Source organism: Heterodontus francisci, chromosome 11, assembly GCF_036365525.1.
Source record: "Heterodontus francisci isolate sHetFra1 chromosome 11, sHetFra1.hap1, whole genome shotgun sequence".
Taxonomy (NCBI): Eukaryota; Metazoa; Chordata; class Chondrichthyes; order Heterodontiformes; family Heterodontidae; genus Heterodontus; species Heterodontus francisci.
In genome coordinates, this window is record NC_090381.1 from 110,411,983 (window position 1) to 110,484,071 (window position 72,089).

General features: G+C 41.8%; 3 protein-coding genes across 3 annotated transcripts in view; all 3 read left to right on the forward strand.

Moving 5' to 3' along the window:
* Positions 1-10,646: 10,646 nt before the first annotated feature.
* On the forward strand, positions 10,647-19,447 carry LOC137374972 (extracellular calcium-sensing receptor-like). The gene is made up of 5 exons (XM_068041586.1): positions 10,647-10,901; positions 12,250-13,083; positions 13,315-13,542; positions 18,326-18,449; positions 18,534-19,447. The coding sequence occupies exons 1-5, from the start codon at positions 10,647-10,649 to the stop codon at positions 19,445-19,447; spliced, it is 2,355 nt and encodes a 784-aa protein (XP_067897687.1).
* Positions 19,448-33,464: 14,017 nt separating this feature from the next.
* LOC137374973 (extracellular calcium-sensing receptor-like) lies at positions 33,465-40,501 on the forward strand. Its single transcript, XM_068041587.1, has 5 exons — positions 33,465-33,746; positions 34,950-35,777; positions 37,973-38,194; positions 39,367-39,490; positions 39,588-40,501. Exons 1-5 carry the CDS (start codon positions 33,489-33,491, stop codon positions 40,499-40,501), a joined length of 2,346 nt encoding a protein of 781 aa, XP_067897688.1. The 5' UTR covers positions 33,465-33,488.
* A 22,098-nt stretch (positions 40,502-62,599) lies between these two features.
* Positions 62,600-72,089, forward strand: part of LOC137374974 (extracellular calcium-sensing receptor-like) — a 15,912-nt gene continuing 6,422 nt past the window's right edge. Inside the window, exons 1-2 of the mRNA XM_068041588.1 lie at positions 62,600-62,884; positions 63,264-64,094. Of these exons, the coding sequence (XP_067897689.1) occupies positions 62,627-62,884; positions 63,264-64,094 (1,089 nt within the window). The 5' untranslated portion in view covers positions 62,600-62,626. The remainder of the gene's footprint in view (positions 62,885-63,263; positions 64,095-72,089) is intronic.

The window sequence follows — 72,089 nt, forward strand, 5'->3', positions numbered from 1 at the left end:
AACTGACTCAATCTCTCCTCATATGTCAGTCCCGCCATCCCAGGAATCAGTCTGGTAAACCCTCGCTGCACTCCCTCCATAGCACGAACATCCTTCCTCAGATAAGGAGACCAAAACAGCACACCATATTCCACCTCACCAATGCCCTGTATAATTGCAACAAGACTTCCCTGCTCCTGTACTCGAATCCTCTCGCTATGAAGGCCAACATACCATTTGCCTTTTTTACCGCCTGTTGCACCTGCATGCTTACCTTCAGCAACTGGTGTACGAGAACACCCAGGTCTCGCTACGTATTTCCCTCTCTCAGTTATAGCCAATCAGATAATAATCTGCCTTCCTGTTTTTGCTACCAAAGTGGATAATCTCACATTTATCCACATTATACTGCATCTGCCATGCATTCGCCCACTCACTCAACTTGTCCAAATCACCCTGAAGCTTCTCTGTATCCTCCTCACAACCCACCCTCCCACCCAGTTTTGTGTCATCTGCAAATTTGCAGATATTAAATTTAGTTCCCTCGTCTAAATCATTAATGTATATTGTGAATAGCTGGGGTCCGAGCACTGATCCTGCAGTACCCCACGAGTCAATGCCTGACATTCAGAAAAAGACCCATTTATCCCTACTCTTTGTTTACTGTCCGCCAAACAACTTTCCATCATCGCAATACACTACCCCCAATCCCATGTGCTTTAATTGTACATGCTAGTCTCTTATGTGGGACTTTGTCGAAAGCCTTCTGAAAGTCCAAATAAACCACATCCACTGGCTCCCCTCATCAACTCTACTAGTTACATCCTCGAAGAATTCTAGTCGATTTGTCAAGTATGGTTTCCCTGTCGTAAATCCATGCTGTCTCTGTCCGATTCTATTACTGTTCTCCAAGTGCTCTGCTATAAAATCTTTGATAATGGACTCTAGAATTTTCCCCACTACCGACATCAGTCTGACTGGTCTATAATTCCCTGCTTTCTCTCCACCTCCCTTTGTAAATAGTGGGGTTACATTAGTTACCCTCCAACCTGTAGGAACTGTTCCAGAGTCCATAGAATCTTGGAACATGACCACCAATGCATCTACCCGTTCTCGGGCCACTTCCTTCAATACTCTGGGATGCAGACCATCAGGCCCTGGGGATTTATCGGCCTTCAATCCCATCAATCTCCCCAATACCATTTCTCTACTAATACTGATTTCTTTCAGTTCCTCTCTGTCTCACTAAGCCCTGTGTTCCCCAACATTTCTGGTATGATATTTGTGTCCTCCTTTGTGAAGACAGAACAAAATGATGCATTTATTTGGTCAGCCATTTCTTTATTCCCCATAATAAATTCCCCTGTTTCTGACTGTAATGGACCTACATTTGTCTTCACTAATCTTTTTCTCTTCACATACCTATAGAAACTTTTACAGTCAGTTTTTATGTTCCCTGCAAGCTTGCTCTCGTACTCTATTTTCCCCTTCTTAATCAATCCCTTGGTTATCCTTTGCTGAATTCTAAACTGCTCCCAATTCTCAGTCTGTTGTAGTTCCAGGCAAATCTATGTGCCTCTTCCTTGGATCTAATGCTATCTCTAATTTCCCTTGTAAGCCATGGTTTGGCTACCTTCCCCATTTTACTTTTGCGCCAGACAGGGATAAACAATTGTTGCAGTTCATCCATGCGCTCTTTAAATGTTTGCCATTGCCTATCCACCGTCATCCTTTTAAGTAACATTTCCCAATCTGTCAGGGCCAACTCACGCCTTATACTGTCGTAGTTTCCTTTACGAAGGTGCAGGACCCTTGTCTCAGAATCAACTACGTCACTCTCCATCTTGATGAAGAATTCTATCATATTATGGTCGCTCATCCCCAAGGGGTCTTGCACCACTAGATTGTCAATAATTCCTCTATCATTACACAATTCCCAGTCTAGGATTGCCTGTTCTCTGGTTGGTTCCTCAACGTGTTGGTCCAGAAAACCATACACTCCCAGAATTCCTCCTCTAGCGTCTTGTGACTAATTTGATTTGCCCAATCTATATGCAGATTAAACTCACCCATAATCATAGATTTTCCTTTATCGCATGCATCTCAAATTTCTTGTTTAATGCCATTCCCAGCATCACCATAACCGTTTGGGGGTCTATATACAACCTCCACTCACGTTTTTTACACCTTAGTGTTTCTCAGCTCTACCCATACAGATTCCACATTGTCAGAGCTACTATCTTTCCTCACTATTGCGTTAATTTCCTCTTTAACCAGCAATGCAACTCCACTGCCTTTTGCTTTTTGTCTGTCCTTCCTAAATACTGAATATCCCTGGATGTTCATTTCCCATCCCTGGTTACCCTACAGCCATGTCTCTGTAATCCTGACTATATCATACCCGTTTACATCTATTTGCGCAATTAATTCATCCACTGCATTGTGAATACTCTGTGCATTAAGGCCCAAAGCCTTAAGGCTTGTCTTTTTAATATTACCTGTCCTCTTCCCAATATTTTTCACTGTATCCCTGTTTGATCCTGGCCCTTGATTTCATTGCCTATCACTTTTCTTATTCCCCTTAATGTCTTTTGTTCTTGTCTTCGATCGCCCCCCACCCCCCGCCCCCACCTCCTCTGACTCCTTGCAAAGGTTCCCATTCCCCTGACATTTTAGTTTAAACCCTCCCCAACCACTCCAGCAAATACCCCTGCTTGGACAGCAGTCCTGGTGCTGCCCAGGTGTAACCCGTCTAGTTTGTACTGGTCCCAACTCTCCCAGAACCGGTCCCCATGCCCCAGGAATTAAAAACCCTCCTCCTCACACCATCTCTTCAGCCACGTATCCATCTGATATATCCTGCTATTTCTGGTCTGACTAGCACCTGACACTGCTAGTAATCCTGAGATCACGATGTTTGAGGTCTTACTTTTCAACTTACTTCCCAGCTCTATGACTCTCTCGCTTGACTCCCTAGATTCTGCTTTTAGGACCTCATCCTTTTTTGTAACCTATGTCATTTGTACCAATGTGTACCACAACCACTGGCTGTTCACCTCCCACCCCCCACCCCCCCCCCACCAACCCACCCCCCACCTTCAGAATGTCCTGTAACCACTCTGAGACATCCTTGCCAGAAGTGCCAAGTTGATGATCCATCTCGGCCTCCTCCTGAAGTCCTCAGCATCAGAGATGCCAGTCTTGAGCCAATTCGATTCACTCCACGTGATATTCAGAAATGACTGAAGGCATTGGATACTGCAGAGGCTATGGGCCCTGACAATATTCTGTCAATAATACTGAAGACCTGTGCTCAAGAACTTGCCACGGCTCTAGCCAAACTTTTCCAGTAAAGCTTCAACACTGGCATCTACCGGGCGATGTAAAAAAATTGCCCAGATGTGTCCTGTGCACAAAAATCAGGACAAGTCCAACCTGACCAGTTACCGCCTCATCAGTCTACTGTCAATCATCAGTAAATTGATGGAAGCTGTTATCGACAGTGCTATCAATCGGCACTTGCTTAGCATTTACCTGCTCAGTGACGTTCAGTTTGGATTCCAGCAGGGCCACGCAGCCACTGACCTCATTACAGTCTTAGTTCAAACATGGACAAAATCGCTGAACTCCAGAGGTGAGGTGAGAGTCACTGCCCTTGACAGTAAGGCAGCATTTAACTGAGTATGGACTCAAGCAGCTCCAGCAAAACTGAAGTCAATGGGATTCAGGGGTAAAACTCTCCTCTGGTCAGAATCATAACTAACACAAAGGAAGATGGTTGTCGTTGTTGGAGGTCAATCATCTGAGCTTCAGAACATCACTGCAGGAGTTCCTCAGGGTAGTGTTCTAGGCCTAGCCATCTTCAGCTGCTTCATCAATAACCTTCCTTCAATCATAAATTCAGAAATGTGGATGTTGGCTGATGATTGCACAATGTACAGCACCATTCGTGACTCCTCAGATACTGAAGCAGTCAGTGTAGCAATGCAGCAAGACCAGGACAATATCCAGCTTGGGCTGATAAGTGGCAAGTAGCTTTCGTGCCACACATGTGCCAGGCAATGAACATCTCCAACAAGAGAGAATCCAACCATCTCCCCTTGACATTTAATGGCATTACCATTGTTGCATCCCCCACCATCAACATACTAGGGGTTGCCATTGACCAGAAACTGAACTGGAGTAGCCATATAAATAGTGTGGCTACAACAGCAGGTCAGAGGCTAGGCATCCTGCGGCGAGTAACTCACCTCCTGACTCCCCAACGATTTTTCACCATCTACAAGTCACAAGTCAGGAGTGTGATGGAATACACTCCACTTGCCTGGATGACTGCAGTTCCAAGAACACTCAGGAAGCTTGACACCATCCAGGACAAAGCAGCCTGCTTGATTGGCATCCCATCTACAAACATTCACTCCCTCCACCACCGACGCACAGTGGCAGCAGTGTCTACATAATGCACTGCAGCAACTCACCAAGGCTCCTTAGACAGCACCTTCCAAACCTGCTACCAACTAGAAGGACAAGGGCAGCAAATGCATGGGAACACCACCACCTGCAAGTTCCCCTGCAAGTCACACACCATCCTGACTTGGAACTATATCACCGTTCCTTCACTGTCACTGGGTCAAAATCCTGGAACTCCCTTCCTAACCGTGCTGCATACCTACCCCACAGGGAATGCAACGGTTGAAGAAGGCAGCTCAGCACCACCTTCTCAGCGGCAGTTTGGGTGGTGCAATAAATGCAGGATTAGCCAGCAACTTTCACATCCCTTGAATCAATAATTTAAAAAAACAGCGGAGCAGGCAAAAGGGTACTTTTAGACTCATGTTTCATTGTTTTTTCATGATTGGCTGAATCAATTATTCTATTGGTTTATTATAAATCGATGCCCATACCCACAGTCAATAGTATTACCAATGATTAATGGACTTTCCAATAGCTTATGTCCATTACATATCAAGGGATTATAAATAACCGACTCCAATAAGAAGGGTCAGAAAGAGTCATAGAATCATAATGCACAGATGAGGCCATTTGGACAATCAATTCAATTCCGGCTTGTTGTACAGCAATCCCATTCTCCTCCTCTATCCCCGTAGCCTTGAAAGCTTTTTGCACTCAAATACCTATCTAAATTAATTTTTAATACATTCATTGCCTCCCCTTTAACAAGTTCCGCGTCATTACCACTCACTGCGTAAAAACATTCCTCCTCACATCCCCCTATGTCTCTTGCCAAAACCACAAATCTAGTCCTTGTACTATCAGCTAATAGCAATAACTTTCCATTGTCTACCTTATTGAAACACATCACAATCTTCTAAACCTCTATCAAATCTCCGCTCAACCTCCTTTGTTCCACAGAGAGCAACCCAGCTTCTCCAGTCTCGCCTCGCAGCTAACATCCCTCATCCCTGGAATCATTCTGGTAAATCTCCTCTGCACCCTTTCAAGGACTAAAGTGTGATGACCAGAACTGGTCACAGTACTCCAGTTGTGGCATTGCAGTAACTATGATACCTGATTATTCGTAAGTTGCACCACTGAGGTAATAATTTGCTGATATAGCAACCATCATCGCATTTAATAAAGTTCACACAGTGGCTTTTTTACGTTGGTATTTGCATTTTGTAATCTTTGTGTCATTACTATGTACAGGCATACTTCTTATATTAGCTGATTTATTAACGGTTCTCTCTCTTCAACTATTGTCCCTCTTCCTTAAATTTCCTGTCATCAACTTTATTGTCAAAAAGCCAACCTATACCCCCAAAATCCTTGGATACTACCACTCCATCTCCAACCTCACTTTCCTCTCCAATGTCTTGAACATTCTGTCACCTCTCCAATCCGTGTCCAACTTTCTGAGAACTCCATGTTTGAATCCCTCAAATCCAATATCCTTTCCTGCCACAGTACCGAAACAGCTCTTACCCAATTTGCAAATGGAATCCTATGTGACAAGGTAAAATGCCTCAGCCTTCTCGACACGTTTGCAGCCTGTGACAGTTGACCACATCATTCTTCCCCAACGCTTCTCCGCTGTCATCCAGATGGGTGGGACTGCAATCTTCTGGTTCCATTCTTATCTACCTAATCATAGCCAGAGTATCACTTGAAATGGTATTTCTTCCTGCTCTTGCAATGTTACCTCTGGTGTCCCCAAGGGATCTATCCTTGGCTATTTCTATCTACATGCTGCTGCTCAGTAACATCATCAGAAAATGCAGTGTTCATTTGTCCATGTACAAAGAACAACAAAGAACAAAGAACAGTACAGTACAGGAATATGCAATTCGGCCCTCCAAGCCTGCGCTGATCTTGATGCCTGCCTAAACTAACAACTTCTGCTCTTCCAGGGCCCATATCCCTCTATTCCCATCCGATTCATATATTTGTCAAGATGTCTCTTAAACGTCGCTATGGTATCTGCTTCCACCACCTCCCCTGGCAGCAAGTTCCAGGCACTCACCACCCTCTGTGTACAAAACTTGCCTTGCACATCCCCTCTAAACTTTGCCCCTTGCACCTTAAACCTATGTCCCCTAGTAACTGACTCTTCCACCCTGGGAAAAAGCTTCTGACTATCCACTCTGTCCATGCCGCTCATAACGTTGTAAACCTCTATCATGTCGCCCCTCCACCTCCGTCGTTCCAGTGAAAACAATCTGAGTTTCTCCAACCTCTCTTCATAGCTAATGCCCTCCAGACCTGGCAACATCCTGGTAAACCTCCTCTGCACTCTCTCCAAAGCCTCCACGTCCTTCTGGTAGTGTGGCGACCAGAATTGCACGCAATATTCTAAGTGTGGCCTAACTAAGCCTACAGCTGCAACATGACTTGCCAATTTTTATACTCTATGCCCCGACCGATGAAGGCAAGCATGCCGTATGCCTTCTTGACTACCTTATCCACCTGCGTTGCCACTTTCAGTGACCTGTGGACCTGTACGCCCAGATCTCTCTGCCTGTCAATACTCCTAAGGGTTCTGCCATTTACTGTATACCTCCCACCTGCATTAGACCTTCCAAAATGCATTACCTCACATTTGTCTGGATTAAACTCCATCTACCATTTCTCCGCCCAAGTCTCCAACCGATCTATATCCTGCTGTATCCTCTGACAATCCTCATCATTATCCGCAATTCCACCAACCTTTGTGTCATCAGCAAACTTACTAATCAGACCATCTATATTTTCCTCCAAATCATTTATTTCTATTATCAACAGCAAGGGCACCCAGGTCTATCTCACCACGATCTCTCTTGAGTCCTTCACTGATGTGAAATTATCAGACTTCTTGTCAGACATCCGGTACTGGATGAGCCGAAATTTCCTCCAATTAAATACTGGGAAGACTGTAACCATTGTCTTTAGTCTTCGTGACACCAGCACTCCCCTACTGACTCCATCCCTGGCTACTGTTTGAGGCGGATCTTGCTCTTCACAAATATGGTGTCATTTTTGACCCCAAGGTGAGATTCTGCTACATATCCTCACCATCACGACTATTGGTTATTTTCAGCTTCATAGCATCACCCAACTTCAACCCAGTGTCAGCTCATCTATTTCCAAAACCTTCATCCATGCCCTTGGTACATCTAAACTTGGCTATTCCAATCTCAAAGCTGTTCTGTTCCGCAGTTTCATTTTATCCTTTGTCTTATCCGACACATTAACAATAATCTTTTTGTCTTCCTTTCAGGTGTTAAGGAACACAATTTCTAGCCGCTGATGGGGACTAATGCCCCTCCAGATCCTCCTTTCCCTTCACTTCCCTCTGACCCCATTCCTTCTGATTGACCCCTTGCCATGCATTCACTGTACCCTCTGACGTTCTCCTCTCTGACGTTGAATGATATGTACTCTCCATTCTCCCATTTTCTCCATCTCTGACGCATCTGCTCTGATGATGCAACCTTCCACAACAGCGCTTCTGATATGTCTTCCTTTTTCCTTAACCGAGGATTCCTCCTCACTGTGGTTGACAGGGCCCTCAACTGTGTCCGGCCCATTTCCGAGGCCCCAAACATTCCTTTCAGGTGAAGCATTGATTTACTCGTACTTCTTTCAATTTAGTATACTGTATTCGCAGCTCACAATGCAGTCTCCGCTACATTGGGGAGACTAAACTTACATAGGGTGACGGCTTCGCAGAACACCTCCGCTCAGTACAAAAACCTGACCCCGAGCTTCCTGTCACTTGCCATTTCAATGCACCCCCACCTCCACTCTCATGCCCATATCTCTGTCCCAGAGTTGTTGCAGTGTTCCATTGAACAATCAACACAAGCTCCAGGAACAGCACCTCCTTTACCGATTAGGCATGCTACAGCTTATGACTGAATGTTGTGTTCAATAATTTCAAAGCATGACTGGCACCCACCTTTTTAAATTTTACTTTGTATTTATTATTTTTATTTCATTTTGGTATGTTTCATCATTACACTTTTTTTTAACCATATGCCACCATGGGTGGTTGATGGTCAGCACAGAATCTGTGGGCCGAAGGGCCTGTTTCAGTGCTGTATCTCTAAACTAAACATATGCCTGCCCACTGTTTTTTCCATGCTTTTGCTTTTGGCTAGACTTTTCATTATTCTGTCTGCATTAACGCTTTGTCTTTCACCACACCATTACCACAATCTTTGTCTTTGCCTTTGCCTTTGTCCCATGACCTCCTTGTCAGTTAATCTCTGTGATGCTCTGTCCTATTTGTTCCCTTCCGATTTGTTCTCTTCTGCCTCATCCCCACTTTATTTGCTTAAAACCTATTACATTTCTAACCTTTGCCAGTTCTGATGAAAGGTCACTGACCTGAAACGTTAACTTTGGTTCTCTCTCCACAGATGTTGCCAGACCGGCTGAGTATTTCCACCACTTTTTGGTTTTATTCCAACACACTCCTGTCTGGCCTCCCACATTCCCTGTTCTGTAAACTTGAGTTCATCCAAAACTCTTTTCCCTCGTTGAACCAAGTATCGCTCATACATCAAACCCCACCACTGCTCACTGATCGACATGGGCTGCTGGTCAAGCAACGCCTGGATTTTACTGGATTTGAAAGTTCTCATTCTTGTTTTATGCTCACTGTCTTTGCAATCTTCTCCAGCCCTACATTCCTCCAATTTATCTGTGGTCATCTAATTCTGGCTTCTTGAGCATCACCAATTTTAATTGCTCCACCATTGGTTGCATTGCCTTCAGCTGCTTAGACCCTAAACTCTGGAATTCCCTTCCAAAACCTTCCGCCACTCTACCCATCTTTGCTCCTTTGAGATGCTCCTTATAAACCTCTTTAACGAAACTGTTTGCCCTCGGCAGTAATATCGTCTTATGTAGCTCGGTGTCAATTTTTACTTTATAACGCTCCTATGAAGCACCTTGGGACTTTCAAGGTGCAATAGTTACAAGATTTTGCTCTTGTTGGTATATAAATATTTTTCGATGGACCTTTGATTGACCATTTCGAAGTTTTGTCTGAACTTTTATTTGACGATAATTTTCAGATTTACCAGAAATTCTGTGAATGGTAAGCATTTTTTTTGCCTGCTGCAATTGCACGAAATATAAATGTTTTACTGAATCTTGGCTGGCCCTGTCCTGATAAACGATTCCACTGCTCTTTAAAAGGAAAAACGCCCTACAGGAGCCTCTTTCAGTCATCCCCACAGAAAACATAATCTGGCAGGGTTCAAAATGAGTGAAAAAGCCATTGTAAATTCTGCCAGTCTATTTTAAGATTCTATAAATAAGGCGTCAGTGCTATGTAACGCAATGATTAATTTTTACATCAGTAAACAGTCATTTGGGATCAGGAATGGCTCTTTGCCAGGAGAGTGTTACAACAATAATTGTGAGGGCTGTGGAAATTATTTAGTTTCCACAGGCAGATAGTATTTTCCTTTGGGGAGTTTAAATATATACGCTGATCATTCGTGACGATTTAAAATAAATTGAAATTGAAATCATTCCTTGAGCTCTGTTATCAATGGTATATATATATATATCATACCCGGTTGACAGAATATTCAAACGGATGACATTGGAACAGTTAAACATCAATGTCACAATGGAGGTTTTGTTTTGGGGGTTGATGTTTCTGTTTCCTGTTTTGTCCACTTACGAACCAATATGTCGGCTTCAAGGAAAGTTCAGTCTGAGCGATGCAACAGAGGAGGGCGAAGTCATCTTAGGCGGAATGTTTAACGTACACTCAGACAGGCTTGAACGCGCACATCCCTTTACAAAGGAGCCAGAGGAAACAAAATGCAAAAGGTTAGTTCAGGTATTATAAGTAAATGTCACTTCAAACATTTATCATTGAGTTCAATGGTTAAATTTGTTAACTAAAATTGTGCAGAAACGTTGCAAATGTAAGTCATTATTAGGATATTGATCAAGGTTAGAACCAATCGATGTAATTCAAGCAAGGACGCTTATTTACTTTTTGTAGAATACTAGACCTCTCATACTTACACTGTAAAATTATCTATTATCGAGAAATATATGCTTAGCTTATGTATATTGACGCCTTCTTAAAGAAACAATAACGGCGTACTGGAACTAAATAATGTGAGGAATGTTATCTGTTCATCAATCTGAATTCATTTGCGTATCCCAGATTTGATTTCAGAGCTTTTCGCCTTGTGCAAACCATGATTTTTGCCATCGAAGAAATAAACCGAAATCCTGCCCTGCTTCCCAATATTTCGCTAGGTTACAGAATTTATGATGATTGTTCTTCGCCCACCATTGCGACAAAAGCAGCCTTGACTCTTATCAATGGCAAAAAACAATCTCTAGATGAAAAATGTGGAAGAAGTCGCATTATTTCAGCTCTGATTGGGGGCGGCTCATCTTCAGAGTCCATAGCAGTAACAAGATTGATTAGTCCTTTCAGAATCCCGTTGGTAAGGATGATGTTGTTTCGAAAAATATCATGTTTTAAGTATATTTTCTAAGTATAACAAGGTATGGATACGTGTTATATAAATTCTAATGTAAAATCTATATACAACACCTACATAAAATTACATAGAATGTGCAACAAATAAACAGGCGATTTGATCGAACTGGTCTACGTCATTATTTATTGCCGCACGAGCCTCTCCCATGATACTTCATCTAACTACATCCACATATCCTTCTATTCCATTCTCCCTCATGTACTTATCTAGCTTCCCCTTAAATGCACTTGATATGACATGATACACTTTGTCTACATGACGAAGTTTTTATGTTCAAATGTGCTTAACTTTAATTCATTGATCACCAATTTATGCACAAATGCAATCGAGAGGACACTGAATGTTGTTATGTCACCGCTAGAACCAGAGTTGGAACTCAACTGAGACTAAGGAGCCTTCGATCTGCCTACAGCGGTCATCCCAACTCAACTAAATTAGGACTGCAATCCCAGTTCCTCCGACAAACATCCACAACATCCGTTAAATTAGACATCAGCTGATCTAAAGTTGACAGTGTCACCCAGCCACAATCCGACAATGACTGCTAATAGAAACTCCTAAGTTCGATTGATGCCGATGAATCTACCTTTCTAAAGTTGCGTGCTATGCTTTTTACAAATTACATGTTTGACTATTCTTAGAAAAGAAAATGGTGGAATGATAACATATTGCATGAAATCACTTGCAACAAGGATCAATTAAATAACGATAATATACTGTGCTAACTCATTGCGTGATAAGGTAGCATGTGCCGTAAAATCAGCTCCTGAATGAACGCATAAGGAGTAGCACTCCCGTTCTGCTAATCGATACCGTAATACTTCCTTTAAAATCGCAGAGAGAAAGGGAGAGCCTGCAGGCTATGATTACAATGACAAATGGTATTTCAGACCACGATTACTAATATTTAACTAGGTTGCCGATTGAAGGGCATAAGTGATATGGTAGTATATGTTTTTGTTACTATATTTGTGATGGTCTATTGGACATTGATACTATTTTCCTTGTCCTGTACTTTCTATATTCCATTCCCCTTCGTAGATCGTTTCCAAAGGGAACGAGGAAAGGTCTGAATGGAATCCATTCTAACCCCCTCTAATTAAGACATAATGGCATCAAAACAACAGTATTATGCGCCATACGTCCAGAAAAGCGAAATATATAAGATGGAGCATTTTGTATGGAATGTCCACAGGTGGCCATATAAAGAATCTGGTTTTCTCACTATACAGTCTGTTGAAAGTATCGCTATAGTCTTTATAATGCAATATCTCTTTAACTTGCATGGCAGGTCAGTTACTTTTCCACGTGTGCGTGTCTCAGTAATAAAGAAGAATATCCAACGTTTTATAGAACGATACCAAGTGACTATCATCAATCCAAATTTTTAGCTCAAATTGTTAAGAAGTTCGGATGGACTTGGATTGGTACAATTAGAATCAACAACGATTACGGAAATTTTGGTATGCAAGCATTCAGAGAAACTGTCGAAAAGATGGGAGTATGCATTGCCTTCTCCGAATCTTTTTACAGGACTGACCCCAGGGAGAAAATAATTAAAATTGTAGAGGTCATTAAGAAATCAAGCACAAAAGTTATAGTCGCCTTTTCTGCCACGCGAGAAATGCGTATTTTGATGAAGGAACTTTTGCTTCAAAACGTCACTGACATTCAATGGATAGGAAGTGAAGCCTGGGTTACGTCAGACTTTCTTGCTCCGGAAGAGAACAATAAAGTTCTAGTCGGAACAATAGGATCGGCAATCCGTCGGTTAGATATACCAGGACTGCGGGACTTTCTACTTAAAGTTAACCCTTTCCTGCTCCCTGATAACGTTTTAGTGGAAGAGTTTTGGGAAACAGCATTCCGATGTACTTTGAAGTCTGGAAACGCAACAAGTCAAGCAAACAGTTTGGCGGAAATGGGGCGTTGTACAGGAAAAGAATACTTAGAAGAACTGAAGAATGCATATTTTGATCTACAGATAGACGGGTCTACCTACAATGTGTATAAAGCAGTGTATACTTTAGCCCACGCATTTCACAATATGTTTTCATGTGAAAATGGCAAAGGACCATTTGTAAATAACACTTGCGCGCACGTATCCAGTTTCGAACCGTGGCAGGTAAGAACTGATATACGATTGTCAATTCTATTCAGAAATGATGCATTTACTTGACCGTAAAATGCATTTTTAGCGATTAATTAAATAATTCTGAAGTTTTATGCATATTTTATTACGCAAGTTGCGATATCACTTAAGATATCAAACCAATGCTCTCGGAGCTATATGTCGATGTTGGTATCTCTATTTGCATGTGCGCGACCTAATTGCGTCTTTTCTCTTCTGCAATAGGTGTCACATTACATGCAATCAGTAAATTTCAGAACAAAGAGCGGTGACAACGTTTATTTTGATGAGAATGGGGATCCAGTCGGTATATACGATTTAGTAAACTGGCAAATTAATTCTAAAGGGGTTGCACAAATTCAGACTATTGGCTATTACGACGGATCTGCATCTCCTGGACAAGAAGTTGTGTTAAATCGGAGAACTATAGTATGGCGCGGAGGCCAAAGAAAGGTATCCTTATGAGGACACTAAGAAACCTTTCTGCAAGCAAAGTTGGACGTATATATCATAGTAGTTATATATTTCTTGTTAGGGATGGGCAATAAGTGCTGCCTAGCCAGCGATGCCCCCATGCCAGGAACAAATTTTTAAAAAATTCCCGCAAAATGATTGGTACAAAACCTTTGCTGCATTACTGTTTTACTGCATTCTCGTTTTCTAAACCAAGTTTTTAACCCACAGCGTGCGGCAATTAACGTTTTACACCAAGCGTAACTTGTACCGCCGAATAAAGAAGCGTTTTGCAGGCGAAGCTTATTTTACCCAAATAGTGACAGGATAAAAACGCAGACAGGAGGCGAACTGACTCACAATTACAACATTCTTTCGCACATTGAACTTTAAGACTGAGATTAATTGCATTTAATAGTACTGTCGTTTATTTCTGAAAAGGTCCAGACCTACTTTTGGAATTTTGCAGAAAGCTACCACACAAGAAACCTTCGTCTGGTCGATTTGCCTCATGAGATCCTATTTCCCTGATCTTTTCTTGTCCTGTTCTAATCTACCTTTCCAAACAGTTCTACAGTAGCTGTTTAAAATTGTTATACATCGATTTGAATCGTCACTTGAAGCAAAGTATCCATATTAGTATAACTAGTTAAGTGGGGAAAATTCTTCTAGTTTCTCCCTCCCTATTTTCGGTAATGATCTTGACCGTTTCTCCTCTTTGTTTCCGATTCGCTTACCAATGGGAAACACAACTACTTTTCCTCTAAAGACCTTACATAATAAAAAGGACTTGCATTTGTATAGCAACTTTTAGGACCACAGGACCTCCCAAATCGATTTACAGTCAATGAAGCACTTTTGAAGTGTAGTCACTGTTGTAATTTAGGAAATGCAGTAGCAAATTTGCGTACAGCAAGTTCCCACAAACCGCATAATGATAACGAATAGATGATCTGTTTTTATGATGTTGATTGAGAGATAAATATTGGTTAGAACACCGGGGGATGACATTCCTGCTCTGATTTAAAAGAATGCAGTGGGATTTTTTACATTGATTTGAGGGGGCAGAAAGGGCCTCAATTCAATATCACCTCCGAAAGACAGCACCTCCAACAGTACTCCAACAGCATTGGAGTGCCAGCCGAGGAGTTTTGTGCTCAAGTCCCAGAGTGGAACCTGAACCCAAAACGTGCCAATTCAGACGCCAGAGTGCCTCCAATTGGCCCAGAACTGACAATTTCCATTATCACCACTCTTTAATCACTATTTCACCGAAATGTTGCCTTACTGTTTGTCCGTAATTCACTGTTAAATCATAGCATGTCAGCAATAGTCTAAGGATTTATTGCCCTTAACCTCGATTACATTTTCATCTCTAGTGGGGAACGCATTGTGTGAGGAAAAAAGTGCCATGTATAAGATGATCATGAATGTGCTCATGACGATTTTGCCTGATCGTTAATTGCACTGAAATTGCAAATTCTCACGGAACATATTTTTCTTTCAAAGACAGGATCCAGCCTTCTTCGAACACCTCCAAAATACCAAAAAGAATCTAAAGTTTGGAGAGCCCATAACAGGTTGCATATGATGGCTACTTAGCATTGTTTTCATAAATGTATAAAATAGGTTAATTTACTGCAAAAATGAATAATCGGATTTAGATCTTCACTCATTATTAATGGTCTCTAATGATGCCAGGTGAATGCACTATCATTCCCCCATCATGCATTGCATTTGATCCACTACAACGCTTGTGCCACACAGTACGGAATAAAGATAAAATGAATTAAGACAATTTACGAGCTAGCACTGCAAAAACATATACATTGGTGCATATGTCGACTCTAATGTGAGAACATTTGCTCGTATAATTTTTATGCATTCATCCAACTTTGGCGTCTCTGGCATGGCCAGCATACATTGCCTATCTCTAATTGCCCTTGAGAATGTCGTGAGTCACCACCTTTGACCAATGCTATCCATCGTACTATCCCCGTTTTGTTAGGGAAGGATTTGCAGGACTTTGACCCTGCAATGATGAAGGAGGGCAATATATCTCCAAGTTTGTGATGTGGGTGACGTGAAGAGGAATTTGGAGGTGATGGTGTTTGCATGTACCTGCTGCATATGAGCATACAAACATACGAATTAAGAACAGGAGTAGGCCATTCGGCCCCTGAAGCCTGCTCTGCCATTCAACAAGATCCTGTTTGATCTGATTGCAACCTTAGCTCTGCATTCCTGCCTACCCCGAAAAACCTCTCACCCCCTTGCTTATCAAGAATCTATCTACCTCTGCCTTAAAAATGCTCAATGTCACTGCTTTCACCGCCTTTTGAGGAAGAGAGTTCCAAAGACGCATGACCCACTGAGAGAAACAATTTCTCCTCATATCTGTCTTATATGGGCGACCACTTATTTCTAAACAGTGATCTCTTGTTCTAGATTCTCCCACAAGAGGAAACATCCTTTCCACATCCACCCTGTCAAGACTCCTCAGAATCTTATATGTTTCAATCAAGTTGCTCCTTACTCTTTTAAACTCTAGTGGAAACAAGTCTAGCCTGTCCAACCTTTCCTCATTAGACAACCTGCACATTCCAGGTATTAGTCTAGTAAACCTTCTCTGAACTGCTTCCAATGCATTTACATCCTTCCTTAAATAAGATGACCAACACTGTACACAGTACTCCAGATGTGGTCTTACCAATGCCCCGTATAACTGAAACATAAGCTCCCTACATTTGTGTTCAATACCCCTCACAATAAACGATAGCATATTTTTACAGAAGCCCAATGACCTCCTCACTGGTGGTCATTGTGAGCAGATGAATTCGGCTGTAGCGCCTGTTTGAATTGTGCTAAGTGCCCTACTATAACCTCTTTAATAATAGCTTCTAACATTTTCCTTATGACAGATGTTACACTAAATGGACTGTAATTTCCTGATTTCTGGCTCCCTCCCTTTTTGAATAAAAGAGTTACATTCGCTATTTTCCAATCTAATGGAACCTTCCCCAAATCGAAGAAATTTTGGAAAATTAAAACCAACGCACCAATTAGCCACTTCTTTTAAGACCCTAGGATGAAGTCCATTAGGACAGGGGACTTGTCAGCCCGCATCTCCAACAATTTGCTGTGTACTACTTCCCTGGTGATTTTATTTTCTTGAGTTCCTCTCTCCCTTCCATTTGCTGATTTACAGCTAATTCTGGAATGTTACTGGTATCCTTTATGCTGAAGATCGATGCAAAATACCTGTTCAATACATCTGTTCTCTGCTTATTTTCCCTTATTACTTCCCCAGACTCACTTTCTATAGGACCGACGCTCAGTTTGTTAACTCTTCTTTAAAAATAAATCTATAGAAACTCTTACTATCTGTTTTTTTTTATATTTCTAGACAGCTTTCTCTCGTACTCTAATGCTTCTCTCTTTATTAATCTTTTAGTCGTTATTTGTTGCTTTTTATATTCTGTCCAATCTTTTGACCTGCCTGCCCTGCCACCCAACTTTGCACAATTATATATTTTTTTTAAAGTTTTATAATATCTTTAACTTTTTTTAGTTAACCACGGATGTTGGGTCCACCTCTTGGAATTTTTCTTACCGTTGGAATATATCTATTCTGTGTATTCTGAAATATCCACTAAAATGTCTGCCACTGTATCTCTGTTGACATATCCCTTAATCCACTTTTCCAGTTCACTTTTGCTAGTTCTTCTTCCATGCCCTCATAATTGTCATTATTTAAGTTTAAAATACAAGTCTTAGACCCACACTTCTCTCTCTCTCTCTCTCTCTCTCTCTGTCTCTCAAACTGAATGTAAAATTCCATCATAATACCATCACTGCTGCCGAGGGGCGTTTTCACTATGAGGTCATGAATTAATATTATCTCGTTGCACAATAACAGGTCTAGTATAGCTTGCTGTCTCGTTGGCTCCAGAACGTGTTGGCCTGGGAAACTATCCCAGAAGCATTCTATGAACTCCTCATCTGGGCTACCTTTGCGCATTTGATTTTTCAAGTCTTTATGCAGATTAAAGTCCCTTTATTGCCCGTGATCGTCTATGTGGTAGAAATCATGGTTTAGGAGATGTTGTTGAAGAAGCCTTGATGAGTTGCTGCAGTGTATCTTGCAGATGGTGCACATTGCCGCCATAGTGCGCCAGTGTTCGAGGGAGTGAATGTTTAAGGTCGTGAATGGGGTGCCAATCAAGCAGGTTGCTTTGTCCTGGATTATGTCCAGCTTTTTGAGTGCTGTTGGAGCTGCTCTTATCCAGGCAAGTGGAACGTATTCTATCACACTCCTGACCTGGCCCTTCTAGATGGTGGAAAAGATTTGGGGAGTCAGGAAGTAAGCCACCCACCACAGAATACCCAGCTTTTAACCTGCTCTTGTAGTCACAGTATTTATGTGGCCAACAACTTAGGTTTCTGGTCAATGGTGACCCCCAGGTTGTGGATTCGACGATGGTAATGGCATTGATTGTCAGAGAGAGCTGGTTTGAGTCTGATTGGCGATAGTCATTGTCTTGCAATTGGGTGATTTGAATGTTACTTTTCACTTCTTAGCTCAAGCCTGTATGTTGTCCACCACTTGCTGCATGTGGACATGGACTGCTTCATTATCTGAGGGGTCGTGAATGGAACTGAAGACTGTGGTTTGTAACAATTTAGTTTGTAACAATTTTCTTATGTATAATTAAATGAAATATCCGAATAATTTTCTTTATATATATCGACATAATATATTTTTTATTTTTGTAATCGGCAGGTTCCTCTTGCAGTTTGCGCTGAAAGTTGTCCACTTGGTACAAGAAAGTTTGTTAGGAAAGGACAACCCATTTGTTGCTTTGATTGTACGACATGTTCTGACGGGGAAGTTAGTAATACCACAGGTGCGCTTAATCTAAAAAGATACTTCGTTGCATACATTGCAATTATTCGATCTTCAATTTAACATTTGAATTGATTTCTCTTAGATTCGATTGACTGTGTCAAATGCCCCTTGGAATACTGGCCCAATCCCTCGAGAGATAAATGCTTACCAAAAGGAATTGAATTTCTGTCATATACCGAAATCTTGGGAATTGTATTAGTGACACTTGCGCTGGTTGGAGTCTGTATTGCTTTAGCAATAGCAATCGTTTTCTTCAAGAATAAAGACACTCCTATTGTGAAGGCAAACAATTCTGAGCTCAGCTTCCTTCTGCTTTTTGCAATAGCGCTTTGCTTTTTGTGTTCCCTTACATTTATTGGACAACCATCACTTTGGTCATGCATGTTGCGCCATACAGCATTTGGCATTTCGTTTGTTCTATGCATTTCCTGCATTTTGGTTAAAACAATTATTGTGCTGATGGTGTTTAAGACAAGAGTTCCAAATAATAAGATGACAAAGTATTTTGGTGCCACACAGCAGCGTTTAAGCGTTTTTGTTCTCACGTTCATTCAAGCATTAATAAGTGCTTTGTGGTTGATTATCACACCCCCATTTCCCAAGAAAAACACCAAATATTATAAAGACACGATCATTTTAGAATGCGATGTGGGGTCTGTAACAGCCTTTTATTTAGTTTCTACTTACATTGGCACTCTTTCTTGCGTCTGTTTTGTGCTTGCGTTTTTAGCAAGAAAATTGCCTGATAATTTCAATGAAGCTAAATTTATAACTTTTAGCATGTTTACATTTTGTGCGGTTTGGATAGCTTTTATCCCGGCTTATGTAAGCTCTCCTGGAAAATATACGGCCGCCTCAGAAGTTTTTGCTATTTTGACTTCTAATTTTGGACTTCTCCTTTGTAATTTTGTTCCAAAATGTTATGTTGTATTACTGAAACCAGAAAATAATACAAAGAGGTTTTTGCTGGGAAAAGTGCCTTCAAAAAGACTGTAGCCATGTTCACTGTTAACTGTGTTGTGTGATTTTCATTTTGTATTTCTGAAAGCTGAAAAGAATCATTCTAATTAAATTTTAAATGGTTAAATGTTTGCAGATAGTAATCGTTATGCTGATAGCTATTGTTTAAGAAATGGGGACAGGTTGTTTAATCACTGGCATTATTTTTTACTATTAACCTATTAGACAAACGTTTGCTTATTAAATATCATGAACTTTGCATGAACAGTGTAATCTCAACAGCTGTTTACACACGACATAATTGGTTATTATGTAATTAAGCTTAACAGTATTTAGTCATATTCCTTCACGGCACAAATAAATACTAAAAAGGTAAATACAATATAATGACCAATATATAACAGTAGGCGATATGTTAGATGTATGCTTAACCTACGGAATCAAACATGTTTATTTTTATGTAATGTACAGGCATAATACACTTTCTAATGCATTTGTAATTTGGGTCAACTTATTTAAATATTCTAGATGGCAGATCTCGTAAAACTGGCAGTACGCACCCTAGTTCAGGTCGGCATCTTTCAAATCCACTACGTCCAACAGGCATTTAGCTATACTACTAAATGTCTGAAGAATAACTATCACCACCACACTTTGGCATTTTAACTTAATCGCATTCTTCGTCGCATTATCTCTTCTGCTCCCAGAGACCTCAAGAGTACAGCTTTTTGGATTCACCAAACGTTTTGCAGCCTAGATATTGTTTTGATTTATGTGTAAGCTGTTTTTATAGGTGATGCCAAGCACCTGTGTCTTTGAGAGTGTTTTCTCTTTCCTTGTCATATTGCCAAGACTGCACTGCACGCCCGGAGTGGCTACGGAATAAGTTTGGTCATGAGTGCCGTCTTCATGGATACTTCATTGCTTTGGAAGTTGACAAAGTAATACTACATTTTAATTTATCTCGGGAATTAACTGCCAAAAAAATTTATTGAACAGCAATGTAACAGAAAATTCGCAACAAGCTTTTCTATCTATTTCCACTTTCGGACACGTGCTAACCTGAGATATATTTAATGTCATATTTAGTACTCTGTTTTGTTGTTGCAATGAGCCAGACTATTTGGATGGTCTAACCCACTTAGGACGTTCCAGACAGACTCACTGATTTGAAGAAAAATAAGACAGGCTGCCAAAACCTTCTTAGTCGTGAATATCAGCAGGAAGAAATGACAATGCTATTCAAAAATATCCCAATTAATCACATTCAATGATTGCATGCGGAATCAATGTCTTGGATCCTACCAAGAACACTTGTTTACAGACACATGCACAAGTTTTTCAATACTTTTAATGATTTAGGCAGGCTAATTATTTTTGTGTGCCAAAACGGTTTTAACCAATTTCGCACAGTGACAGAATTAAAGAAGGTATATCTTCGACAAAAATTGCTTCAGTTTTGCCACATACACCTCTCACATCTGCACTATTGTTAAGGCTAAATGTTATGCAATTTCCCGACCGCAAACCCAATAACAACTCAGTATATAAAGGCAGGAAGCATAAAACTCCATAACGACTATCAATCATCTCCTGTCTTGGTCTCTCAATACCTCAGTCCTTATTTGTTTATTTTCTATGTGGTTATATTTACACATCCGATCTTTTCTAGTAGTCTGAAGAGACCACGTCTGCTGACGAGGTCAAAGGCTTTGGTGAGATCAATGAAAGCAATGTAGAGGGGCATCTGTTGTTCATGGCATTTCTCCTGTATCTGACGAAGGGAGAACAGCATGTCAATGGTCGATCTCTCTGCACGAAAGCCACACTGTGCCTCAGGGTAGACGCGCTCGGCCAGCTTCTGGAGCCTGTTCTGAGCGACTCGAGCAAAGACTTTCCCCACTATGCTGAGCAGGGAGATTCCTCGGTAGTTGTTGCAGTCACCGCGGTCACCTTTGTTTTTATAGAGGGTGATGATGTTGGCATCGCGCATGTCCTGGGGTACTGCTCCCTTGTCCCAGCACAGGCATAGCAGTTCATGTAGTGCTGAGAGTATAGCAGGCTTGGCACTCTTGATAATTTCAGGGGTAATGCTGTCCTTCCCAGGGGCTTTTCCGCTGGCTAGAGAATCAATGGCATCACTGAGTTCCGATTTGGTTGGCTGTATGTCCAGCTCATCCATGACTGGTAGAGGCTGGGCTGCATTGAGGGCAGTCTCAGTGACAGCATTCTCCCTGGAGTACAGTTCTAGGTAGTGCTCAACCCAGCGGTCCATCTGTTTGCGTTGGTCAGTGATTATGTCCCCCGATTTAGATTTGAGGGGGGCGATCTTCTTGATGGTTGGCCCAAGAGCTCTCTTCATGCCATCAAACATTCCTCTGATGTTTCCGGTGTCTGAGGCCAGCTGAATATGACTGCATAGGTGTTGCCAGTAGTCATTTGCGCAATGCCTAGCTGTTCTTTGTGCAGTACTTCTGGTTGCTTTAAGTGCTGCGGATGTTAAATCGCTGGGGGCTTTCTTGTAGTTCAACAGTGCAATGCGCTTAGTGGCTATGACAGGTTCCAGCTCTTCATTATGAGATTGAAACCAGTCTGCATTTCTCTTCGCACTTTTGCCGTAGGTGGTCAAAGCTGACTCATAGATGGCGTCTCTGATGTGGGCCCACTTGGTCTCAGCATCCCCTGTGGGAGTGTTTTGAAGGGCTGTTACAAGTGAATTTGGAAATTTTTGTAACAGCTGTGGGTGAGAAAGTCTGCTAGTGTTTATGCGCGGGTGGCCCTTCTGCTTGGAATGATGCAACTTCCTTGGTCTGAGTCTAACCTTGCTGCACACCAGGGAGTGGTCGGTGTCGCAGTCCGCACTGTGGAAGCTGCGTGTAAATTGAACACTGTTTAAGGCGGCTCGCCTTGTGACAATGAAGTCTAGCTGGTGCCAACGACGTGATCTTGGGTGCCTCCATGAAACCTGGTGACAGGGTTTAGTGTGAAAGAACGAGTTGATGATGCAGAGGTTATGATAGGTACACAACTCAAGAAGTCTCTGCCCGTTCTCATTCATCCTTCCAACGCCATAGCGCCCAAGGTAGGAGGGCCATGAGTCATCTCATTCCATGACAATATGAAAGGCACAATTCAACATGGTGGCTCCTCATCAGAGCCCTTTCCTATCCTGAGTGGTGTGAAACAGGGCTGTGTTCTCGCACCCACACTTTTTGGGATTTTCTTCTCCCTGCTGCTTTGACATGCATTCAAATCCTCTGAAGAAGGAATTTTCCTCCACACAAGATCAGGGGGCAGTTTGTTCAACCTTGCCCGTCGAAGAGCGAAGTCCAAAGTACGGAAAGTCCTCATCAGAGAACTCCTCTTTGCTGACGATGCTGCTTTAACATCTCACACTGAAGAGTGCGTGCAGAGTCTCATCGACAGGTTTGCGTCTGCCTGCAATGAATTTGGCCTAACCATCAGCCTCAAGAAAACGAACATCATGGGGCAGGACGTCAGAAATGCTCCATCCATCAATCTTGGCGACCGCGCTCTGGAAGTGGTTCAAGAGTTCACCTACCTAGGCTCAACTATCACCAGTAACCTGTCTCTAGATGCAGAAATCAACAAGCGCATGGGTAAGGCTTCCACTGCTATGTCCAGACTGGCCAAGAGAGTGTGGGAAAATGGCGCACTGACACGGAACACAAAAGTCCGAGTGTATCAGGCCTGTGTCCTCAGTACCTTGCTCTACGGCAGCGAGGCCTGGACAACGTATGCCAGCCAAGAGCGATGTCTCAATTCATTCCATCTTCGCTGACTTCGGAGAATACTTGGCATCAGGTGGCAGGACTCTATCTCCAACACAGAAGTCCTTGAAGCGGCCAACACCCCCAGCTTATACACACTACTGAGTCAGCGGCGCTTGAGATGGCTTGGCCATGTGAGCCGCATGGAAGATGGCTGGATCCCCAAAGACACATTGTACAGTGAGCTCGCCACTGGTATCAGACACACCGGCCGTCCATGTCTCTGCTTTAAAGACGTCTGCAAACACAACATGAAATCGTGTGACATTGATCACAAGTCGTGGGAGTCAGTTGCCAGCATTCGCCAGAGCTGGCGGGCAGCCATAAAGACAGGGCTAAATTGTGGCGAGTCGAAGAGACTTAGTAGTTGGCAGGAAAAAAGACAGAGGCGCAAGGGGAGAGCCAACTGTGCAACAGCCCCGACAAACAAATTTCTCTGCAGCACCTGTGGAAGAGCCTGTCACTCCAGAATTGGCCTTTATAGCCACTCCAGGCGCTGCTTCACAAACCACTGACCACCTCCAGGCGCATATCCATTGTCTCTCGAGATAAGGAGGCCCAAAAGAAATATTTACACAGTCTATGCCTTACATTTTTTTTTTTACTTGTGGACTAGTTATTTGAAAGTTGATAAATTTTGGTCCAATTTGTAGTTGGTTAAGGAAAAATGCCTTGCATAAATATATCCAAGTACTGTGTGTACTCTTTTATTATCTTTATATGTCTGATTAGGCTCTCCTCGTTGAAGAAAAATGCTGAACTTTGTGCATAGCACCTAGTTGCCCTCTATTAATTTGAAAACGTATGTGTGGTGCTTTTGCAGTATGCTGAATTATGCTTCTGGCCGGCAAGCTTCCAAGTAGATGGCACGCAAAGACATATAGAAACACATAGACCCAGAATTTACGATGAGAATAATGGCGAGGCTATCAGCTCTCATCATTATTACTTGGAAATTAAGAATCTAAATGGAGTAGAGGAGCAAAGGTAGCTGGGAGTACAAATACACAAATCAATAAAAATAATGGCACAGGCTAATAAGACTACTAAAAACAAACTAGGCACTAAGGTTTATTTCTAGAGGGTTCGAGTTGAAAAGTAGATAAGTTATGCTAAACTTGCATCGAACCTTGGTTAGACTACACTTGGGGGACTGTATATGGCTCTGGTTGCCATATAATCATAGGATTTTTAGGAACTGGAGAGGCAGCAACAAGATTTGTCAGATTTATGCCAGAAGTGCAAGGTTATACCTATAAGGAGAGGATGAAAAGACTCTTGAAAAGAAAAGGCTGATGGGTGACCTAATAGAGGTCTTTAAAATTCTGAAAGGATTAGATTTTAATTGCATCATCAAAGATCGTATTAAAGGTAAAAGTGTTAATTGAAGATTCGCTGTGCTCGACTTCATTTTTATTAACTATGGTTATTTAGTTTTGCAGCATCCTTAGGCTGTACTTGATTAACTATCAATAGACAAAACGAAAATAATAAGGATGTTAGAAATCTGAAATAAAAGCAAAAAATTCTGGAAATACTCAGCAGGTCATGCAGCATCTGTGGAGAAAGAAACACAATTAACTTTTTAAATCACTGCCTTTTCGTCAGAACTAGAAAAAGTTAGAGATGTAATAGGTTTTAAGCAAGTACAGAGGCAGCGAAAGGTGGAAGGGGAAGAACAGAAGGGAAGGTATGTGATGGAGTGGAAAGCAGGAGTGATTGAATGATAAAAGGGATGATGATGCACAACAAAAAAGAGGCTGACAATTGGATATGTAATGAAACGAAATATATGTCTAGAGGAGCTTTAAATGGCAAATCATTGCCAACACTGTCCGATAGCAAAAAAGCCCACAAAACAGCGGAGGCCTACCTTCCCTCCATCCCCCACCGCTCCATCCCCCAACTTGGTGGACAGGGTCCGTGACCATGAGTGTTCCCTTTCTGGCACTTCTGCTCCCACCCATTCCCTCTCACCCAGAACCATAGTAAGGTTCCCCTCGTGCTCACCTTCCAACCCACCAGCCTCCGGATTCAACAGGTCATTCTCCACCATTTCTGACATCTCTCACGTGATGTTATCACTAAGCATATCTTTCCCTCCCCTTTCAGCCTTCTGAAGGACCATTCCCTCTCTGACACACTGGCTTACTTCTCTATCACTCCCACTTTCTGCCCGTGGCATATTTCCATGAAAGCACATGAGATGCAGCAACCATCCTTTAAGGAACATAGGAAATAGGAGCAGGAGCAGGCCATTTGGCCCCTTGAACCTGCTCTGTTATTCAACTAGATCCTGGTAGATCTTCTACCGCAACACCATTTTCTCCAAATCCCTTTATATCTTTAATATATTTGCATTCTCGCTTCACATCGTCCAACGGCTCAAACACTTCTTCCAGGAGGAACAGTGAGTTACTTGCACTTTTTTCAGTTCAGTATACGTATTACCTGCTCGAAATGCGGTCTCTTGTACTTTGGGGTCATCAAATGCAGATGTGGACGTCTCTGGCAAGGGCAGCATTTGTTCCCCATCCCTACTTTCCCTTGCCACCTGAGTGGCTTGCTCGCCCATTTCAGACGGCAGTTAAGAGTCAACTGTCGTGCTGTGGGTCTGGAGTCATACATTGACCGGACTAGGTAAGGACAGAAGATTTGCTTCTCTAAAGGAAATTAGTGAACCAGGTCAGTTTTTTTTATCATAAACGATGGTAGTTTCGTGGCACCATTACTGAAATTAGCTTTCAATTCCAGATTTTTTTAATTAATTGAATTTAAATTCCACCAGCTGCCTGGTGGGATTTGAACCTACGACCCAAGGACATTATCCCAGCCCGCAGGATTACTAGTCCAGTGACACACAACTACGCCACAGTCACTTACTTTCGGTCTGCAAGCATCACCCTGACCTTCCAGTCACCTGTCATTTCAAATCTCCGCCCCACTCGCACTCTGTCATCGCTGTTCTTGGCCGACTACACTGTTCCAATGAAGTTCAAAGTAGGCTCTAGTAACAACAATTCATGTTGCGATTAGGAACTTTAGAGCCTTCCAAACTCAGCACTGAGTTTAACAATTTCAGATTGCAACCACTGCCGCCATTTTTTCCCTTTTAGTGCATGTTTGTGTTTCTTTTGTTTCGCACTTTACTTTCCCACTTACAACACCACCACCCCCCTCGACCCCACCCAGACACATTTTTGTACTTGTTTCAATAATACCACCTTCTTTGCAATGCACCGTCATGCCTTTGGTCATTTAATCACTGCTGCTTTCACCTTATTAAAGACATTATTTTTGCCACATCCTCCCCACCCCACCCAACCTTTCCTATCTCTGTATTTGTTTAAAACCTGTTACATCTTTTACAGTTCTGGTGAAAGGTCATTGACCTGAAACTACATCTATTGATATAATTTGGATTGAAGGATGTGGAATGGCGCAACGACAAATTAAAATATGCCTCGAAAAATCTCATGATCTTAACAATGGATCCGATTTGAAACTTCTGATGGTTGTGTATTAGAACAAAGGGGAGGTCAGTGGCGTGGTGGGGGTGGGGGGGGGGTGGTGGGGGTGGTGGACCTTTTGATGATTTATCATGAGCATAGATTATATTTTGAAGTTCCAGGCCCAATATATCAGACATATTGTTCAATAGTTAACGTCCCTCATTCCATTTAGTTTTGCAGATGTATTACCTCATTAAAAGCAAAATACTGCAAATGTTGGAAGTCTGAAATAAAAACTGAAAGTGCTGGACATTTACAGCAGGTCAGACAGCATCTGTGGAGAGAGAAGCAGGGTTAACATTTCAGGTCTGTGACCTTTCATCAGAACGCATTATGTCTCAATTCATATTGAACTACAGCTTCTATTGACTTGCTTTGAAGGTCTTCTGCGATATTTCATATTCCCGATTTCATTGCAGCATAAACATTCCCTCGACATCAGAACGTTCTTCAATAACGTTTCTATGGTTCATAGGAATAGCCTTCTTAAAGAGGGATCGAAGACATTTGCAGTCCATTTTATTAATTATAGAAAAATGGCTTCCGCTAAACTGTGTGTTATCTCTGAACATTATGGAATAGAAATCTGCACAGATGAACCCAAAACCGCTGTACTGCAAATTATTCTGCATGGATGTACTGCCGGCATTTCCTTCTTTTTTCTTTGGCCTCCTTGTCTCGAGAGACAATGGATAAGCACCTGGAGCTGGTGAATGGTTTGTGGAGCAGCGCCTGAAGTGGCTATAAAGGGCAATTCTAGAGTGACAGACTCTTCCACAGTTGCTGCAGAAAAATTTGTTTGTCGGGGCAGTTACACAGTTGGCTCTCCCCCTGCGCTTCTGACATTTTTCTTGCCAACTGCTAAGTCTCTTCGACTCGCCACACTTTAGCCCCGCCTTTATGGCTGCCCGCCAGCTCTGGCAAACGCTGGCAACTGACTCCCACGACTTGTGATCAATGTCACAGGACTTCATGTCGCGTTTGCAGATGTCTTTAAAGCAGAGAGATGAATGGCCAGTGGGTCCGATACCAGTGGCGAGCTCACTGTACAATGTGTCTTTGGGGATCCTGCCATCATCCATGTGGCTCACTTGGCCAAGCCATCCCAAACACCGCTGACTCAGTAGTGTGTATAAGCTGGGGCTGTTGGCCGCTTCGAGGACTTCTGTGTTGGAGATACGGTCCTGCCACCTGATGCCAAGTATTCTCCGGAGGCAGCGAAGATGGAATGAATTGATACGTCGCTCTTGGCTGACATACATTGTCCAGGTCTCGCTGCCACAGAACAAGGTACTGAGGACACAGGCTTGATACACTCGGACTTTTGTGTTCCGTGTCAGTGCACCATTTTCCCACACTCTCTTGGCCAGTCTGGACATAGCAGTGGAAGTCTTTCCCATGCGCTTGTTGATTTCTGCATTGAGAGACAGATTACTGGTGATAGTTGAGCCTAGGTAGGTGAACTCTTGAACCACTTCCAGAGCGTGGTCGCCGATATTGATGGATGGAGCATTTCTGATGTCCTCTCCCATGATGTTCATTTTCTTGAGGCTGATGGTTAGGCCAAATTCGTTGCAGGCAGCCGCAAACCTGTCGATGAGACTCTGCAGACACTCTTCAGGGTGAGATGTTAAAGCAGCATCGTCAGCAAAGAAGAGTTCCCTGATGAGGACTTTCTGTACTTTGGTCTTCGCTCTTCGACGGGCAAGGTTGAACAACCTGCCCCCTGATCTTGTGTGGAGGAAAATTCCTTCTTCTGAAGACTTGAACGCATGTGAGAGCAGCAGGGAGAAGAAAATCCCAATCAGTGTGAGTGCGAGAACACAGCCCTGTTTCACGGCACTCAGGATAGGGAAGGGCTCTAATGAGGAGCTGCTAAGCTGAATTGTGCCTTTCATATTGTCATGGAATGAGGTGATGATACTTCGTAGCTTTGGTGGACATCCAATCTTTTCTAGTAGCCTGAAGAGATCACGTCTGCTGACGAGGTCAAAGGCTTTGGTGAGATCAATGAAAGCAATGTAGAGGGGCATCTGTTGCTCGTGGCATTTCTCCTGTAGCTGACAAAGGGAGAACAGCATGTCAATGGTCGATCTCTCTGCACGAAAGCCACACTGTGCCTCAGGGTAGACGCGCTCGGCCAGCTTCTGGAGCCTGTTTAAAGCACCTCGAGAAAAGACTTTCCCCACTATGCTAAGCAGGGAGATTTCACATCAGTTGTTGCAGTCACCGTGGTCACCTTTGTTTTTATAGAGGGTGATGATATTGGCATCGCGCATGTCCTGAGCTACTGCTCCTTCGTCCCAGCACAGGCAAAGCAGTTCATGTAGTGCTGAGAGTATAGCAGGCTTGGCACTCTTGATTATTTCAGGGGTATTGCCTTCCTTCCCAGGGGCTTTTCCGCTGGCTAGATCAATGGCATCACTGAGTTCCGATTTTGTTGGCTGTACGTCCATGACTGGTAGAGGCTGGGCTGCATTGAGGGCAGTCTCAGTGACAACATTCTCCCTGGAGTACAGTTCTAGGTAGTGCTCAACCCAGCGATCCATTTGCTTGCATTGGTCAGTGATTGAGTCCCCTGATTTAGATTTAAGGCGGGCGTTCTTCTTGATGGTTGGCCCAAAAGCTCTCTTAATGCCATCATAATCTGATGTTTCCGGTGTCTGAGGCCAGCTGAATATGACTGCATAGGTGTGGCCAGTAGTCATTTGCGCAGCGCCTGGCTGTTCTTTGTGCAGTGCTTCTGGCTGCTTCAGGTGCTATGGATGTTAACTCGCTGGGGGCTTTCTTGTAGTTGAACCGTGCAATGCGCTTAGCGGCTATGACTGGTTCCAGCTCTTCAAAATGAGATTGAAACCAGTCTGCATTCCTCTTCGCACATTTGTCATAGGTGGTCAAAGCTGACTCATAGATGGCGTTTCTGATGTGGGCCCAATTGGCCTCAGCATCCCCTGTGGGAGTGTTTTGAAGGGCTTTTACAAGTGAATTTAGAAATATTTGTAACAGCTGTGGATGAGAAATTCTGCTCATGTTGATGCGCGGGTGGCCCTTCTGCTTGGAGTGATGCATTTTCTTTGGTTTGAGTCTACCCTTGCTGCACACCAGGGAGTGGTCGGTGTCACAGTCTGCACTGTGGAAGCTGCGTGTGATTTGACCACTGTTAAAGGAGGCTCGCCTTGTGACGATTTGGTCCAGCTGGTGCCAACGATGCGATCTTGGGTGCCTCCATGAAACTTGGTGAGAGGGTTTAGTGTGAAAGAACGAGTTGGTGATGCAGAGGTTATGATAGGTAAACAACTCAAGCAGTCTCTGTCCAATCTCATTCGTCCTTACAACGCCATAGCGCCCAAGGCAGGAGGGCCATGAGTCATGGTCAGCCCCAACCCTGGCATTAAAGTCCCCCAGCAGGAACAGATGTTTGGTGTTGGGGATGCTACTAATGATATTATGGAGCTCCTCGTAGAACTGGTCTTTAGCTTCATGTGGAGAGCAGAGTGTTGGAGCATAGATGATAGATGCTGAGTAGGTGTACGGACCAGAGGCATTGAGCAGTCGGATGGACAGTATGCATTCCGAGCCATTTGAGGGAGGCTCTATCATGCTGAGCAAGGCGTTCCTGATGGTGAAACCCACTCCATGCTGTCTTAGTTCTTCAGGATCCCTACCCTGCAAGAAGAAGGTGTAGTCTTGCTCTGTTAGAGATCCACTCGCAGGAAGGCGTGTCTCCTGAAGTGTTGCAATGTCTACATTGAGTCTACTGAGCTTGTTGTTAATGATGGTGATCTTCGGAAAATTGTTGATTTGTGTAAGGCCTTCCGACAGGCCAGGACACATAGTTCTGACGTTCCAGCTTGCAAAACGAAGGGTTGCTACCTTCATTCCTATTTTCGTGCTGTTTGGTGCGGTGTTGCAGTCCACTTTTCGGGCAATGTCCCTGAGCTCCAAGCACCCATTGAAGCAGGTGGACTGTGGCGGGACAGAACCTTATTGACCGGGGGCTGCCCGGTTTGAGGCGGGCGGTAGCTGTCCAGTGAAGTGCGATGACCTCTCCCACCGACAAAGGCAACCCGTGGCGCCCAATGTCTACACCAATTGAGCTGGACTTATAACCTGTAACTGCTGCCTTCCAGGTTCTTTCGGTCGCTGCGAGGCGACTGTGGAGTGACCTCTCCATGGCGCGTTCCTGGGCGAATGTATGGAGGCTGAGAGTTGCCCAAGCATCAAAACCCCCCTCTCGGCCTTTCTGGTGGGGTCCAAAGGAGTGCAGAGCATGACGTGTGGCACCGGTATGGCTGCAGGAATTGCCGGAAACATGCCAAAAGTGACACATGACCACCTACTGGGTTCCGCTCTGGATTTTCTGTTTGGGTTTACTCCCTTAGCGGTTTTTCTAAATCAAATGAAAGAACTCTGTCCGAATCGTTCTCTGTGTCTCTCTCTCAGCATCTCTGAGAAAAAACGCTTATGTTTAAACAGAAAGATCGCCAAAATTCTATAGTTTTGAAAATGAATGTATCCGATTTATTCCTGCTTTGCACGTTCAGCCAGATATTTTGTACAGAATACGAACTATCTTCAAATACATATTTATTGCTTCTGTATGGGGCATCTCTATACTTTGAATCTTATCAACATGAACATGTAGTGTCCACATCATAAAGACTGAATAAAAATTTCAGATGCTTTGAAATCTCTCGATGACACTTTACTTTGTAAGAGAAAATGACATATGTACCTGGAAAATAAAACTCATAAAGAAGTTGATATTTTCAGCATCTGCATATTCATTATTTCAATGATACTCGGGCCTTAGGGATATTAAATGACTCTCTTCTGAACAGACGAATAAACTCATTCCAATGGCTGGAAATGTTATTTACATTTCCTTAGGCAACAGGAAAATCATGTTTTCACATCTGCTTTCCTGTTGAGATTTAATAGAGGTATACTGTTTATATTTAGTTCGTTTCACCTCAGGCGTCATTACCCAACATCATTAACTTGAAACTTACCACCTTATAAATGCAAAGGTACATTCTCAAATTAAAACATAGTTTCTTGGGACCAAGAATTTCGTACCACTTAATAGCTACTAACAATTACAATGCATCACGTTTTACTTTGGTGTACATTTACAGCCGTTGCAGCAGCCTTTGATGAACCAATTTGCCAGATTCAAGGAAAGTTTCACTTACCAAGTATAACTAAAGCCGGAGATATCATCCTTGGCGGAATGTTTAACGTTCACTCCCTGAGATTTGAGAGCAATCATCACTTTACAAATCCACCAGAGCAAACAAATTGCAAAAGGTTAGTTCAATTCTTTTCCAAACGGCCGCGTTTTTTGATATGTTGCAACGAGTTGAAATTAACCGCTACATGAAAGCATGCAATTTTAGAGCCGGGTTGAGTTGGGAGCGGCTGCATTTGATATGTTTAGTACCATTTAATTTTTGAACATCTGGAATAATAGATCAAAGTATTTATTAGCTTGATTTGACTTGTATTATTTTGATAACAAACAATAGAAAACTCAAATTCAGGTTCGAGTCCCGTTCTGCGCCATTTTTGCTTATCTCAGCACGAACGCATTTTATTACCCTGCAATTCACTTTAAGAAAGTAAAGAATAATCATACAGCTTTATAGCGCCCATTTTGTGACATTGAAAACATCATCATATTCTCGTTGTCAATGTGTATGTGTGCCTGTGTGACTAACAACCACACGCCAATGATGGTCTTTGGAGGGGAAAATCAGTTCTTCGATTCCGACTTCGCCTTGGTTACATCTGAAAACTCAAGTATTTTAATAGAGCTCGAAGGAAAACAGAATTGGAAAAACATATTACAAGCAAGCAAGTGAGGAAAAAATCGTTTGAATGAACAGAAACATGCTTCAAATTACAGCAGTGCATTTCATGTTTTGATTAAATGTAAAGAATTAAGGCGAGGGCTAAACTTTGCAGGGAACATTTATGAGATCACGCCAGCACTGGTTAGATGACCTTTAATTAAACATTGAATAGATATATGTCGAAATGTAATAATAAACTCCTTGCTGTAGGCTGCTATACGGAATAAATAGACAATAAAGGGAAAGTGGTAGTCAAAAATAAGCAACTGAACAGTCACAAAGATAAAATGCGTATCGGCACGGGCGGCTATCAGCACTTGACAAATAAGTGATCTGCACCGAAAAAGCGAAGAATAAATATATGCTGGTACAACATTAAAATTTGCCACAGAAGTTACTCTGGAAAGGTATTCCAACATTGGAAATTGTAATTTGGACAGGCAAAGAAAAAGCCAGAATACAATCAGGATTAAATTCTAATTAGAGAAACTATAATTGGTGATAGTACTAAAAATATGACCTGTTTCGTTTTCATTTGCAGTTAAACGTATTGTGATTGGACCTCTGAGTTGCGATTTCTAATAAATTCTTATTGGCTAGAGTCAAATAACACAAGATAGGCTATTTCATGAATTAAGCTTGAGCTACCTATTAAAGTACAATTTAAACTTGGAAATTTGTTGCTCAATTTAACTAAGATATTGAACCCAAATTAATTCTGAAAATAATGCTTAGTAATCTTAGCTTAGGAATATAAGTACAAATGCGGTAAAAAGAAGCACTTGTGGTTAATTCACAAAAATGAGTTAAATACATTCTCATAATGCAATACTGGTCAAAATTTGCTGTTAACCCTTGAGACTAACTTGCACCTGTGTACTCTAGTTTTGATTTCAGATCTTTCCGCCTTCTACAGACTATGATCTTTGCCATAGAAGAAATAAACAGAAGTCAAACATTGCTTCCAAATATCACAATAGGCTACACGATTCTTGATGACTGCTCTTCATCCACAATCGCAACAAAAGGCGCTTTGGTTCTTGTTAATGGAATGGAAGACACCTTTTCTGCCAAAGATTGCAATGGTCTTCCCGTTGTCCCCGCTATTGTTACAGGTGGTGGATCTTCCGAGTCTATTGCAGTTGCAAGGACAATTGGTCTTTTTGGAATTCCATTGGTAAGCTAGCATCATTATGGGAGCATTCCTAGCTAAAGACTTCTATTCATAGTTCCGCCAAATATCATTCATTTATGGACTACATTTTCTGGTTGAAGTAACGTTGATGCTATCACCTAAACTTTGTTGTTACTAACGTCATACTTTCAGACTTAACTTGGGTTTAATATTCTAGTTAATAAAAGCAAAATTTTTCCACTTTTAAATTGTACTTTAATGGGTAACAACACAGCAACTTCAGGTGACAGCACATGCGTAAAGTTAGTTGCTGTTGACATTGCCCTACTTCTCCAGAAGCTTCCCTGTACCAGTACCTCGCCAAGATATGGGACATTGAAATACACAGAATGCGTGAAGTTGCTGTGCTTGAATGATAGATACCCTCTAAGCTCTCTGGAAAAGGTTAGAGAATGCCCATTTTAGTGCAATTACCATTTTAAGATTTGATAGTTATTAATCACTGCCAAACAGCCTCTGTGCCACTGAAACTTAAACATCTAAAAGTATGTGTCTTATTCATTCAGGTTTTATTGTTAGCTGTAATTTTTGTAAATGAAAAATACTTTTTCTTTGGTAAAGTTTATCTTTCCTTCTTAATCCTATTTATTTTCCTCTATTTATTTCATTTTACTGTGCTCGATTTGGCATAATTTTAAAATACAATAATTTACATTTCCTGGTTCAGACACTGCACTCACAGGAATGTTGATAAAGGATCCAGTTCCCGTGTAAAGGGCGATACACTGAAGTGTCTTTCAAATTAACGCAAGTTCTAGTGCAATGCCCCATATATGTTTTACGGGCAGTTGGCCACATAAAGAATGGCTGGCGTCATTTAGACGCCTCTGATTGCGAACTCCAGCCCATAAAGCTGCTGGTAAGTGCAAATATAATGAACGGCCAGTGTCATTCGTTGGCCACTGACTGCAAAATCCAGCAAAATAGTTCAAATGCACTATTAATAGAAAAATACATTGTTTGCATTAAATACCAAAATGAATTTATATTTTATATCTTTTTATATGTTGATCTTATGAACAGTTGTAGAAAGTTAAAAAAACTGTCATTTTATAGTGTACAACAACAATGCAACTTGGTTGAAAAAGCTGCATCAAAATACATTGCCGCTTGTGTAATATTGATCTTCTTTACGCAGAGTCCAATTGCACATGGCTTATGATTTTTTGTGTTTATGTCCAACAGATTAGTTCTTTTGCGACCTGTGCGTGTCTCAGTAATAAACAGGAATACCCTGCTTTTTATAGAACAATACCAAGTGATTACTATCAATCCAAACTTTTAGCTCAGCTCGTTAAAACGTTTGGATGGACATGGATTGGAACTATTAGAAGCAACAATGATTATGGAAATTTTGGAATGCAAGCTTTTATGGAAGACATTGAAAAGCTTGGAATTTGCGTAGCATTCTCAGTATCGTTTTCCAGAACTGATCCCCATGAAAAAATAAGAAAAATTGTTGAGGTAATCAAAAAATCAACTACAAAGGTAATAGTCGCGTTTTCTGCCACCGGGGAAATGCGGATTCTGTTAAGAGAAATTGTACGTCAAAATGTGACGGGTATACAGTGGATAGGAAGCGAATCCTGGGTCACTTCAGAAATACTTTCGCCAGGTGAAAAGGTTAGATTCCTTATTGGGACAATAGGGCCTGCAATCCATATGGCACAAGTGAGAGGATTACAAGAATTCCTTCTTAAGGTTCAACCATCTGCACTTCCGGGCAACATTTTAGTGAAGGAATTTTGGGAAACAATATTCAAGTGTACTCCATTGTCAGAAGTCGAAAGTACATCAAATTCTTCTGAAAATCCCCAATGTACGGGCTTTGAATCTTTACACGGAGTATTTAATGCATATTCTGATATAACTATGGACGGAAGTTCCTACAACGTATACAAAGCAGTCTATGCCTTCGCCTATGCAATGCATGGTATGCTTACCTGTGAAGATGGAAAAGGGCCGTTTACAAATGGCACGTGTGCGCACATTTCTACTTATGAATCATGGCAGGTAAGAAGTTGGCATGTGTAAATAGTATTGAAAATATTTTAATCAAGCTTCTATTTTGCTTTGTCACCATAATTTCAAACATAAAACTGCTGTTATGTTTTACGCTATTGCATCCTGAGGACGGCTCACACATTCAAGGAAATGCTTTTTCGTAGTTTGCGTTTTGGTGTTATGCAGGCAAATTGCGCACAGTAACTACGGCCACCTGTATATTAAAATAAATGTGGGAGAGGGATCTCCGGCAAGTGAGTGAACCAGTCGCAAGTTCCGGCCGTAGGCTTTACCAAAGCCATTCTTAAGATAGGGCAGCACAGTGGTGCATTGGTTAGCACCGCAGCCTCATAGCTCCAGTGACCTGTGTTCAAATCCAGGTACTGCCTGTGCGGAGTTTGCAAGTTCTCCCTGTGTCTGCATGGGTTTCCTCCGGGTGCTCCGGTTTCCTCCCACATGCCAAAGACTTGCAGGTTGATAGGTGAATTGGCCATTATAAATTGTCACTAGTATAGGTAGGTGGTAGGGAAATATAGGGACAGGTGGGGATGTGGTTGAAATATGGAATTAGTGTAGGATTAGTACAAATGGGTGGTTGATGGTCGGCACAGACTCGGTTGGCCGAATAGCCTGTTTCAGTGCTGTATCTCTAAACTAAACTAAATAGGACTTAGGAATTTTCTTTACAAGTCAGAAATCCATGGTATTGGATTGAAAACTTGAAGAGGAGAACTAACTATAGGAATAAACGGATGCAAAGTGTAGCCTTCAAGGTTTAATACATTATATGGAAGTAGGTGAGGGGGGAGGATGTCGCAGAGATTAGTATTGTGATAATGGTTGTTCATGATGTTTATTAACGACTGGATGGAATAAATGGACGAGGTTCAAAAGGATCTTTGCATGTGGATAAAAAAAAATCATTGGATAAAGGTAACGAAGAGTTATGAAACAAGGAAAGGAACTAAAAATTGGGCGTATGAAGTAACTGAGAGAAGCTCATAGGTTAGAGATAAGAAACGGTCTATTTCGTTTTTCAACAAGTCGCACCCTGAAGCCGTCAACACTATATGCAAACTGGTGAAAGAAAAAAAAAGAATGGTTGAAGGAGAAAGCAAGAACCCAGAAAGTAATCGTTACATTTTACAAAGCACTGTTCCATCCAATATGTTATGTACAAGGTAACTATCACTAAATGTAAATTGAACGTCCCAATACTGTGTATAATACGGGCACCATGCTGCAACCGGACTTTTGGATTCAGTATAAGAAAAGGCAAATAGGTTGAAAAATAGGATAGGACACCGGAGCTATGGGAAAATATTAGGGAACGAGTAATGTTTTGTGCAGCCGCAATTTAGGATTTACCTTATTTAGCTTTTCAAGCTATTCAGAAGGGAATAGATAAGGTGGATCCCAGACTAATGTTCAATCTCAACAAAAGTTTAGGCAAAAGGAGCGGAGTTTCAGGATTGGGTGAGAAAATATGAGCATACTGTTGCGATGGGGACTGGAGTGGAAAGCGAGGCATTAAATTAAAATCGTACCGAATAACTGCAATAGGGAGTTCCCCTCATCGAGCTTTACCCAGCGGTTTCGAGGGAAAAATCTATCTCTGTGTCTTCCTATAGAAGGTGGTAAATATGTGGAGCAATCTCTTCAACACGACAGTGAATGTAGGAAATCTTATAATGAGGGACAGTGGGTAATTTGTGATCGACGCAGCGGATGGGGTCTCTAAGGTGATTGGGGTAAGATCTTAGTGTCCGCTGGGGACAGTCCCATGGGTATGGATTATGCCTCCAGCTCTGTAAAATCTTTTGTTCCTCTGAACATGGAACCATAATCAGCGGGTTGGTTGAATACGTCTAAGAACGAGTCCTAAATAATAATGGTCTCCTGGAGATGGTTTGGCTGCTTCAGGGAATGTGATGCAATTTTGCACGAGTCTTCACTGAATTTGTCTGTAGTTCTTTTTAATGTGTTTTTGCCTCGATTCGGATAATGGTACACTGCGCTGCACCATCCCATAGATAAATTGAACACGGATGATCCCAATAGGCTGTCTCACCTTTCCTTACCTATGTTAGTACTACTTCAGTAATTTTAATGAATCTTACATATTAATTGATTTTTATATTATAATATGCAAATTATGAATACCGTGTTGCATCTTAAATAAATGCCACGTTATGTTTTTGCAGCTGCTTCATTATATACGGTCAGTAAATTTCACAACTAACTCCGGTGACAATGTCTACTTTGATTCCAATGGGGACCCAATAGCTAATTATGACTTGATAAATTGGCAACTGAATAAAAATGGTGTTGCAGAGATTGCGACTGTTGGCTATTATGATGCTTCTGCCGCTCAGGAAATCGTGTTAAATATAAAATCTATTGTATGGAATGCCGGAAAGAACAAGGTATGTCAATGAAAGGAATATTGCACCAAATTTGCTTAGTTTTACAATGGTAACTATCTACTACTGCAAGACTTTTTATTTCTGGAGAAGCGGGTTTTCATCAATTTTTTTGTCATTTGAGTTTGAAAAGATAATCGGCACAGTAGTGAATTCGGCTCAGAAGCGGATTTATATTCAGCCATTTTACCCCGGAGACCTGGAATTAAATCCAAGACCGAACTATGAGGTGAAGAGTATGATCTCTATATCGTATGCTTTTACACAATTTTCATAATCTCAAAGCAAATATTAGTGCAAACTGGTAGCCTGTTTTGACCTCCAACCAATTTTCTTTTGCAGTGGACTCACTATCGTTCATTTTCCAATGCTGCCTGAAGCGAACATTTACCCCACTGTATCTCCTAACTTAGTATCATCTGCAAACTTGAATAGAAAACAACATATTCCTTCATCCCAAGTCACTAATATATCCCGGAGACGCTTCCAATCTATGTCCCAACGTTACTTTCAATGAGCTCAGCTATTCTTTTTATAAAGGTGACCAATCAGACACCTTCTTTACATGATGAACAATAGAGTTTTATCCAGTCTTTCACCGTTACTCAGACCTGTGTCATTCGGAATCATCCGAATCACTGCTTCACTGCCTCCAGCACTTGAATGTCTCACTTGTGATCCCGCAACCAAAAGTGGGCGTGATAGTCAGTGCAGCGTCTGATCAAAGCATTGTTCAATTTGATGAGAGCTTCTACTGACTTGTTTGCTACTTGTTACGGCTATGCACATTCTATAAACTACATATTTTCACTAAAATTATTTCGATTAATTAAAAAATTAGCATTGCGTAATGATAAAACGGCAGCGTTCTAGAGAAGAAAATAAATAGAATGCTATATTAAGCCCTTTGTGGTTTTAATTCATATTTATTTCACAGGTCAGATGTTGAATTGCATTCGAAGGGTTATATTGCGGAAGTTCTACTTTTCCATTTGCGTTAACATGTTTGAGTTCTAAATGCTTTCTAATAATTAGGCATGTAACACTTTCTACAAATGTACGAGCACAACTCCATCATTTTCTACATTTCGAATAACCTTATATTTGGTATATATTGCAAAGGATTACATTTTTAAAATGTCAGATTGTAACCATTAATGTCAATTTGATTTAAGATTCCACGGGCAATTTGCTCCGAGAGCTGCCCCCTAGGGTCACGGAAAGTCTCCAGAAAGGGACAACCGAGCTGTTGTTTTGATTGCACTCAATGCGCTGACGGTGAAATCAGCAATATCACAGGTATACTAAAACTTGAGATCATGTTTGCCTTTCCAAGTCGTTAATTCGGATAGTTCAAATATTTGACTTATATATTTGCTATTTACTATGTTTCCAGATGCTTTAGACTGCATTAAATGTCCCTTCGAATACTGGCCCAATCAGAACAAAGACAAATGTGCCGCAAAAGAAATTGAATTTCTCTCTTTTGGAGAGACCTTGGGAATCGTATTAGTGATGCTGGCATTGACTGGAGTCTGTGGAAGTATAGCAACAGCTGGCGTTTTCCTTCAGTTTAAGGATACTCCCATTGTGAAGGCTAACAATTCCGAGCTGAGCTTCCTCCTTCTCTTTGCACTAACTCTTTGTTTTCTGTGTTCTCTTACTTTTATTGGCAAGCCTTCATTTCGGTCCTGTATGTTACAACGTGTATCATTTGGCATTACCTTTGTTTTATGCATTTCTTGTGTTTTGGCTAAGACTATTCTGGTACTGATGGCCTTTAAGGCAACACTTCCCAACAACAATTTAATGAAATGGTTTGGACCCACTCAGCAACGTTTTGGTGTATTCGCTCTCACATTTATTCAAGGCTTGATATGCACCTTATGGCTAAATATAGCTCCACCTTTTCCAATGAAAAATACAAGTTATTACAGGGAAATTATTATTTTGGAATGCCATGTGGGGTCCATAACAGCCTTTTATTGTGTATCAGGTTATATTGCATTCCTGTCCTGTGTTTGTTTTATTCTTGCATTTCTGGCCCGGAAACTGCCTGATAATTTCAATGAGGCCCAATGCATAACCTTTAGCATGCTTATCTTCTGTGCTGTTTGGATCGCATTCATTCCAGCCTACGTGAGTTCTCCTGGAAAATACACTGTAGCTGTAGAAGTATTTGCTATTCTGGCATCCAGTTTTGCCCTGCTTCTCTGTATTTTCGTTCCTAAATGCACCATTATATTGCTTAAACCAGAGAGCAACACGAGAAAACATGTAATGTCCAAAATGCCTTCAAAAAAGCTTTAAAAGTTTGATCATATAAATAATTTAATAAATATTCCCACATCAATGAAATGCATTATGTTGTCTGGAATTGGGCATTAGTGGAATAGTAGAAAAATATAAAACATATAATTTAATTCTATATATTTCAATTTGGTTGCGCATTTGATCCTGTCACTGATGCAGAATGTATATTTTATGTAGCAAAGCAATGAAAATATGTAGCTGCAATAAAATATCTATCGGACAACTTAATGTTAAGCAGTTGTAAGACGTTACAAAGGGTAGCAGTAATCAATTACTGAGATATTTTAAAACACATTAAATGAGAAAATGAATTATAATTTAATTTTGGAAGATTGAAAGCAACATATTTTAAGAGCGTTTCGTTGAATGACCTTTCGAAAAAAATCTTAGTTAAGGAGACAACAGCTCCTTAAACTTTAAACATAATGTCCCAGCCATAGTGACCCCGTTAGTGACATCAACTGTTTGATATTGGAAAGTGATGCAGTATCCCAGGTTCCCATTTCAAATCCCTGACCTCTGTCAGAAGAATCGAGTGCGGAGGTTAGGCGAAGCCACAATCAGAATTGTGTGCGATATGTGCACATGGAATATCTTATCAGTTAATGAACTGCAATTTGACATGCTAATGAAGAAGGGTGGTGCCTGTCACCAGGAATCAAAGCCGTCAGAAGTGTTATGCGAAATGAGCACAACATAGAGTTCAGATTACGCAATTCAGTGTTCAGCATGCCTTCTGCAAGTAGGTCAATCTGTATTACATCCCTCATGCTGCCGGGTTCATTTCAATATTAGCCACAACATGTTGGCCTTTTACAATGTTAAGAAGATTTGCTTAGACAACAGCGATTTGCGTTTATATCGCACCTTTATCGCAGTTAAACGTCTTCACAGGAACTTTATCAACCAAAACTTGACACGGAGCAATAAAAGAAGATATTAGGACAGGTGATCCAAAGCTTGGTCAAAGAGACAGATATTAAGGAGCAGCTTAAAAGGTGTTGGGGTTGGGGGTGGTGGTGCTGGTGAGGGAAAGGTAGTGAGGTGAAGGGTTTTAGGGAGGAACTTCCAGAATTACGGCTCAGAAGTGGAAGGCATGGCCACCATGGGTGGAGTAACTAAAATCGGGAATGAGCAAAAGGCGAGAATTTGAGGAACGCAGCAACCTCAGGGATTGTAATGGGACAATAATGGACCACGCATCGATGGTGTCATGGAAGTGGAAGCAGGCAATATCGAGCTGGATTTTCTAGTAAACAGCGATGCAACGGCGCTTACTGCTGACCTGGAGGAAAGTTGTCCACAAATATATAACCATCTTTGTGGCACGGTTCCCCCATTTCTATATGGGAGTTTAAATCTGGCTCCAAGTCAAGTGGATTTCATGCGAGCAGCAGCAGTGATGTTAGCAAGTAAAGTAAGCAGCCCAATCATATTGAAGTATTCACACACAGCAAACTAGCAAGTTAAAAGCACTGATTATCTTTCACTTTTAATTTAAATTTTCAGATAGCGAAATCAATGATTATAACTGAATTAATTAAGTTAGAAGCTAAAATATCATAAATGTACATTTTTAAAAAGAGATAGTTTAGAAAGATACAGATTTCATATGACCGCAGTGAAATTTGACTCTTGAAAAATGTTAAATTAGCTTTTTAGCGCCGTGAGGTTGGTAATCAATAATTATGAAGTTGCTGCCCTGCCAAGAACCCAATTACACCTCTGTCAACAAGGTGTGGCTTTTTAATAACTTTTATAACAATGCTAACAGCGTAAAAGAGGAAGGTGTAATCAATTATCGATTTAGTGTTGTTTCGGCATTGCAGTCTAGGTGGGGCGGGGCGGAATGAGGATGCTCATACTCCAGAGGACCATTGAATCACTGACAGCAGCTTCTGGATTTCTGCTTGTTCTGTGTATTGCGGACTCCTGACGTTGCTATCAGTTTCAGTGGAGTAGTGACGGCCAATGCTGGAAATGCTCCATTCTTAGCACTGCAAAATCCAGTCCATTGATTGTGAAGCATGATACAAAGTTGAATTAACTGTCTAAGAGAATATTCAGCGGTATGGGGCAGTGAAAAGGTCAAGATGAAGAACTAGGTGTTATTAGCTTACTAAAGGAAGCTGATGACCATATCTGACGATGATGTCACCAATAAACAGCATGTAAATAAGGAAAAGGAGCAAGGATGTATAAAAGAATCGTAAAATAGCAGCCCACAGAAGAGGGGCCATTTGGTCCATTGTGCCTGAACTGGTTGTTTTACTGAGCAATTCAATTTGGCCTGTACGCCTGCGCTTTTCACATATCCTTGCAGGTTTTTTTTCTCTTTGCGATATTTATCCACTTCCCTTTTGACAGCTACCACCTTCTATTTCCACCGCAATATCAGGCAATGTATTCCAAATCCGAACCACTTTTTGCAAACACGTTTTTTGCCAATCATCTTAAATCATTGTCTTCTGATTATTGTCACTTTGGCAACTGGAAACAGTTTCTGTTTATTTATTCTATCTAAATCATTCATGAATCTAAACACCTCTATCGAATCCATTCTTGGGCTTCTCTCCTTTAAGGAGAGCAACACCAGCTTCTTACATGTATCCATGTAAAGGTAATTCCCTGGAACCATTCTAGTAAATTTCTCTGTGCCCTCCCCAAAGCTTTAACATCCTTCCTAAAGCGTGGTGTCCATAATTGGACACAGTACTCCAGCTGGGGCTAAATAGTGTTTTATATAGTTTTAGCATACTTGTCAGCATTTGTACTGTATATTATTTATATATCTTTTGAACTAACTGGGAAGTCTGAAAGGGGCACTAGTATTATACTGTAACAGGGGGAAAAAACAAAAAGGTTTTAAAAAAACTTAGTCAATCAGATTGAAATGGCATTACCTGGGTGATGATGCACTCTAGTGCCCCCCACCGCCACCCACCACCCCACACCCACCCCCCCCCCACCCCACCCACCAGTCGCAGAAGTTCTGAAACGCACTGGAAGACCCCAGCTTCTCCCTCAGCAGGAACATAGGGGCATGGACGTAGCTGTGAAAGAGAGGCAGTCAGACCGAATGATCCCATCAACTGCCCACTGCCTGGACCTGTTGAGGTCCATTTATAAAGCCTATTTATAAAGCTCAGGCTCCCATATGTCTTATTAACGGCTTTGTTAACCCATTCTACCACATTCAACATTTTGTGCAAAAAGAAAGTAAGGTCTCTCGGGTCTCCCCCCTCCATTTAAAATTGTACCATTTAAATTGTATTGCCGCTCCTCATTCTTCTTACCAAAATGTATCTTCTTTTTTTTCTTTTGGGCCTCCTTATCTCGAGAGACAATGGATACGCGCCTGGAGGTGGTCAGTGGTTTGTGAAGCAGCGCCTGGAGTGGCTATAAAGGCCAATTCTGGAGTGACAGGCTCTTCCACAGGTGCTGCAGAGAAATTTGTTTGTTGGGGCTGTTGCACAGTTGGCTCTCCCCTTGCGCCTCTGTCTTTTTTCCTGCCAACTACTAAGTCTCTTCGACTCGCCACAATTTAGCCCTGTCTTTATGGCTGCCCGCCAGCTCTGGCGAATGCTGGCAACTGACTCCCACGACTTGTGATCAATGTCACACGATTTCATGTCGCGTTTGCAGACGTCTTTATAATGGAGACATGGACGGCCGGTGGGTCTGATACCAGTGGCGAGCTCGCTGTACAATGTGTCTTTGGGGATCCTGCCATCTTCCATGCGGCTCACATGGCCAAGCCATCTCAAGCGCCGCTGACTCAGTAGTGTGTATAAGCTGGGGATGTTGGCCGCTTCAAGGACTTCTGTGTTGGAGATATAGTCCTGCCACCTGATGCCAAGTATTCTCCGAAGGCAGCGAAGATGGAATGAATTGAGACGTCGCTCTTGGCTGGCATACGTTGTCCAGGCCTCGCTGCCGTAGAGCAAGGTACTGAGGACACAGGCCTGATACACTCGGACTTTTGTGTTCCGTGTCAGTGCGCCATTTTCCCACACTCTCTTGGCCAGTCTGAACATAGCAGTGGAAGCCTTACCCATGCGCTTGTTGATTTCTGCATCTAGAGACAGGTTACTGTATCTACTCACACGCATTTTCTGCATTGACTTTCATTTGCGACGTGCCCGTCCATTCCACTTGTCTATGTCCTCTTGACATCAATTACTATCTTCCTCACTATTCGCAAAACTTGCAAGTTTTGCATGCTTTGCAAATTTCGAAATTGTGCCATATTTCCTCAAATTGAAGTCACTCATACGTCCCAAAGGCAGCAGTGGTATAAGTACCGAACTCAGGGGAACACCTCTGTGTACGCCTTTCCAGTATCAAAAATAGCCATTCATCACAATTAGCCCTCTGCTATTTTTGTATTTCGGCTACAACTACCCCTTTTATCAATTTTGCTAATAAGCCTAGTATGTGCTACTTTATCAAACGCTACTGAGCACTTCAGGCAGTCTCTCTGGAGAGAGAAACAGCGTAACCATTTCAGGCCAATGAGCTTGCATCAAGTACTTATGAAAGGCCACCGACCTGAAAGGATAACTCTGTTTTCCTTCGACAGATGCTGACTGACCTGCTGAGCATTTTCAACATTTTCTGCTTCATTGTCCACAACAAATCCGTGTTGTTAGTGCAAAAAGCAAAACCCAAGCAGCTTGGGGTTGCCATCACTTACTGCACTAATTCTGTACATTAACTCAACGGCTCACCAGGCTCTTTCAGCACCTTCCAAATCTGCAACATCGACAACCCAGATCAACAAGGATAAGAGGCATCTCTTCACCACCATCTGTGTGCAACTTGCCTTCTTCTTTACTTCCTCTACTCCATCTCCCTCTCGTGCTGAAACCCAAGGAGGTTGGTAACTATACCATCCATACTGGGACCAGGTGCTCTGACCACGACTCTTGAAGACGCAACCAAAGCTTTCTCCAAGTGCAGTAGCACTTTCTGTTAACTTCACCAACTTTAACCAAAACCTCCACAAACTCAACCAGAACGAGTGGTAATTAATCAGCAACTAAACAGCAAGTAGAGGATATTAACTCGAGTAGCGAGGTCGAAAATTGTAGTGCTAGGATCTGGAGTCAATTCAGAATGACACTCTGCATAACTCTGGCATTCACTATTAACACCCTTAATAAGATAGCGTTTGGCATATGCGATGTCAGAAATATGCACAAGTGATACTGATACCATTTGATTTATCAAAACGTGACCCACAAGGCTGAATCTACGTGTGCTATGAACTCCCATTTTGCAGCCCCATGTCTCAAACAGCGGCACAAGAAGAAATGCATACCCAGAGAAAAATGATATTAGGAGAACGGAGCAAAAGCACGGCCAAGGTAGTGGGGTGAAAGTAAAGTTTGAAAGGAAGATACGGCGGTGGAGACGTGGAGAGATATACGCAGGGAATTCAAAAGCACGAATGCCCTAGGGGTAAATGCATGGTTGTGGTGTGAAGTGAATGAATGCACATGAGGCTAGAGTTGGGGGTGTTTTTTTTTTGTTATTGAAATAAAAACAAACACAGAGATAAGGATGGACAAGTCGAGGTCGGGATTATAGCACATAGATAAGAATTTGCCATTTGTTGCATTGGGGAAGTAAGAGCCAATACAGGTAAGAGAAAATATGGCCTTGGAAGAGTAGAACACCATAAAATGTGCTAACAAGAGTTGCAATCAAGTCAGTAGAAGACAAAGAAATTGGCGATGGTTTCAGAGGTGGACGGAATGTTGATGGAACCTCTGGTTGGCAGTGTCATGGAACTGCAAGTATGCATTATTGATGATGGAGAGGATCTGTAGTCAAAAACTGGACTGAAGACCTAAGAGTTCAGCTTGCTATAAGAGCCTGGGAAGGGGTGGAATCAGTGCCAATGTTAGAGTTTGTAGTGAGTGGGCAGACAATGACGACAGTGGGCTTCCCTGAAGGAATTGGTGGCTGATCCAAGATTGGATGTCAGGCAAGCAGTTTTATCATACAGTGACAATTAAAATGTTAAAAGGAAGACATGGATGTCATAGGCATACAAGGAGAAGCTGCCCCCACCGCCCAACCGACACCCCGCCCACCACCACCGCACCCCCGCCCCGCCACCACCACCCCCCCCAACCCCATCCCCCATCAGCAGATGATGTTGCTAATAGGAAGAATGCAGATGGAGAAAAAGAAGGATCAAGGATCTACCCTTGAAGAAATGCACAATGACGATGTGGCATGGGAAGAAAATCCATGGCTAGGGGTCTTCTACCTGCAACTGAATAGGTAAAAATGGAAAAAATCATTAACACTGAAACCGGGCTGGGCAATAGAGAAGTGTTGTAGAAGGATAGCATCGACGATGATGTTGAAGGCTGCAGAGAATTCGAGGAGAAAGGGGAGAGGTAATGAAGCATGGTTACAGTCACAGAGAATGGTATTCATGACTAGAACCAACCTGGAATATAGCACTGGGGTAACGTTGTTTTACAAGGATACGCACAGCTGACATAATAGAGAATGTTACAGAACACGTGATGCATGTGGTCTTGTGAAGTTGTCATTTGATGTTAATTGCGACAAAAAAATGGTCAGAACATCTATCAGCAATATAAGTTTCAGAATTTTAAATGTGATGCAAGAACAGAGAAATCTGGGTGAATATTTATGCAAGTCTTGGAAGGTGGAATAACTATCTGAGAAGCTGTTAAAAAAGGTATCAGGGACATATGTCTTAAAGACAGAAGCACCAGGAGAAAAGCAAGGACATTATGCTATAACTTTATAAAATGCAGGTTAGGCCCTAGCTGCAATATTGTGTCCAAATCTGGCCACAACTTTTTAGGAAGGATATTAAACCCTTAGAAAGGCGCAGTGGTTAGCACTGCAGCCTCACAGCTCCAGGGACCCGGGTTCGATTCTGGGCACTGCCTGTGTGGAGTTTGCAAGTTCTCCCTGTGTCTGCGTGGGTTTTCTCCGGGTGCTCCGGTTTCCTCCCACAAGCCAAAAGACTTGCAGGTTGGTAGGTAAATTGGCCATTATAAATTGTCACTAGTGTAGGTAGGTGGTAGGGAAATATAGGGACAGATGGGGATGTTTGGTAGGAATGTAGGATTAGTATAAATGGGTGGTTGATGGTCGGCACAGACTCAGTGGGCCGAAGGGCCTGTTTCAGTGCTGTATCTCTAATCTAATCTAATCAAAAAAAAAGGGTGTAGAAGAGATTTAATAGAGAATGGAGAAAATGGACTTGCTCTCCTCAGTGCAGAAAAGGTGAAGAGGAAATCTGGTAAAGCTGATCAAAACAACAGCAACTTATACTTAAATAAATCCTTGAATGCAATAAAACTTCCCAAGGGGTTTCAAATGAGCGCCATAAAGCAGAAATTGATACCAAAACACATAAGGAAATTTAAGACAGATGATAAAAGGTTTGGTCAAAAAAAACGTAAGTTTAGGAGCATTTTAAAGGATCAAAGAGAGGCAAAGAGGCGACGAATTTAGGGATGGAATTCCAAAGATTATGGCTTTGGCAACTGAAAGCACAGCCACCAATCCTGGAGTGAATTATTTTATTCATTCAGCGAATGCAAGAATCACGACCTCGCCCAGCATTCATTGCCGTCGCTATTTGCCCTTGAGAAGATGGTGGTGAGCTGCCTTCTTGAATCGTTGCAGTCCTTGGGTTGTAGGTACACAAACAGTGCTGTTGGAAATGGAGTTGCTGGATTTTTAACCAACGACAGTGAAGGAACGGCAATATAGTTCCAAGTCAGGATGTTGTGTAACATGGAGAGGAAATTGCATGCGGTGGTGTTCCCATGCATCTGCTGCCCTTGTCCTTCTAGGTGGCAGAGGTCAGGGGTTGCGGGAAGGTGAAGTCAAAGGAGCCTTGGTGAGTTGTAGCAGTGCATCTTTGATATGGTACACACTACTGCCACTGTGCGTCGATGATGAAGTGAGTGAATGTTGAAGGGGGTGGATGGCGTGACAGTCAAGTGGGCTGTTTTGTCTTGGATGGTGTCAAGCTTCTTGAATGTTGTTGGAGCTGCACTTATCAAGGCAAATGGAGAGTACTCATTATACTCCTGACTTGTGCCTTGTAGATGGTGGACAGGGATTGGGGAGGCCGTATGTGAGTAACTCCTTGCACAATTCCTCTGACCTGCTCTTGTAGCCACAGCATGTATGTGGCTGCTGCAGTTCAGTTTCTGGTCAATGGTGACCCCCAGGATGTTGATAGTGGAGGATTCAACAATAGTAATCACACTGAACATCAAGGGGAGATAGTCAGATTTTCTCTTGTTTGAGATGGTTATTGCCTGGCAATTGTGTGACGTGAATGTTACTTGCCACTTATCAGTCCAAGCCTGGATATTGTCCAGGTCTTGCTGCATTTTTACATGGACTGCTTTGGTATTGAGGTATCAGGAATGGTGCTGAATATTATGCAATCATCAGCGAACACTCCCACTTCTGACGTTATGATGGAGTGAATGTCATTGATGAAGTAGCTGAAGATGGTTGGGCTTAGGACGCTACCCTGATAAACTCCTACAATGATGCCCTGGTACTGAGAAGATTGATCTCCAACAATACAACCATCTTCCTTTGTGCTAGGTATGACTCAAACCAGCACAGAATTTTCCCCCTGATTCCCATTGATCTCAGTTTTGCTACGGCTCCTTGATGTCACACACGGTCAAATGCTGACTTGATGTCAAGCGCAGTCACTCTCACATCACCTCTGGAGTTCAGCTCTTTTGTCCATCGTTGAACTAAGACTGTAATGGGGTCAGGGTCTGAGTGGCCCTGGCAGAACCCAAACTGAGCGTCAGTGAGCAGGTGATTGCTGAGCAAGTGCTGCTTGATAGAACTGTTGACAACCCTTTCCATCACGTTGCTGAAGATCGGGAGTAGACTGATAGGGCGGTAATTGGCCAGTTTGGATTTATCCTGCTTTTTGTGCTCAGGACATAGCTGGGCAATTTTCTACATTGTCGAGTAGATGCCAATTTTATAGCTGTATTGGAGCAGCTCGACAATGGGCATGGTTAGTTCTGCAGCGCAAGTTTTCAGTCCTTTTGTTGAAATGTTGTCAGGGCCCATAGCCTTTGCACTATCCAGTGCTTTCAGCCTTTTCTTCATATCCGTGGAGTGAATCAGATTGGCTAAACCAAAATCATGGATGCACAGGAGGGCAGAATTAGAGGACCGGAAATATCTCAGAGAGCTGTGGGGCTGGGGAAAATTACCCAGATAGCGAGGGGTGAGGCCATGGAGGGATTATTACACAAGTTTAAGAATTTTAAAATTGAGGTTCTGCTTAACCAGGAGCCAAAACAAGTCAACCAGCAGAGGGGTGATGGATGAACAGGACTTGGTGTCAGTAAAAACCACGAGAGGTTCTAATAGAGTGAATAAGGAGAAATTGTATCCAGTGGCAGAAGTGTCAGTAACTAAAGGACACAGATGTAAGGCAATAGGCAAAAGAACCAGAGGGGAGATGAGGAAAATATCCATTATACAGCTGATTGTTTTGCTGTGGAACACACTGCCTAAACAGGTGGTAGAAGCGTATTCAATAGTAACTTTAAATGGGAGTTAGGAACATAGGCGCAGGAGTATGCCATTCAGCCCACTGAGCCTCAACCCCCACCCCCCCTCCCCATTCAATATGATTATGGTTGATCATCCACTTCAATGTATTTTTCCCACACTTTCACTCCACATGACGTCCCAAATCCACTTTACAGTCAATTAAGTACTTTTTGAATTGTAGTCACGGTTGTAATGTAGCAACGCAGCATTCACTTTATGCATGGCAAACTGCAATGTGATAGTGACCAGATAATACAAGTCTTTCTTTGTTTTTAAATCTGAAAACATAGAAATGAAACAAATATTACAGCACTTTCCTAAAAAGAAATTCCCTGAGGATCGAAATTACATTCAATTAAGATCATAAATTATTTAAATTGTGGATTTTTTTTCTATACCAATGTTATTGACCAAACTGTTAATCAAAGGAATTGGACTGTTAACTTAATTGAGAAAATTAGGAATTAATTTCTAGAGGGGTTCTTTTACTGGTCCAGTGTAACATTCATGGAGGAGCTGCAGAAATCCTGGAAAGTGTCATAAACAATTATTTTGTTCTCCAAGTACCTATTGATGAACCCTGAATCAAAATCTTGAATAACAGCTGCAATCTTTCAACCTAAGCCATCACCTTTTTATTCCAAAGTGCAATTTATATATTGGGCATTATTAAATTTTAAGTTTCTAAATTGATTGATGTGAGTTGGACATGTTAATCCATTGGGCTCTGGAGCAGAGCCACATGGATTATTTGTGTTCTTTTTTAAAGGTGGCAATGGTTTCCAGGGCCACTTAGGTCGTGCTATTACAGCAAGAGATCCAGCAGGTTTTTTATTTTTTTTTTAAGAATTTAAAGACTTATCTGCAGATATGAAATGTCACAGCATGGCAAGTTTGGCCTAAAGGCTTTGCCTTTCAAGGAGACTTGGTCTTAACCCATACAGACCTTTATTTACCTTCCAAGACAAAGTGCTTAAGAAGGGGTGACATTGAAGCCACATGGAAAAGTTAAACCATCAAGCCTGGGCCTAATTGTTTCTGAGAATTGAACTGATTTAAATAAATTGATATGAGTAGTTATTTCAAGCACTGAAAGGGAAATTTATCTGAAATTTCAGGGGATAATCAAAGTTTCATTCAACTAAAAACTGATGGAAAAGCAGACTAGGTGGTTCCTGAGTATCAAAAAAAAAACACCGAACGTTTCTTTTGGGGAAAGCAAATTGAACATTGACAAAACCTGTCAACACTGCTGTTTGAATTTGGGATCATTTGGAAATCGTTGAAGCAAAAAGATCATCTAAAATAAAGAACAAACAAAAAAGTATGTTAGGAACAGGGACAATTTGGGAATTTATGATTTTTGTTCTCAGTATATTATGAGAACATTGAATTGGACCAGTAAAGTTCGTCCAGGGCTCATGAAAAAAATAGAATGGTAATTAATGGGATGCTCCACTTAGAGTAAAAGATCAGACAGGAAAATCACACCACCAAATGGGAATTGGAATAAACCATCTTGTGCGTGGTTCAATGGAATATCAATTTGGCATCCATGTACATTCTAGTGAAAGTCAGGAAAGTGTAGATGAGACTTGTAAATTTCTCTTTGATGTGTGCGGCCTTGCCTATTTTTAAGAAAACTGCATTTGATAGCCTGGCCACTACCCAAGACATCAAGACTATGCAGGGAAAGATATGCAAAAGTCTTCACACAGACACTCTCCTCCTTGATCTTTTGATAAGATCACCTGAACGTCCAAGCATGGCTTTTATCAGATGGAGTATGTGTCACGATATTGGGATGCTGGTGTAAATGTGCATATGTGATTTGTTGCACGAGAAGCAACTAACATTTGGAAATGCATGGTGAACTTACACTCATGAACCGATCTCAGACATGCTAAGCTACTTGACAACAGGAAAACATGAAATTGTGAATGTGGCCAGTAGAGTATGACAACATTTTAAAACATCAAGGCATTGACACATAGTCCATAGATAAACTGACCTTAAAATAATCAAGATAGAATGGCACCTGTCAGAGGGAGTAAAATTGGTGGGCACTTATTGTAAAGAGGGATATGGAATCTGGATTAAGAAAATTGAAGGCTAGGTCTAGTATTTAGTTAGAATTTTCCAGTTTATGCATGATGCATGATATTTTGTTTGAACCATATGTATTTATGACATGCCAATAATTTAGAATTGAGTAAGATGATCTGCAGGTGCGGAGCGCCAATCTAAATCAAGAGTGATTACATTTTACTGGAAAAATGTTTACATTTATTCTTGGTGATAGCTTAGAAATAGCTAAGTTAGTCAGGAACCAATTGTGAGTAATCAATAAAGATAGTTCCGTCTCAGAATGGGGAGACCTGTAAGGAATGGCTGTCCAATAACCTTATAAAAACTTAGGAAGTTAATTGCATCCAAGAAATAGTCCTCTCTCTCTCTCTTATTAAGAAAGATTCTATAGCAGGCAGCCAACACAATGTAGGCCTGTTATCTCTGTCAAGGAAACGTCTTTAGCACAGGCTCTGAAAGAACACAGTTTTAAAGCTGATAACGTGGACATTGTAGCCTCTCTAGACATGTGTCTGATAGAAGTTTACAAACAATACCAAGCGCAAGATAAGGTGAAAAGTGACTTCGTGGGTCAGCATGATGGGCATGGGAGGCACTTACTTTTAGTACCTGTCCCTTGCTAATTGGGTAATTGGGATTGAACAAGTGATTGACATAGGGTAAACTACCAGCCCTTATTAGAAATAAAGCATATAAACAGGTGCTCAGGAGGGAAATCTTCAGTCTTCTTCAGAGATTTTGGAAAAAAGCTTCTCTAGTCGATCCGGCCTAACGATTCGATTAGATCAAGAACACTGAGGACCCCGAGTAGCGAAGAGACCACCAACACCTCGTCTACCTCCTCCATCAGGGAGATTGCCAATACTGTTTTTTATTGTGGGCATCGCTGGCTATGTCAGTATTTATTGCCCATCCCTAATAATCCCTGTCTTTGCTGTTTTATGCCACATTTATACGGCTGCTTCTTATTATACATTATATTTAAACTGTTGCTTCTTAATAAATCACTTTAAAAAACACCCATGACTTCGACACCGTCCCCCCCCCCCCCCTCTTTTGGTGTCTTAACTAAGATTTAAGTTAAGAGACTAAATCTTACAGTAGGTTTTAAGCAAGTGATAGGGGGGTGTTGGAAAAAGAACTGTGATAGGCTTTTGTTTCATGGAATGATATCAAAGGCTTATATGGTTAAATTATTAGGGACGTTTGCATAAATTTGCGTTGCATTTACATGAATACTGTCATGCTCACGAGAAGTGCAGCGATGAAATACAGAAGCAAAGTGAAGAGTTATAAAGAATTATAACAATTTTAAAGAGACTTGGTACATTGGCTGTCAACAAAATGGAGGACAAGTCATGCCTCATCCCACCTCCTGCATTGTCATCCACATCCAATTTCGATTGAGACTGAAAGCCAATCAACTCTGTCTGCATAGAAATAAGACAGATAATCACGCTTGAATATGAACTATACTCAAACACAAAGCTATAAGTTATACTCCTGCCACTGAAATCAACAGCGGGTAAAAACAATGGCGGCCCGCCTGAGTGGGCCGTCGCAGAGCAGCCACAATCTTCTGTGTGGTGGCTCATTTAAATAGCCGGGGCCAACCGCAACCACCACCTCCCCCCACCCGCACCCCACCACCCCCCCACCACCACCCTCCATCACATGGACGCAGCGGGCTACCTGGCAACGGCAACGGCATCAGCTGCTAGTGCGCAGGCACTGACGCCATTTTTAAAGGGCTTCGAGCACCACTGTCAAATTTAAATGTTGAAAGCGACATTGAATGAAAAAAATTAAAAACATTTATCTAGCCCCTCCCCCACCCCAATAACCATAGAATTAGTTACCTTCCCTCCCACCCCCCCACACCCAAAAACATGCACCTTGTCTACCTGACCTTCCTCCTCCATAAAGTGCATAAGCTTCAAACTATTACCCTTTCCACCACCCACTACAACACTGATATTACATTGACCCTGCTCCCCCCAGCCCCCACCTCCCGCACTGAGAAACTTATCTCCTGCCCCCCACCCCACCAGTGTGTTGCCTTGGTTGCCCCGGATGGGGGTGCGAAGGTGCAGGAGTGCTGAGCAGCAGCAGGAATATCACATCGGGACAGACAGCAGGAACATAAATATAATTAGTTCAGTGATTTTAATGTATTTAAATATGTAAATAGCAGTTCGAGCGCCGTCCAGGGCGGTAGGCATAGGTGGGGGTTGGGGGGGGGGGGGGAGGGGAGAGGCCTCGCCGCCAGTGGCAATATCGAGCCAGCCCCTCCATGTTTCGGGGCGTATGGCAGCCATAGAGTCACAGAGTCATAGAGTTATACAGCACAGAAACAGGCCCTTTGGCCCACAGTGTCCATGCCGGCCATCAAGCCTATTTATTCTAAACCCCTTTTGTCATCACTTGGCCAGTAGACTTGTATGCTATGGCGTTTAAAGTGCTCATCTAAATGCGTCTTAAACGTTGTGAGGGTTCCTGCCTCCACCACTCCTTCAGGCAGTGTGTACCCGATTCCAAACACCCTCTGGCTGAAAAATGTTTTTTCCTAAAATCCCCTCTAAACCTCTTGCCCCTTACCGTAAATATAAGCCCCCTGGTTATTGACACCTTTGCTAAGGGAAAAATGTTCTTCCTATCTCCCCTATCAATGTATTTCATAATTTTGTACCCTTCAATCAGGTCCCCCCTCTGCTCTAAGGAAAACGATCCCAGCCTATCCAGTATCTCTTCATAGCTGAAATGCTCCAGCCAAGGCAACATCCTGGTGAATCTAATCTGCACCTTCTCCAGTGCAATCACATCCTTTCCTCTCACATGTCCTCTTCTGTGGCACAGTGGCACAGTGGTTAGCACTGCAGCCTCACAGCTCCAGCGACCCGGGTTCAATTCTGGGTACTGCCTGTGTGGAGTTTGCAAGTTCTCCCTCTAACCGCGTGGGTTTCCTCCCGGTGCTCCAGTTTCCTCCCACATGCCGAAGACTTGCAGGTTGATAGGTGAATTGGCCATTAGCAATTGCCCCTAGTATAGATAGGTGGTAGGGAAATATGGAGACACGTGGGGATGTGGTAGGAATATGGAATTAGTGTAGGATTAGTATAAATGGGTGGTTGATGGTCGGCACAGACTCGGTGGGCCGAAGGGCCTGTTTCAGTGCTGTATCTCTTAAAAAATATATTCTGGAGGCATTTTACAGCCCCCCTTCCACAACCCCCAATGTCGGGGTCTGTAAAATTCTGCCTGCAATGAGACAAGACTTTCTCCAGACTTATGGTCTACAAATAACCTCCATTACAATAGAGTGTGGCCAACCCTCAGCTCCTCTGAATAAAGTCATCGTCAAGGACATTATACAGCCCAGCTATGACTGAAACCTGAAGTCACATGGGCAAATCTAACCCTTGTAAAAATCACCTCAAAAGGTGCCTTGAGGAACGGGTTGGGGTGTTGGTGGGGTGTCTTTTCACGACAGGACTACAGATAAAAACATCAGTCTGGTCTGCCCTCAGCTTTCACTGTACAGCAACAACAAAACATTTTGAATTCCAGCCAGATTAAGAGAGATCAATTCCAGCCAATACAGTCCAACCCTGTTAAGACAAGTTGAAAGCTAGCTGCAGAAAAGAGACAAGGGATTGCCGATGCAAAAGCAACTTTTCTACTGGTGATAATTGACCTAAGACATCAGCACCACCTTCGACCCAAAGTGAACTGCCAGGAGACTGCAACAGCCCACAAATACAATGCAACCAGCAAACAGGCCTGCAACTTTAAAAATTCATCTTCCAAGGTTAATCCCACAGGTTATTCCTGACACGAAAGACTTTTAAAACATGAACTCTGACCACCTATTACCTTGTACCTTTCTGTCTATCTTCTCTTGAGAATGCGTGTGAGAGTCAATCCATGCGAGAGTGGTGTTGTGATCATTTTGGGATTTCTTTAAAAGAAATAGGTTTTTTTTTACGTACAAGAAAACCTGTTACTGTCTTTTTATTTGGTAAATAAAACATAAGGGGTTAAAATACTAGTCGCAAAAACAGTTGCTATGGTGAGTTGGGAGGTGAATAGTCTGAACAAGCCACATCATCATCTACCTGGCCATAACAATATAGAAACTGAGAAACAATCTGACGGAGGTATTTGAAACGTTAAAAGGCTTTGATAAGGTATGTAGCAATACACTATTTCATCTAGTGGGAGAAATTAAGAACAAGGGGACGTAATTTTAAAATTAGAGCTAAGATATTAGGATTGAAATCAGGATGCACCTTTTTTTACAAAATGTAATGGAAGTCTGGAACTCTTCTCCAAAATGCAATGGTTTACAAGGCAGTTCGAGCCTTCGGGATTGAGATAGATATATATTTGTTTGATAAGGGTATCAAGGGAATACTGAGTTGAGGTACAGATCAGCCGTGATCTAATTGAATGGTGGAACATACCAGCATGCTACCCGTGTTCCTAATTTCCCACTGCTGCTTCAATAGGACCATTTTACGAATCTCAATATAAGTGGAATAAAGGTAATATATGTCAGCAAACTGATGAAGACGTTTTAGAATGCATCCTGATTTTTTTAATACGTACATTCTGAGTCCAAGCAAGTAAACAGCATTTCTTGATTATGTTCTAGGAAATAATGTAAGGTAAATAAATGACCGCAACCGAATAATTAATATGAATTATGGGCTAAACTTAGTTATGTTTCTACGAACGAATAGAAAAGTACAATAGACAGTTAAATATAATAGTGCTGGTTTGGCAAAAGGGAAGAGATAAAAGAGGATCTAGTTTGAAGTAGTTGGGCTGAAATTTTACAAAATGTTGACAGATCAGGAGCCATAAATCCTCAGATATGGAATGCATAAAAAACAAAATAACTGCAGCACTTTAAGGCCAATTGAAGTGCATCAAATTATACAGTCCTATGCAGGAAAAGCAAGATTAAAACTAAACAGAAACTTGAAAGGGAGTCATATGATAAAGGTAAGGCCAGTAATACTAAGTATTACTTGGCCATGTGAGCTGCATGGAAGATGGCTGGATCCCCAAAGACACATTGTACAGCGAGCTCGCCACTGGTATCAGACCCACCGGCCGTCCATTTCTCCACTATAAAGACGTCTGCAAACGCGACATGAAATCCTGTGACATTGATCACAAGTCGTGGGAGTCAGTTGCCAGCATTCGCCTTGGCTGGCGGGCAGCCATAAAGACGGGGCTAAAATGTGGTGAGTCGAAGAGACTTCGTAGTTGGCAGGAAAAAAGACAGAGGCGCAGGGGTAGAGCCAACTCTGCAACAGCCCCGACTAACAAATTTCTCTGCAGCACCTGTGGAAGAGCCTGTCACTCTAGAATTGGCCTTTATAGCCACTCCAGGCGCTGCTTCACAAACCACTGACCACTTCCAGGCACGTATCCATTGTCTCCCGAGATAAGGAGGCCCAAAAGAAAAAGAAAGACTAAGTATGAAGCTTACAGAATTTGTAAAGGAGACCAACTGGGGAAATGAATTACCCAGGATCAGGACATACTAAATGCATTCCATCGTTTTATAAAAAAATCATGGTGGAATTGGGATTATGGATATACCTGAAGAGGATATGGTTCAATTGATAGAGCTATCTGTAGAATAAGAATTGGTTCTGACATAATAGCAAAGTTGAAGTAAGATCTCTCACTGGACATTTACAGAAATCAAAGACATGACAGCAGATGATCTTACTCATTTTAATTGTTCCATCAATATGTGAATTGGAGAACAACTGACTGGGGAGAGCAAGATAACATGGCAGAATGGATGCAAACTTTGGTTGATCGACATGGAACAAAAACATGAATGCCCAAGGTGGTTTACTTGCTCGTTTGCCATAACCTCCGTGGTAGATAAATGTGAGGTGATTTATTTTGTAGGAAGAACGTGGAGAGACAATATTAAATAAAGAACACAACTCTAAAGGGGGTTCAGGAGCAGAGGGAGCTGGGTGTATATGGGCATAAGTTATTGAAGGTGGCAGGACAGGTTGAGAGAGCAGTTAATAAAGGTTTTACCTCTCCCTCTTTCTCTCTCACTCCCCAATACATTATCTCATTAAAATAGTCCAACCACTAAATTCTGTGTTGATCTGAAATTAAAATATAGCCCCATTTATGATTCCTTCACAATCAGGACGAGGAGGTTTTTTTCTGGCACGTAAACAACTGCAAATAGGTTTAAATTATTACTATGCTATCATCTCCGTATTTTGAGTACATTCAATATGATCTTTACGTATGAAGTGTTGTTTTGTACGATTAGCTGGGGGATAAAATCATTGGACATCGCTGTATTTAACTGGATTTAATAATTCGCACACTTGGGGAAAACTCAGCAAGGTAATTATACACTCAGTTTTATTTTTTCCTTTACACTGAGCAAAATTAAAGCATTTGTATTAGTAGACGCATTCAGTGACTTTTTGATATCCCCAGGCAAAATGGAAAATCCTATGTTAACTATTATTCCCTGGAGGGATTTTATTGACGGATATTCTTCACATTTCTTTCGCTTGATCCAAGGCGTCATTACCCAGCAATCTCACTGGTAAATCGGGATGCGTATAAATGCGCACCTACATTCCCGAGTTGAAGAACGCTTCCATGACGAGGAGAATTGAATAACAGTTACCCATTAGAAAAACGTGATGGATCACATTTTGCTTTGGTACACATTCACAGCTGTTGTAACAGCGACTAACAAGCCAACCTGTCAACTTCAAGGAAACTTTAACTTACCAGGCATCAGTAAAACCGGAGATATCATCCTTGGTGGAATGTTTAACGTTCACTCACACAGATTTGAAAGTAATCGTCACTTTGAACATTCTCCAGAGGAAACAAGATGCAAAGGGTTAGTTCATCTCCGTTCCATGCGACTGTACTTGCCTACATATAATTAAACCGATTTTGTTGTTAATGTCGCCGCTTAAAAGTGTGATTAGGTTTGGACTGGGTGAGCCTGCATTTAGTACATTGCGCACCATTTACGATATTTGATCGTAGACTATTTATTTGCCTGTTTTTACTTGTCTTGATATTGTAACAACACCCCGAATATTTAATGCATTCAAACCCAACGGACAAATACAAAGTAACAGTGCAGACCAGAAGGTCGCAGGTTTGATTACCGCTCTGTCCTGGGTCTATTGGTCTCAGCAAGGCCGCCTTGCAGAGCCCTGCAATTCATTCCAGCATCCCTGCAATCAGGACAGAAAATCAGCTGTCCCCTCAAGAGAAAGTTGTGGTGTGCAGATGTATGATGGGCAGAGGAGAATGTTCATTTGTGATGCTTACTACAGCCTGGCGATACTCAGTGTCTGGGTAACTTCATGTCGAAATGACATTTGAGCAGGTACTAGATGGCTGTTTTTGAAATTGTAACTATATCTGAGGAAGGTTTTTACTTTCGATAAATAAGTGAGTAAAAGATAAAGCCATGTGTAGCTACACTACACCGGCAGCTACGGGTGCTATTGGCAACATTTCTTGCGTCTTTTGTACTGTGAAAGATAAAGGATTAGCAAACTGGATCCAGTTAAGTTGTGAATAGCAAACTGTTGAGATGGTCACTCTCTCGGTTGGGAAAGTACTTCAAAGACGTTGAGGATGACGAAAATTTCATGACCTGTTTTCGTTCTTGCCAGTAAAATGCGTTATGCCCTTTTTTATTCGTTCATGGGATGTGAACGTCGCTGATGTTGTGATTTTAGATTTTAGATTTTTTTTTTAGATTTAGAGATACAGCACTGAAACAGGCCCTTCAGCCCATCGAGTCTGTGCCGACCATTAACCACCCATTTATACTAATCCTGCACTAATCCCATATTCCTATCACATCCTCATCTGTCCCTATATTTCCCTACCACCTACCTATACTAGTGACAATTTATAATGGCCAATTTACCTATCAACCTGCCAGTCTTTTGGCTGTGGGAGGAAACCGGAGCACCCGGAGGAAACCCACGCAGACACAGGGCGAACTTGCAAACTCCACACAGGCAGTACCCAGAATTGAACCCGGGTCGCTGGAGCTGTGAGGCTGCGGTGCTAACCACTGTTCCACTGTGCCGCCCGCTTAATTGCCCTTGAGAAGGTGGTGGTGAACTGCCTTCTTGACCTGCTGCAGTCCGTGTGGTGTAAGTACACCCACAATTTTATTAGAGAGGGAGTTCCAGGATTTTAACCCAGCAACAGTTAAGGAATGGCGATATATTTCCGACTCAGGATTGCATGTGACTTGGAGGTGAATTTGCAGATCGCCATGTTTCCATGGGTCTGTGCCCTTGTACTTCTAGATGGTCAAGGTTGTGGCTTTGAAACGTCCTGTCGAATGAGTCATGGCGTGTTGCTGCAGTTCATCTTGTAGATCTTGCACACTGTTGCTACTGTAGGCCAGTGATGGAGGGAATGAACGTTTAAAATGGTGGATGGGTTGCCAATCAAATGGGCTGCCTTGTCTGGATGGTGTCAAGCTTCTTGAGTATTTCTGGAGTTGCACTCATCCAGGCAAGTGGACAGTACTCCATCCCATTCCTAACTAATGCCTTATAGATGGTGGAAAAGCTCTGGGGAGTCAAGAGGTGAGTTCCTTGCCTGGCATTCCGGCCACTGATCTACTCTTGTAGCCACATTATTTATATACCTGACGCAATTAAGTTTATGACTAATGGTAACCCCCATGATATTGATAGTGGGGGATTCAGTGATGGTAATGTCATCGATTGACAAGGGGTGATGGCTCGATTCTCTCTTGTTGAGATCGTCATTTCCTGGCTCGTATGGTGTGAATATTATTTGCCACTTATCAGTCCAAGCCTGGATGTTGTCCAGGTCTTGCTGCATGAGGACACAGACTGCTTCAATGTCTGATAAGTTGCGAATGGTACTGAACACAACCTACCACCCACATATAGCACAAATTTCCATCCAACGTCTGTTTTATGTTAGCCCCTCATAGGATCCAAAAATATGAAAGAAATAACTAGTTACTACTGGTAATAAGCGATAAAAAATATTGTGTTTCCGGGTCAAATAACTTGTGTTCCATTTCAGTATCCAGCCGATTTTTTTGTATGTAACGTGTTATGCTCATTATCAATATAGAGCTCCTAAAGTTTGACTGGGCAGCTTCCTACATGAGTTTGTGCTGGTCTGTATCATCTCATCTATCTATCTATCTACGTATCTATCTATCCATCTGTCTATCTGTCTGAAGGGGAAAAAAGAGCAGGCGTAGGTTAGCATTGATGAAGAATAAAGACAGGTCTATGCCGGTAAAAATAAACTTTGCTCAGAACTAGGAAGTAATTGAAAGATAGCACACATTGTAACAGAATCCGTAACATGTGGGATGCTAAACCAGATAGTCTAAGCACGTCAAGGGCATTAGTCCCCCAAATGAGTTGTAACCTCCATAAATTAAAGTAGGATAATTTCTTCACAGTAGAAATAATCATCTTAGGAGGCAATACAGAAAAAAAAGAGATATATTGAACAATTAAAAACAACTTGTTTGTTTTGAGAAAAAGTCATTCAATTAAATTCTAGGATTAAAGTGATGAGTTTAATTCTGTTGCGCAAGGTATCTCATTCAGATAACCATTGATCTATCATATGTTTAAACAGAGGGTTAAACTTAACAGGAAACAGGAGCTCATGCCAAGTACCAGTGCAATGTCTTACGTTAAGAGTGAAAAAACCTTAAATCTGAGTCTTTAAGGTTCTGGTTCTAGGTCCAATATCAGTGTTCAAGTATGAAAAAAAATGCATATCGTAAACTAAAATATAATCGTTTGTTGAATGGAGTAAGACATGCTTTGAAGAACGAACGAAAGTATTTTTCAGGTCAAAGAAGAAAAACTATTGTACAAAAAGTCGGGAATAAAAGTCAATCATTTTAAATCAGAAAATTATTGAAATTATAACAACTGTAACAGATGCCACGACCAAATGAATGCCCTTTTACAGCACATGCGATATTTTCCTGTTCTTGTGTCTTTGGGTTATATTTACATATATCGTTCACGGAATGCATGTTTTTACAAACACTTATCCGAGTGCAGTAAAGATACATAGGCTATCTATTTGACGATATAGTTTTAACATATATGTTAAAATACACCTTATTATGGGCAAATTATTACTGAAAGTCTTTAAGATATTGAACCTAATTCAGTTACCGACAACCAGATTTTGTACTCTATTTCAACTAATCCCATGAGTAAAGGTTTTCGTGTAGATTTCAAACAATGTGAGGTATGTATTAGGACTATTAGATATAATTAAAGAAAGCTAATGAGCATGCCTACCAACGAATACTTTGTACTCTACAGGTTTGATTTCAGATCTTTTCGGCTTGTGCAGACTATGATCTTTGCCATAGAAGAAATAAATAGAAACTATTCATTGCTTCCTAACATCACAATTGGCTACAAAATTCTCGATGACTGTTCTTCATCTACAATTGCTACGAAGGCCGCCCTGACTCTTGCTAATGGAAGGGAAGAAATTATTTCTGCCAATAATTGCAAAGGCCTGCCAAATGTCTTGGCGATCATTGGGGGCGGTGGATCCTCTCAGTCCATCGCAATAGCAAGGACAATCGGTCCGTTTCGAGTGCCATTGGTAAGGTAGGCGTTTACTGGGAATATTCTGGTTGAAGCATATATCATAACAACAATACCTCATTGAATTTTATTTAGTTATATTCGAGTACAAGCATGCAACAGGGCAAGTGCATCTCTGATCGGAGGCATGCATTGGATGTCTAAAAATATTGGAATTAGTTTATATTTTGTTGTACGTAATAAATATTGACTTTATGAATGAAAGGACAAAGCTAATTGTTATTTGAGATACTACGACTTCAATGCAATTCAAAAATAAGCTCAATAAAGAATGTAACTTTTCTAATCATCGTTATATTTAGCATGCATTCTGTAGCATGTAACTATTTTGAATTTAATTTGCATTGTGTATGACATACTGGCATATTTTCCAACAGATTAGTTACTTTTCCACGTGTGCGTGTCTCAGCAATAGACAGGAATACCCCGCTTTTTATAGAACAATACCAAGTGATTACTATCAGTCCAAGCTTTTGGCTCAGCTTGTTAAAAAGTTTGGATGGACATGGATCGGAACCGTTAGGAGTAATGATGACTATGGTAATTTTGGAATGCAAGCTTTTATCGAAGACGTTGAAAAGCTGGGAATTTGCGTAGCTTTCTCAGTATCATTTTCTAGAACTGACCCAGAGGAGAAAATAACAGAAATTGTTCAGGTGATTAAAAAATCATCAACAAAGGTGGTAGTTGCGTTTTCAGCCACAGGAGAAATGCGGATTTTGTTAAGCGAAATTGTACGTCAAAATGTGACGGGTATACAGTGGGTAGGAAGTGAGGCTTGGGTTGCGGCAGAATTACTTTCTCCAGAAGAAAGGACTAGGTTCCTTACTGGGACAATAGGGCCTGCTATCCAAATGGCAGAAGTGGTAGGATTACGTGAATTTCTTCTTCAGGTTCACCCATCTACGAACCTGGACAACAGTCTAGTGAAGGAATTTTGGGAAACAACATTCAAGTGCACTCTACTGCCAGAAAACGAACTTAAATCACAAGCTGCTGCGGGAAATCCCCAATGTACGGGCCATGAATCTTTATATGAAGTATATAATTCATACTCTGACATAACCGTGGATGGAAGTTTCTACAATGTATACAAAGCAGTCTATGCCTTCGCTCACGCAATGCATGGTATGCTTACCTGTGAAGATGGAAAAGGGCCGTTTACAAATGGCACATGTGCGAACGTTTCTACTTATGAACCGTGGCAGGTAAGAAGCTGACAAATGCAAAGTGCCGTGAAATATTTTAGCTAGTCTTTCATATAATCATGAAATGAAACAGCACTGAAGGACACCATTCGGTCACCAAATCTCTGACATCTCTTCGAAAGAGCTGTCCAATTAGCCCCATAGCGCAGATTGCTTTTCCTTTTCAGTTACTTATCGAATTCCCAGTGGAAAGTCATTATTGAATCTGCTTCGACCACCCTTTCAGGCAACACATTCCAGATCATAACAAATAGCTATGTATTTTTTTCTCCATCATGTCGCTTCCATTTCTCTTGCCAATTAAGTCAGTCTCTGCTCTTTGGTTACCGACCATGGTCCCACTGGGGGAAAAAAAGTTTCTCCTTACTTACGCTATCAAAGCCCTTCAAGATTTTGAATATCTCTAGCAAATTGTCCCATGCTTCTCTGCTCTAAGGAGAACAACCCCAGTTTTTTTATGAGCTCTCCATGTAATTGAACTCTTTCATCTCTGGTACCGTTCTATCAAATCTCCTTTGCATCCTCTCGAAGGCCTTGACATCCTTTCAAAATTGGGCTTGTAGAGTTGGACAGGCTATTCCAGCTAGACCTGATCAAAGTAATATCATGTTTTGGCAAAACCTCCTTGCTTTTGTAATCAACGCCTCCGTTTATAAAACCAGGGATCTCATAAACCTATTTAATAGCCTTTGCAACTTATCCTTCCGCCTGCATAGACCTGTGTAAGTATACCACCCAGGTCTCTCTGTGCTTGCATTCTCGTTTAAAATAGTGCTATTTAAATTAGAATAACAAAGCAAAAAAAATATTGCAGACGCTGGAAAGATGGAATAAAAACAGAAAATATTGGAAATATTTAGCAGGTCAGGGAGCAGCTGTGGAGAAAGAAACAAAGTTAATGCTTCTGGTCGATGACATTTCATCAGAACTGAGTAAGGTTAGAAATATAATAGGTTTAAGTAAGTGTATGCGGGAGGCTGGAAAAAGCAGAAATTGATATGGGATGGAAGACAGCCGAGCTTAAATTACAAAAGAATTGCTGGTACAAGGAAAAAGGGAATGATGATGGGCAAGCAAAGAAATAAAAAAGGTGTCTAGAGGAGGTGTGAAAGGCAGAATGATGAACAGCTGCCGTCCAAAAGTAAAAACAAGACAAAAAAACGAGAGTAACACCGAAATCTGCAAAAACGAAAACATGAAACAAAATGGGGGCAGTGATTATGGTCTGATATTGTCGAATTCAATGTTGAGAACGAAAGCCTGTAAATTGCCTAAGCAAAAGATGAGGTGCTGTTCCTCCCGCTTATGTTCATTGGAACACTGCATGACAGCTATATGCAGAATTAAATGTGCACGCGGGAAAAACTCAGGGTCACCCTTGTGGTCTGAATGGTGGTGTTCCACAAACTCAATATGCGTTTGGTTTTCCCGGTGTACAGCAGACTGTATTGTGAACTGCAAATACAGTATACTAAGCTGAAGGAAGTACACGCGTAAATTGTGTTTCACCTGGAAGGTGCGTTTGGGACCCTGAACAGTGAGGAGTGAGTAGGTAACAGGGCAGATGTTACATCTCCTGTGTTTTCATGGAAAGCTACTGTAGGAAGGGGAGAGGGTGTTGGGGGTGATTGAGGGGAGGACCAGGTTGTTGCAGAGGGAATGTTCCCTTCTGAATGCTGAAAGGTGAGGGGAGAAGAAGTGTTTGATGATGGCATCACACGGAGTTGGTGGAAATGGCGGAGGATTATCTGTTGAGTATGGAGGCTGGTGGAGTGGAAAGTTAGGACAAGGGGAACCATAGCATTGTTCTCAGAGGGAAGTAGGGGGTGAAAGCAGGGTGCGGGAAATGGGATGGGCACAGTCAAGGGCCCTGTCAATCATGGTGGGGTGAATCCTCAGTTCAGGAAAAAAGGAATAGAGTATCTGAAGCGCTGGTATAAAGGGATGCATAATTGGAATGGATGTGTTGGAGACAGAGAAACTGAAAGAATAGACTGGAATCCTTACAGGAAGCAAGGTGTGAGGAACTGCGGTCAAGTTAGCCTTGGGAGTCTGCGGGCTTATAGTGAATATTGATTGATAGTTTAACCCTAGAAATAAAGACAGAGAAATCAGAGATGGTCCACGTGAAGGTGCGAGAAGGATGGAAATTGGAAGCAAAGTTGATAAAGTTTATAGTTGAGGGAAAGAGCAGGAAATGGCATCGATACTATCATCACCATACCAGAAAAAATGTTGAGAGAGGGGGCTGAGGAGGACTGGAACAAGGAATATTCCATTTATCCCACAATGGGGCGGCACAGTGGCGCAGTGGTTAGCACCGCAGCCTCACAGCTCCAGCGACCCGGGTTCAATTCTGGGTACTGCCTGTGTGGAGTTTGCAAGTTCTCCCTGTGTCTGCGTGGGTTTCCTCCGGGTGCTCCGGTTTCCTCCCACATGCCAAAAGACTTGCGGGTTGATAGGTAAATTGGCCATTATAAATTGTATAGGTAGGTGATAGGTATAGGTGGGAATGTGGTGGGAATATGGAATGAGTGTCGGATTAGTATATAAATGGGTGGTTGATGGTCGGCACAGACTCGGTGGGCCGAAGGGCCTGTTTCAGTGCTGTATCTCTAAACTAAACTAAACTAAGGCAGGTATAGCTCGGATCCAGGTGGGAACCCATAGCAACACCTTTCATTGGAAGGAATGAGTGGCGTTAAAGAAGAAGATGTTCAATGCTTGAACAAGTTTAGCCAGTTAGAGGAGGTTGGTGGTGGATGGAGACTGGCTGTGTCTCCATTCAACGCGTTTAGATTGCCTCCCCTGATTTCTCCTACCAAATTTAATATTTTCACACTTCTCTGAGCTAACTTTCATGTGCCACTTGTCTGACCATTTTGGAGGGTGAGGCTGAAGGAAAATAGTCCCGATGACCATTAGGTAAGGAGTGTGTACCTGAAAAAGGCTGAAGCCTGGAGGGCAATGCAAGCATCAGGGAGAAAGGTACAAAATACTAAAAGTGATGTCAGCACAAAAGTAGGTGCTGGTTGATGAGTATCTTATGAGTTTCTACATACACACACACATGGATATATATGTACATATATATATATATATGTATTTAAGTATTTTATACGTCTTTAGTTTAATTATGCTAATTTGAGTTAGTCTAGTTGTTTGGGGATGTAACTAGTAGGGTAGATAAAGGGGAACCAGTAGATGTAGTATACCTGGATTTTCAAAAGTTATTTGATAAGGTGCCACATAAAAGATTAATAGGCAAGGGAAGGGCGCATGGTGTTGGGGGTAATATATTAGCGTGGATAGAGGATTGGTAAACATACAGGAAGCAGAAAGTGAGCATAAATGGGGCATTTTCAAGTTGGAAGGCACCGAATAGTGGGGTGCCAAAAGGATCAGTGCTGGGACCTCAGCTAATTACACAGTATATTAATGACTTAGATGAAGAGACAGAGAGTAATGTACCTAGGCTTGCTGATGTTACAAAGCTCGGTGGAAAGGTAAGCCACGGGGAGGATGTAGAGAGTCCACAAAGAGACATAGAGCGGTTAAGTGAGTGGGCAACAAGATGGCAAATAGAGTATAATGTAGGGAAGTGCAAAGTTGTTCACAAAAATAGAAACGTAGGATATTTTTTAAAAGGTGTGAAACTGGTAAGTGTTGTTGTTCAGAGGAACTTGGTGGGTACTTGTACAAGGAACGCACAAAGTTAACATGCAGGTGCAGCAGCCTATTAAGAAGGCAAACGGCATGTTGACCTTTATTGCAAGGGGATTAGAGTACAGAAATAAAGAAGTCTTACTAAAATTGTATAGGGCTTTGGTGAGATCGCACCTGGAATACTGTGTGCAATTTTAGTCTCCACATTTAAGAAAGGATATATTTGCACTGAGGCAGTGCAGCGAAGATTTGCTAGATTGGTCCCTGGGATGAGGGGTTTGTCCTATGATGAGAGGCTGAGTAAATTGGGCCTATATTATCTGGGATTTAGAAGAATGAGAGGTGATCTAATTGAGTCATGCAAGATTCACAAAAGGCTTGATAGGGTCGAAGCTGAGAGATTGTTCCCACTGGTCAGGGAATCTAGATCACGCAATCACAATGTCAGGATAAGGGATCAATCATTCAGGACTGAGATGAGGAGAAATTACTTTATTCAAAGGGTTGTGACTCTTTGGACTGCTCTACCCTAGATGGTTGTGGATGCTCCATCATTGAATACATTTAAGGCTAGGATAGGTAGATGTTTGGCCTTACAGGGAATCAAGGGATATGGGGAGAGGGTAGGAAAGTGGAATTGAAGCCCAAGGTCATCCATGATCGTATTGAAAGGTGGAGCAGGCTCGATGGGCCATATGGTTTACTTCTACTCCTATTTATTGTGTTCCTGGATTTCTTGTGTTCTTACAAATAGAGAAATGGTAGAACACCTCAGTTCCATGGCATGCACATACTGTGCCAATTGGTAGCTCCAGGACGCTTATTGTGTCATGGGCAACCAAATGTGCAGGAAGTGTCATCAGCCAGAGGAGGTTGAGCCCTGAGTTTCAGAGTTTGGCATCACTGCCGTGCATCTGCGAGTCTGAGAGCTATGTGAGTAGCACATTGCTGGATGTAGCCACCCTGCAGTTCAAGCGTATGCAGGCAGAGAGGGGATGGCTGACAGCCAGTCAAGAAGGACCAGGCAGGTCGTGCAGAAGTCCCCTGAGTGCATCTTGCTCTCCACCCAGGATTCAGTTCTGAATACTGGTGAGAGTTATGCTTCATCTGCGTGTGTTGCCACAGACAAATTCTCGACACCATTGGCTGCTCAGCTGTACAGTAGGAAGGAGGAATTTTGCAAAGTAATAGTGATAGGGGATTCTATTGTTAGGGGAATTGTTGCTGACATGAACCTAGGAAGGTATGTTGCTTCCTTGGTGCAAGGTTAAGAATGTCACTGTAGCTGCAGAGCACACTGAGGGTGGCGGGTGAACAGCCACATGTCGTGGTCCTTATTTGTACCAATGAATACAAAGAGTGAAAGATAAGGTTTTGCAGGCAGATTTTCGAGAACTAGGAAAGAGACTAGCAAAGACCACAAAGGTAGCAATCTCCAAATTACTCTCGGTGTCTTGCTCAAATGAGTTTAGAAATGGGAGGATAGAGTAGATGAATGAATTGCTGTAGAAATGGGGCAGTGGGGAAGGGCTTTTAATTCCTGGAACATTGGAGCCAGTTCTGGGGCAGGGAGCACCTGCATGGGCTCAACTGCTTACGCATGAACAGAGCCAGGACCAATGTCCTCGCAGGGGTATTTGTTAGTCCTGTTGGACAGGGTTTAAGCTAACTTGACAGTGGAATAGGAACAAGCGTGTAGCATTAGGAATGATGAACAAGGTGTACAATGTATTTGAAGAAGCCAATAGCACTTGTGTAAGAAATAGTAAGGTATTACGTGGGGTCAGACTTAGTGGTAGTGAAAGAAGGTCTAAATTGGGGTTACAGTGCAGGTATACAACTGCATAGAGCATCTTAAATAATGTTGATGAGCTGCAGCTGCAAATAACCACATGGAAATATGTTATTGTGGCGATAATGGAGACTTGGCTCAAACATGTGCAAGACTGGTTACTATATATTCCTGGATACAAGCTGTTCAGGAAACATAGGGAAGGAAAGAAAGGGGAGGGGTGGATGTAATGCTTAAGGAGAATATTACAGTGTTGGAGAAAGAGAATGTCCTGGAGGTGTAAGGACAGAATCTATTTGGCTAGAGTTAAGAAACAACAGAGGTGCCACTACACTACTGGCGTATTTTATAGGCCACCAATTAATGGAAAAATACAGACAAGCAAATTTGCCGGAAATTTACAGAGAGGTGCCAAAGCTATAGTGCAGTGATAATGGGGGACTTCAATTATCCTAACATAGACTGGAATAGTAATAGTTTAAAGACCAGAGAGGGGAAAGATTTTCTGAAATGTGTTCAGGAGAATCGTTATGATCAATATGTTTCTGGTCCAACAAGTAAGGAGGCATTGTTGAATCTACCTCTGGGGAATGAAGTAGACCCTTAGAAAATAGGCGACAGGTTTAGATCGAGGATTTGGATCAGCATAGGCTTGGAGGGCCGAAGGGTCTGTTCCTGTGCTGTAATTTTCTTTGTTCTTTGTTCTAACTGGATCAGGTCTCAGTCAGGGAACTTTTAAGGAACAGGGATCATAGTATCATAAGGTTTAGGTTAGCCATGAAAATGGAAAAGGAGCAGTCTAAAGTACAAATACTAAAATGGAGGAAGGCCAATTTCAGTGCGGCGACAAGGGATCTGTCCCAGGTAAATTGGAATCAAAATTTGTAGGCAAAGCTGTAAGAGAACAATGAGGATATAGAGAACATAGTTTATGTACAGTCGAGGTACATTCCCACAAAGGGATAAGTAGGGCAACAAATAACAGAGTTCCTTAATGATGAGAAAGACAAAGAGTAAGATAAAGCACAAAAACGGAACGTATGACAGATGTCAGCTTGATAAGACAATGTGAGAAGTAGGCTGAATATGAAAATTTCAGAGGGGAAGTGAAAAGGAAACCAGAGACGCAAAGAAAGAATATGAGTCTAGACTGGCAGCTATAGTAAAACGGAGTCAAAAAATATTCTAAAAATATATAAATAGTAAAAGGGTAGTAAAAGTGAAGACTTTAGAGAGGGTACAGAAAAGATTTATGAGAATGTCTCCAGGGAAAAAGGATTTCAGTGATGTGGATAGATGTAGAAGATAGGTCTGTTCTCCTCGAAATGAGAAGGTTCAGAGGAGATTTCATAGAAGTGTTCAAAATCATGAAGGTCTAGACAGTGCCAATATGGAGCAAATGCTCCCTTTGGTGAATGGGTCGAGAACCAGAGGACATTCATTTCAGCTGAGTGGCAAAAGAATCAATTGCAACATTGGCAAAACCTTTTCTCAAAGCGAATGGTTAGGATATGGAGTGCAGTGCCTTAGACTGTGGTGGAGGCAGATACAATAGGGACTTACCAAAAGGGAAGTGGATGAGGACCTGAAGAGAAAAAAAATGCAGGGCTACGGGAAAGTGGTGGGGGAGTGGGACAAGTTGAATTGTTCTTGTAGAGAGCCATCATGGACACGGCGGGCCGAATAGCCTCCTTCTGTGCTTCTATGATTTGCTAGCCTATGTCTTCCTGAAGACTGATAATAGCCTTCCAACAGTTTGCTACATTTTCGAGTTTAGTGCCATCTGCAAGCTTCGAAATTATGCTCTGTATAACTAAGCTCATGGCATTAACATGCATAATACCATGTGTGTATACAGGAGTAGTGGTCCTTGCACCGACCCCTGAAGGACATTACCGCACACTTTTCTTCAAAGAGTAAACAACCATTCTCCACTATTCTTTGCTTCCTGTCCCTGAGCTATATTCGTATTCACACAACCACTGTCTCTTTGTACACAATATCAACTGCACTACCTTTGTTCAACCTCCGCGTTATTTTGTCAAAGAACACAAGCATGTTAACCACAAAGAATTCAATTTTTACAAATCAATGCTGGCTTTCATATTAATCCCTATTTCCCAGTCAATTGTTCTGCTTTCCTTCAGCTAACGTACGAATATATAAAATAAAGATACTTCTATTCAAATGCCTCCCGCTTCAGTTCTCAGGTTCATGTTTTGCTAACACACTGGTTTACATTCTTTTTCAAAATTTAATTTATGTGTTATTTAGGCTAATTTAATCAATTTGTGACCAACAACGTCCATGTAAACAACAAATGTGATAGAAGGCCAATGTTTATAGTGCCTTGTTGAGGAGGGAGAGTCTCTGTGCTTAATGAAAATCACTGTAACTTAATTTTTAATTTCTCATTCCAAAGAACCTGGAAGAAGACAGTAGTTTTACTAAATTATGTTCAAAAAGCACGTTTTAGCTCTTGAATCAATGACCTTCTGGTTTAGTCCAAGATGGCAGCGACTGGGCCAAACTGAAAA

Excerpts from the sequence above, each read along its gene's own strand:
- LOC137374973 (XM_068041587.1), top strand. The coding sequence starts at position 33,489 with ATGATCTTTGCCATAGAAGAAATAAACAGAAGTCAAACATTGCTTCCA. Across the intron at positions 38,195-39,366 it reads GGAATGCCGGAAAGAACAAG|ATTCCACGGGCAATTTGCTC; the intron begins GTATGTCAATGA and ends ATTTGATTTAAG. Across the intron at positions 39,491-39,587 it reads TGAAATCAGCAATATCACAG|ATGCTTTAGACTGCATTAAA; the intron begins GTATACTAAAAC and ends CTATGTTTCCAG.
- LOC137374972 (XM_068041586.1), top strand. The coding sequence starts at position 10,647 with ATGATTTTTGCCATCGAAGAAATAAACCGAAATCCTGCCCTGCTTCCC. Across the intron at positions 10,902-12,249 it reads GTCCTTTCAGAATCCCGTTG|GTCAGTTACTTTTCCACGTG; the intron begins GTAAGGATGATG and ends CTTGCATGGCAG. Across the intron at positions 13,543-18,325 it reads GGCGCGGAGGCCAAAGAAAG|GTTCCTCTTGCAGTTTGCGC; the intron begins GTATCCTTATGA and ends TGTAATCGGCAG.